The sequence below is a fragment of the Embiotoca jacksoni genome, unplaced genomic scaffold (genome assembly GCF_022577435.1).
Source record: "Embiotoca jacksoni isolate LCO1_2020_lvr unplaced genomic scaffold, fEmbJac1.0.p SCAF_119, whole genome shotgun sequence".
Taxonomy (NCBI): Eukaryota; Metazoa; Chordata; class Actinopteri; family Embiotocidae; genus Embiotoca; species Embiotoca jacksoni.
In genome coordinates this window covers 133,878-205,966 of record NW_027185251.1, presented here as the reverse complement: position 1 = coordinate 205,966, position 72,089 = coordinate 133,878, and the positions used below count along the sequence as shown (strand labels likewise).

Below are 72,089 nucleotides of genomic sequence, written 5' to 3'. Positions count from 1 at the left end.
CGAGGTAGTTTCTGAATCTGTTTTTAAAAATCCAACAGGAGTCTGTACAAGTTTACGTTTGCAGTAGGTATGAATGGACTTCCCCATATTGAGCACTGACAGTCCCACATACTGTGAGTATCCATAATAGAACTATTTTGTTCCATTTCTAATAAACCACAACTGTTCGTGTCACTCTCACGTGCTGTATTCACACGTCTGAATAAAATTTTAGAATAGAGTTTATCCAGTCTGGACCTTTTTATTCAGACTTTACTCTTTACAAGCAGCTACCGTTGCTCCCTACATCTACAGTATCACTGAACTAAGGGCCAAATGTGCTTCATTATGTTCGCTGTAATTGGCCTGACTGGTGAAGGCTGCACCATCACAGGGGAGACTATTGATCCGAGTTTATGGATAACCCTGCCTCCAGTTCAGCCTCTGAAATGTTGTTAGCACCGCGGGAACATGTGAATGTAGGGAAGTCTCATGCACACGATCAACCTGCAAATTATGTGGGAGGGAAAAGTTTAACCCAGAGCGGGACATTTATTCTTATTTCAAGCACATGTGACTGTCAGGTGGTTCTGCTATGAACAAAACTTGACATGATACATTCAAATAAAAAAAAAACATTTTTACTTCCCTGTCCTAAAATTTATAATGTCTGGAAACTATTCAGCTCTTTTACATAAGTCTAATTACAGTGTAAAAATTGTGTGCATTCAAAATGCAGATGTTTTGATGATGTATCTGCTGGTTTACACGTGAGCCTGTGCAGATGTCTGTGATGTGAAGGAGAAAACCTGTCCCATTATTGAATATGTTGGATTCTTGACCCATGCGGAAGGACTAAAATCACCATGGCAACTGTTTCATTCAATGTGACTCCAACTTCTTTGGGTGTGATGCTTAATTGCTAAATCTTCAAGCTGTAACAATACATCCTATTTTTGAAACAGATGACGTATTTCTATAAAAAACAATTCCTTCCCCAAGAATCAGCTGTTGTTCAGTCTGTGTGTTTGATGTGTCAACAGCCTCGTGGTTTATGAGTCCATGTGACCCATAAACTACGTCCAAGAGGTCCTCACAGGAGGATGGAGAGAAAGTGGTGCAACCGGAGACTATGGGGCCGACAACCCCCCCCCCCCCCACCACACACACACACACACACACACACACACACACACACACACACACACACACACACCCTTCCCCCCCAGCCTCAGTCCTGTGGGAATACTTGGCTCATATTAACTCACCTATTGTTGGGACACACAGCAGGCACACTGCCTCCCTCTTTGTTGATGAGGACAGAGTGGACTGAGGACAGAGTGGACTGAGGGCAGCTGCCATCACTGGGCTCTGTGTGCTGCTGAAGCTCGACTCGGTCAGCAAGCACACAGGAACGAAATCAAAAAGAGGCGATGAGCCCCGGATCCCACATCCTGGCCAAGGTTTCAAACAGGAGGATATAAAAGGTCGAAATACTGACTCTACTGACAGAGAGGAAGTGAATGGAAGAAAGGAGGAGGAGAGACCCATGATCTGGGCCACGTCTCCGTCTGTCGGGCCCAGAGGGGCTGAAGCAGACCTCTGTTCACTCTCCATCCGTCAGCGCTGCTCTGTCTGCTTGTTTCCCCGCCTCAGCTCTAATCTGTCTCCTTCTCAGTTCACCTCCATGTCTTCCCTCACACTGCCTCTCTGTTGGACCAGCAGCGAATGGAGCAGGTGCTTCTAACAAATACTTTTTAAACCTCGTTTTAAGGAATAAATTCTGAAGATTTATGAAAGTGGCAGAGTTCCCGTGTAAAAATAAGAAGCTTAAAGTAGGCTGCACTGAAAAATGTGTGATATCAGTGTTGGAAAGTAACCGTGTGCTTTTATTCCATTTCTTGTCATTCTGCAGTTTGAGGCTGTAATTTATTTACAGCTCTTATTTCTACTTTGTGCAACTTTAAGTTTTTCCTTCTTTACAGATCAGAGGGATTTTATGTTATATTACATTTCTGGAGTTTCACTGAAGTTACATAATAATGGATCACTTTGTAAAAATCTGTTTCTGTCAAATGTTAACATGTTAAACTGAACTTTTACAAGATCTTTACATCTATAAAGAGTTTCCCATGAGCTTCACTTCATGCATAATACAGTGAGTCTGAGTCTCCAGAACTGCCTTCTTTCATCTATGTAATATTAATAAAATCAGGAAAATCCTTCCTCAGCGTGACGCAGAAAAACTCATTCATGCGTTTGTTACTTCTAGACTAGATTATTGTAATTCCTTGTTGTTAGGATGTCCAAATTACTCATTAAAAACCTGCAGCTGATCCAAAATCCTACAGCAAGAGTACTGACGGGATTTAGCAAGAGAGATCATATTTCTCCAGTTTTAGCTTCTCTTCATCGACTTCCTGTTAAATCAAGAATAGAATTTAAAATTCTCCTGCTGAAGTTCTTCATGACCAGAATCCATCTTCTCTCAGATTTTATAGAACCACATCATCCTGACAGAGATCTTCTCTCTCAGCCTGCTTGTGGTTCCCAGAGTTTCCAGAAGTAGAATGGGAGGCAGAGCCTTCAGTTTTCAGGCTCCCAGTTTGTGTTCAGGAGCAGAAACCCTCTCAAGCTTTAAGGTTCCACTCAAAACTTTCCTTTTTGATAAAGTTGAGAGTTGGAGCTGCTCAGGTAGACCTGAACCATCCTGCAGTTCTGCTGTTGTAGACCGAGGCTGCTGGGGACCTCCCATGATGCACTGGGCTTCTTTCCTCTCACTCTTCAACTCTCTATAACTCATACCTCACCATCTTCTTCTCTCCCATAGTTTCTTCTTATTATCTGTTGTCTCCATTCAGTTCCTTCGCTCGTGTAGTTTCTGTTCTTTCTTTTCCAGATGTCCCATCATGGAGCTGCATGTCTCTGCTCTGTGATTGTCGTCTCCACCAACAGTTCTTCTCTTGTATCTCTATGCTGTCCTTTTCTCTCTCTGCTCTCCTCTCACCCTCAACCAGTCGAGGCTGACCTCTGAGCCCGGTTCTGTTAACAGATGCTCCGCCCACTTCTGATCCTGGTTCTGTTAACAGATGCTCCGCCCACTTCTGATCCTGGTTCTGTTAACAGATGCCCCGCCCACCTCTGATCCTGGTTCTGTCAGAGGTTTCTTCCTGTTAAAGGGAGTTTTTCTTCCCTCTATTGGAGGTTTTTCTCCCTGAAAGAGGAGTTTTTTTTTCCCTCCTAGCTTATGCGGGAATTGTTGAATTGTTGGTTTCTCTGTATAATATTGTAAAGTCTTGCTGTAAAGATTTTAATGTGTTAAGTGCCATGAAATAACCTGTGTTGTGATTTGGCGCTATATAAATAAAATTGAATTGAATTGAATTGAATTGAATTTAATAGAAAATGTTGTGCAGATGTTAAACACACTGCAGCACTGAGGAATTGTCTCCTGGTGTCCTCCTCTATTGTGTACACATTATGGAGGAATGTGCAGAATGCATGCTGATGTAACCGGTTCTTTAAACACTCACCTAGACATTATATTTAGGAAAGTGAACATTTCAGGAATGTAGACGTGCACGACAGTGAAGGACAGAAGAAAAGACGAATGTGGAGAGAATCACATGTCTGAACTCATGACTGTTGCTGCCTAACCTGTCTGTGACTCAGCAGCCCCTCCGATGTAGCAGGGGTCACAACCCTGATACTTGGCACCAGCTCAGAGAGGCTGGCACTCTCGTTCAGAACCTGCCCCAACTTCAGACGCCAACATGAGTCATCCAGAAACTTGACGAGTGCAGCTTTGCATGGAGCTGTCATTCCCTCCGGCACATTTTCCTTCCCAAATATTACATGACTTCATGTCCTGCCAATGTGTCTCTTTGATTGAACATCAAAGTTCAGGATGAGGTGCCAAAACAGTCTTCGTTTCCACGCTTTGTGTCCATTTAGAGACTTTTATTTTGTTCTGTTATATCCAGGAAGAGAGTTTGTAATAGACGTTGTATGAATATTTCAAAAAGCATTGGTAAACACTACTAATGCATCTATTAACCCTATTAATACTACAGCTGCTACAACTACAACTATTGGTGGTGTTGTTTCTACTACTGTTACTATGACAACTACTATTGTTGTTTAGTACAATGATTACAGTGTAACTCATCATTGTTGCAACAGGTTGTGTTGCTACTTTTACTTTCACTGCTGTGACTCTTCAGACACATTTTCTTCTGTATTGTTGATAATCAACTTTATAAAAACTCTATTTTATTGGTGCTATAAAAAAAACAGGTGACAAAATAGTAAAATGACTGACGTACATTCGATTGACTCATCAGAGGCTTGTTGTTAATCTGCTGTAAATACAGCTGTGCATCAAGTTTCCAGCAGAACATTGTTATCGTAGACGACATGTAATCAGAACTATGTGAGTGTCAGAAGTCAGATTGTTATTCAAAACAAAGAGGAGCTAGAATACTATATATATATATATATATATATATATATATATATATATATATATATATATATATTATACAGTATACCTCATACAACACAATATGTCTATTCATACCTACAAATGTGTTAAAATGAACATCTCCTTCTCACCTTCAATGACTACAGTGCTGGACATTCTTCATTAAATGCATGACTAATATAATATGACCATATCTTTCCTCAAGTATTTCGATATGACTCTTCATTCAACTCTCCCGGGGTGACGGACTACTGGTGCTTTCAGAGGGCCTGTCAATCACAGCTCTCGTCTCTGGAGAATGTTTAGGATGGTTCATTTCACATGACTTTCCCTCTCAGGTAGAGTAGTGACACTATCGTCAGTCTTAGAATTCCCAGACTGTTTTGGGAGGTGATCCGGTCCAACAGAGTTACTGTTTCAAGACCTGACCTGAATGACAGAGTTCTGAAATACAAGAGTTTCAGTGGTGTTTGATTTAGGTTACGTAGGAACAGTGCAGTGGCTACGTAGCGTGATCGTTTGTGAGGGCCAGACTGTTTCACCTTTATTTAACCATCGTACTTTCTCTGGGAGAAATTCACTTTTTTCAAGAATGCTATGCAGACATTTCCACTGAAACCTAAAGTATAAACATATACGATGTATTGAAGTAATTCTTAATTTTTTATTTTATTATTATAATTTTTAATCTAATAAAACCTCTGAAAGATCCATGTTGCATGTGTCAGTGAATAATGAGCAGTTCCACCAAAGACTGATATTTTGTCCTTGGATTACTTTTCTATTTTATATACTCTTTACTTCTTTGGATTACTTTTCTACTTTATATACTCTATACTTCTTCCTTGGATTACTTTTCTACTTTATATACTCTATACTTCTTCCTTGGATTACTTTTCTACTTAATATACTCTATACTTCCTTGGATTATTTTTCTACTTTCTATACTCGATACTTCTTCCTTGGATTACTTTTCTACTTTATATGTAAATAATGTAGCCTTACTTACAAATACTGCAGAGTAGTTTGGTGTTAAAGGGGGTTGGTGTATGCTCGCTGTTCCTCCCACATTAATTACACACAAACAAGGTGCCAAACTTGCCATAAAATAGTCCTGAGTGTGCACATAACTCTAAATTCTTTAGAATGCCTTTGGTCATTTTAGGGACGAACTTAACAGTGGTGGAAAGTAAATAAGTAAATCAACTCAAGTACAATTATGACATAGCACACTTTTGTTTTATTTATGTTTTTGTTTTTTTCAGAATGAGTTTTTTTAATTTCATGCTTCACTTATATTTTACAGGGAAATGTTCCATGTTCTACTCCACTATGTTTATTGGATAGCTCTACCCACTTTGCAGATGAAAAGCATTGATTGGGATATGTGCTAATTAAACTATGTCAGTACAGAAATTTAAAAATAAAGTATAAAAAATAATCAAATGAACTCAGGAAGACAGAACAGAGTTCATATTGGCTGCATAGTGAGTACTTTTATTCTGTTATTTTTGTCACATAATAAAAAGAAGGTGAATAGTGTGTTTTTAAAAAAGGAATGTTACTTCTTGATTGTAATACAGTACTTCTTCCATCTCTGGTATTCAAATAAGCAACAATAACAGTGGAACTCTGTCGCCCCCTAGTGGATAAGAAGAGAAGAAGGTTAAAGAGTCAACATGATGTAACACAAGTTCACTGTAAACTCTAAATCCTTTTTCAAATGTCACCAAAATAAAGCTTAGTTAGAGGCACATTCCTCTTCAGGCGGCAGTACATTGGACGCTGGACATGATATGAACATAAGAAACAAAAATGATCAAATATTATGCAAAAACCTCATTTTGATTCCTGGAAATTCCTATTCTGTCTGATATGTTTTATGTGTTCTTTTAATTTTAGAACTATTGTTAATAAACTGTTAGGATGTTGGAAGAGCAGGTTTACAGTTAGAGACACAAAGATACTACTGCAGTGAACTGAATGAGTTCTTTTTGTTTGATAGGGACTTTCTCATAGTTCTAATACAGAGCCTGAAATGCATGTGCTGCACAGAGTTTATAGGTATATCTGATTTTTAACTCTTGCAGAAAGTAGGAAAAAGATAGAAAAAGTAGGGACGAGTCTTTTACTACCATGACAGGAAAGAGATAATGAAGCACACTTGTAAACTGGAGGAGGTCATTAACTAACAACAGCAAATCGATAGATAGATAGATAGATAGATAGATAGATAGATAGATAGATAGATAGATAGATAGATAGATAGATAGATAGATAGATAGATAGATAGATAAATAGATACTTTATTAATCCCACAAGGGGACATTTTTTTCACTACAGCAGCATTATAGATACAGGAAAGCAATAAAACAACAGAGTACAAAAATTAAATATTAAAATGTAAAATATATACAATAAAATAGAATAATATTAAATTAAATGAAACTAACTGTACAATAGTGCAAAGATTTAAACAAACAAGAAAACAAACAACCAACTGTGTTATTGTTGGGTGATGGATTGGCCAGAGGTGATAAATTGTTTAGTCTTATTGCAGTGGGCAGGAATGATCGCCTGTATCAGGAATGATCTCCTGTATCTGGAATGATCTCCTGTATCAGGAATGATCTCCTGTATCAGGAATGATCTCCTGTATCAAGAATGATCTCCTGTATCTGGAATGATCTCCTGTATCAGGAATGATCTCCTGTATCAAGAATGATCTCCTGTATCTGGAATGATCTCTTGTATCTGGAATGATCTCCTGGATCAGGAATGATCTCCTGTATCTGTCCTTGTGACAGCAGCTGGAGGAGTCTTTTGGAGAATGTCCTCCTCTGTCCCTGCAGCAGGTGGAGAGGGTGGTCAGGATTATCCAACATGGATAATAGTTTGTTCAGCGTCCTCCTCTCCACCACCTTTTCCAGGTTGTCCAGTTTGTAGCCAATGATGGAGCCAGCCTTCTTAACCAGTTTGTTAAGTCTGTTGGTGTCTCCGGCTCCAATGCTGCCCCCCCCCCCACCACCTCCACCTCTCCCCCCAGCAGACTACTAGAAGTACAGTTCACTGGCCACAACAGATGGTAGAACATCTCCAACATCTCGCTGCACACATTGAAGGATCGAAGTTTCCTCAAGAAAAAGAGTCGACTCATCCCCTTCTTGTAGACAGCGTTGATGTTGGTCTTCCAGTTCAGTCTGTTGTCATGGAGACACCAGGTACTTGTACTCCTCCACCATGTCCACCTCCTCTCTCAGAACTCTCAGCGGTTGTGGAGCCGTTGTCTTCCTCCTGAAGTCGACCACCATCTCTCTGGTCTTGGCCACGTTCAGGAGCAGGTGATTTCTACCAGCCCACTCCACAAAGTCCTCCACTACTGCCCTGTACTCGTCCTCCTGTCCATCCCTTATACACCCGTCCACTGACTCCTCCTCCCATCCATCCCTTATACACCCATCCACTGACTCCTCCTCCCGTCCATCCCTTATACACCCAACCACTGACTCCTCCTCCTGTCCATCCCTTATACACCCAACCACTGAATCCTCCTCCCTTCCATCCCTTATACATCGACCACTAACTCCTCCTCCCGTCCATCCCTTATACACCGACCACTGACTCCTCCTCCCGTCCATTCCTTATACACCCAACCACTGACTCCTCCGTATCAGACAGCACACTGCCCAGACGGACAAACTGTGGTCTGCCTGTCAGGTAGTCAGTGATCCAGGAGACGGTGGACGTGTCCACCCCCACCACCTGCAGCTTCTCACTCAGCAGCAGTGGTTGGATGGTGTTAAATGCACTGGAGAAATCAACGAAAGTGATTCTCACAGAGTCACCGGTTCCATCCAGGTGAGACTGAGCTCGTTGCAGCAGGTAGATGATGGCATCGTCCACTCCCACATGAGGCTGGTACACAAATTGCAGCGGGTCCAATGAAGATTTCACCAGCGGTCTGAGGTGGGCCAAGACCCGCCTCTCCAGCACCTTCATCACATGAGATGTGAGGGCAACCGGTCGGTAGTCGTTGAGGCCAGATGGAGTCGTCTTCTTAGGAACAGGAACCAGGCACGACGTCTTCCACAGCACCGGGACTTCCTCCTGCTTCAGGCTCAGGTTGAAGAGGTGTTGCAGGACATCAGCCAGCTGGATGGCGCAGGTCCTCAGGACCCCGGGGACGATGCCGACAGGTCCTGCAGTCTTGCGCTGGTGGAGTCTCTCCAGCTGTCTCCTAGCCTGGCCAGTCAACACAACATCTCCGTCCGCCCGAACGGTCCTGAAGCTGGGAACGGTCCTGAAGCCGGGAGGGAATGGTCCTGAAGCCGGGAACGGCCGCACTGTGGTCCGGGAGATGTAAGTGCAGCCATGTCTCAGTGAAACACATGATGCTGCACTCGCGGTACTCCCTCTAGTTCTTGATCAGCGCACCGAGTTCATCCGTCTTGTAGGCCAAGGACCTCACGTTCCCCATTAAAATCGTCAGTACCGATGGTTTATATTTCCTCCTCTTGGCCTTCATCTTAGTGGCAGCCCTACAACCCCGACGTCTTCTCCGAAGTTCGTCCGGGATTTCAGGCCTCGCTCCGGGCAGCAGCAGTAGAGGTCTACTCAGCGCAATCAGCTGATCGCGAGATTAAACAATGGCCCCGGTCCACTGCGCATGGCTCTCCGTTACAAAGAGGGGAAAAAGTAACAGAAAATTCCACCAGAAAAGTGGGAAAAAAAAGTTACGGTCCATTGCCTGACCATCTCTTAAACAAAACATGAAAGAAAAACAACCCAAAAGAGAGGGGAAAAAAAGTGAAAAAAGACTTGAAACTAAAACACACGGGGAGCTGCTGCAACAGGCTGCCACTAGCACGGTGCCATCTTCCAACATGGAGGAGACCTGAGAGGAGGGAGAAGGACTGAAGGAGGGGATATCTCCAAGCTGAATTCAGTTTTTGGACAGATTTGCTCTAAAAAAGAAAAAGTTATATATTTTCAAGTAAACAGAGCTTTAGTTTATCCAAGAACCAACTGGATTTATTAAAACTCTTCAGGAGAACAAGGAACTGTTGGAGCTGTGTGGAACCCTGCAGCAGGTAGATGGTACCGTGAACCTGTTTGGATGGTTGTCATATGTCGTCCACAATTTAATAAAAATGTTATACTATAGTATGTCTATTGTTGTTGGTGTTTCTGGATCATGTTTCTGTCTGGTTTCTTGTTTGGAGAGTTTTAACCTGCATTTGTGGATGCAGCGATGAACTGTGTTCACAGACGATGGTTTTCACAAGTGTTCCTGAGCCCACGCAGTGATGTGTATGTAACAGGTGTGTGCTACCGGGGTTTCTCCTGGACACAGATGACTCACTGAGTCACACGTTCAGGTATAAATGCTTTTTATTCGCCCTGACCCCACACCAATGTCTCTGCCAACGCTCCCATCTCTGGCTTGTCCTCCTCCCACCTCCTTCTCCCAGCTCACTTTATAGGACAGAGCTCAACAATCCACATCCAGCTCAGCTGTGCTCATTAGTCCATATTCTGCTCAGCTGTGCTCATTACCCCTTCCCGGCACCGTTCCCTGAACCACTCCTCCCACTCTCTACCCCCTGCAGCTGAGCTAACCACACCCAACCACCACATACCCCCACCGCCCGACTTAGGCCGGGGAGCCATCCAACCTAACCCACTCCCCTCCCTGAGAGTGGGAGAGGAAGTTGGCCACAGTCATCTGCGCCCCCAGCCTATGGATCACCTTGAAGTTAAAAGGCTGTAACGCCAGACACCACCGAGTGATCCGGGCGTTGGTATCCTTCATGCGGTGGAGCCACTGGAGCGGAGCGTGGTCCGAACAGAGGGTGAATGAGCGTCCCAGCAGGTAGTACCGCAGGGAGTCGACCGCCCACCGGATGGCAAGGCACTCCTTCTCCACCGTGTTGTACCTGGCCTCCCTCTCAGATAACTTCCAGCTGATGTACACAACAGGGCGGTCCACCCCCCGCACCTGCTGGGACAAAACAGCCCCCAGCCCTCTGTTCAACGCATCAGTCTGCAGCGTAAAGGGGAGAGAGAAGTTAGGGGTGTGGAGAAGTGGTTCCCCACAGAGAGCCTGTTTTACCTTCTCAACCGCCCGCTGGCACTGCTCCGTCCACTGGACCGGATCTGAGGCACCTTTCCGGGTCAGGTCGGTCAAGGGACTAGTCAGCTTTACAAAGCCCGGGATGAACCGTCTGTAATTCCCTGCCAGCCCCCAAAACCGCCTCACCTCTTTTTTTGTCTTGGGCTGTGGACAGGCCGCGATAGCCACCGTCTTGGCCACCTGAGGGCGCACCTGCCCGCCGCCCAATTGGTACCCCAGATACCGTACCTCCCTCTGTCCAACTGCACACTTCCCCAGGTTGGCGGTGAGCCCAGCCTGCCTCAGGGACTCCAGCACCATGCCCACCCGCTGCACATGCTCCGCCCAGGTGTTGCTGTGGATGATTACATTATCCAGGTAGGCGGCAGCATGTGCAGCGTGCGGACGCAGCACCCGGTCCATGAGGCGTTGGAACGTGGCTGGGGCACCGAACAACCCAAACGGAAGTGTGGTAAATTGGTACAATCCAAACGGAGTAGAGAAGGCCGTTTTTTCCTTGGACTCTGGCGAGAGAGGAATCTGCCAGTAGCCCTTGGGTAAATCCAGTGTCGTGAAGAAATGTGCAGTGCCCAGCCGGTCCAGGAGTTTGTCGACCCGGGGCATTGGGTACGCATCAAATCGTGACACATCATTCACCCTGCCATAGTCTACACAGAACCGAATAGATCCATCCTTCTTGACAACAAGAACAATGGGGCTACACCAGGCACTGTTGGAGTCTTCTATTACTCCCATCTCCAGCATAGCCTCCAATTCTCTCTGAACAATTTTTCTCTTGTGTTCAGGTAGCCTGTAGGGTCGCAACCGCACCGTCACGCCTGGAGACGTCTCAATGTTGTGCACTATGAGGTTCGTGCGTCCTGGCAGGAGGGAGAACACATCAGCAAACTGCTTCTGCAACTGGGCAACGTCTGTTCTCTGGGCCCCGGAGAGATGGGCGTCGAAAGGGAGCGAAGCAGGATTGGTGGACTTTGGAACCTCTGTGCCCCAGCTTTTCTCTCTCAGATACCACGGACACCAGAGAAACAGACTCTGCCTCTCTCCATGCTTTTAAGAGGTTGAGGTGGTGGAGCTACACAGCTCTACCCCTGTCAGAATGCACCATCTCATAGTCGATGTCCCCCACTCGCTGTGTGACCACGAAGGGCCCTTACCACTTGGCGAGGAGTTTTGAGCTGGAAGAAGGAAGCAATACAAGTACCTTTTCTCCTGGTGTGAATTGCCTCAGCTTGGCCCCTCTGTTGTACAGCCGTTGTTGACGCTCTTGGGCCTGGAGCAAATTCTCACGTGGAGTTTTGCTGACAGGTCCAGGATGTACTGAATTTCACTTTTGCCAGGGCTTGGACCCTCCTGCCAGTTTTCCTTAAGCAGGTCGAGCACCCCTTGTGGTTTCCTGCCAAACAGCAGCTCGAAGGGAGAAAATCCCGTAGAGGCCTGGGGGACCTCCAGCACTGCAAACAACAGAGGATCAAGCCATTTATCCCAATTAAGTTAATCGTCGTGTCTAAATGTAAGAATCATGGACTTTAAAGTCTTATTCAGACGCTCCACAAGACTGTCAGTCTGCGGGTGATAAACACTGGTCCGAATAGACTTAATGCCCAGTAATCCATAAAGTTCTCTCAATGTTTGTGACATGAACTGGGTGCCCTGGTCAGTCAGAATCTCTTTCGGGATTCCGACTCGGGAGATGACCTGAAACAGAACATGCGCAACACTCTTTGCCGAAATGCTGCGCAACGGCACTGCCTCGGGATATCGTGTTGCGTAATCCACCAGAACTAACACAAAGCGATATCCGCATGCGCTCCGGTGGAATGGTCCAATGAGGTCCATGCCAATACGTTCGAATGGGACCTCCATCAAGGGTAGCGGATATAAAGGTGCCCTCGGAATGACCGGCTGGTTTACCAGCTGACACTCCGGGCAAGATGCACGCCAACGCGCACATCCCCCCGGATGCCCAGCCAGTAAAACCGGGCCATTATCCGGTCCAGAGTTTTATCATATCCCATGTGGCCAGCCATCGGGTTATAGTGAGCCGCCTGGAAAATCATTTCCCGACGGCTTTTCAGCACCAAAAACTGGGTGTTTTCTTGACCTATTTGAGTGTCACGACTCACTCTATACAGTCTGTCCCTAATTAAAGAAAAGTGCAGATATGATGTTGCTGCGTCAGGGCGCACCAGCTGACCATCAATTCTTATCACTTGGTCAAAGGTGAAGCGTAGAGTATCGTCCTAAGACTACTCAAGTGGAAAATCCTCCATGGAGCATAATTCGGGAACCGGTGGAGTCTCCGCCGGTTCCCCCTCCCTCTCTGTAGCGTCGGACAACCTCGCGTCGCCGCTGAGCACAGAACACATCCCGCATGTCCCTGCCGGTCGTGAACGTACCCCTGTACACTGCCCCATTAATTTATGAAATCCAGGCCAATCTGTCCCCAAGATTAGGGGGTGCGTAAGGCGGGAGCTAACCGTAGCCTTCACTTTGTTTTTTTTCCCCCATATCTAATTTCTACAGCCACCACTGGATAATCGTGAACATCCCCATGCACACAGTTAATTCTCACCCACGATGCCTCCACCAATGTCCCGGGCCGAACCAGGCTCTGGTGGATCAGAGACTGCATACAGCCCGAATCCACCATCGCCTGATGTGTACCCCCCCTGGATCCTTACCGGAACGGAATACGTCGCTCCTGGACCGGGGGAGGGTGTTGGAGGGCTGGCAACCCGAACCATCTGTCCCACCTCCATTAACGGACATTCCCTCCGGTAGTGTCCGGGCTGCCCACACCTCCAACACTCCTGCCCTGGCGGTTGCGGACCCCCCTGCAGGTTGGGAAGGGTGCCGGGGCCGACCGGACCCGAGGGATCAGAGAACCTGGGGGTTGTTAGTGCCCGCGGAGCTGGCAGGGCCCGGGCCACCCCTGGTTGCTGGATCCTCCTCCGCGGCATGGGAATCGGTCGGGCTGCAGCCGGCTGCCGACTGCCATCCTCCCACCCACTGGGATGAACTGCGAGGTGGTCCTCGGCAAGGGTGATGGCGGCCTCTGGTGTCGCCAGACGGTGGCAGCGGACCCATGCCGCTGTCCCGGCCGGCAGTCCCTCCGTGAACTGCTCCACCATGATCTTGTCCACCACCGCCGGCACTCTCCGGCTGCAGCCATCTGGTCGCCGAGTCCCTCAGTTGCTCCCCAGGCCACAGCCTAGCCTCCCGGAAGTTCCTCCTGTGGTCCTCCAGGGACAGGCCCAGCTGGTCCATAATGGCCCTTTTCACATCTGCGTAACGGCGTCTGGCCCCAGGAGGCAACCCCAGAGCCGCTGTCTGTGCCTCCCCTGTCTGGAGAGGCAGGAGTCGCACCGCCCACTCCGCCGTCGGCCAGGCACACACCTCCGCCCAGGCACATGCCTCCGCCATCAACTCGAACATGTCCATAAAGGACTGGACTTCATCTGCCGGTGTCATCTTGTGCATGGCCACCCCGGTGAAGGACGACGTCCTGGCGCTGTTGTGGCTGCCGCTGGCCAGGCCGCGAGCTGTTCCCAGGTGCGGGTCTGTTGCTCGGCTTGGGCCTGCAACGCGCCCAGGAGCTGGTGGTTTGCCTCCGCCTGGTCATGCTGCATCGCCGCAATCCCGCCCAGCATCTGCCCTAATGCGGCTGCGTCGGCATTCCGCTCTGCTGTTCACCTGTGTCCATGCCCCCACATTGGGTGCCACTGTAGCAGGTGTGTGCTACCGGGGTTTCTCCTGGACACAGATGACTCACTGAGTCACACGTTCGGGTATAAATGCTTTTTATTCGCCCTGACCTCACACCAATATCTCTGTGCCGACGCTCTCCTGCCCTGCCTCCGAGCGTCCGTCCCATCTCTGGCTTGTCCTCCTCCCGCCTCCTTCTCCCTGGTCACAGTCCACATCCAGCTCAGCTGTGATCATTAGTCCATATTCGGCTCAGCTGTGCTCATTACACCTTCCTGGCACTGTTCCCTGAACCACTCCTCCCACTCTCTACCCCCTGCAGCTTAGCTAACCACACCTCGCCACCACAGTGTGCTTTTGTAACTTGGAACTGGATTTACAGGTTTTTTTGGCCAGTTTGGGGGAAAATGGAAACAAGCTGGAAACACAACAGGAACATGATGACCTCTTCAGATCGTTAGGAATCCCACTGACACCTCCAGAAGCTACTGAGTAACAAGAGTCCTGTTTCTTTCCAAATGCTGAATGTAAGTCCAACAATCATTCTCTGTTTTAGCACCAACTCCTAAAAAGAAATTAGTCACTTTGTGTGCCCTCAGGACGCCCTGCCCCCCCTCCAATAAAGTAAACACCATCTTTACCCATCAGTCAGGACTTACGCTCTGCCCCCCCTCCACACTGAAGGAGATGTCACTGAGGACGGCCCGTCCAGCCTCTGTGTATTTGACGGTGAGATCCTGGACATCCATCTGGTCGCGGTTGGGCCAGCAGTCGTGGGCATGAGGGTTGTCAATGATGAGGTCAGGGCCTCCTTTACCAGCAGACCTCCCTTGCAGCGGCTCCTCAGATGGAAGGTCGATGAATTTGAACACCCGGTCCACTGAATGCATCTGAGGAGGTGAATACAGATGACCACATCATGTCACAGTGTTATAAACAAAGGTCAAATTATTCATCGCTTACTGTTACATTTAGTTGCTTTGTATCCTGATGGACAATCTGTGTTGTTTTTGAAGACATATATGTTGTTTTAAGTGAAATTCAAAGGAAACAGAAAACCTTTTACGATGTATTGGATCCATATTATTGTTGCACCCACTGCAGCTTTTGAAACAGACATTTGAGAGGTACTTGGTTTTCCTTATAACCCCGGTTCCAAGAAAAACAAACGAAGCGAGTGAAATGAAGTGATGAACTGTGTACACATACGATGGTTTTCACAAATGTTCCTGAGCCTATGCAGTGATTTCCACTCCAGAATAGTGTGTTTTTAATGCAGTGCTGCCTGAGGACCCGAAGAAACCACCATCCAATATTGGTTTCCAGCCTTGTCCCTTGTGTTCAGAGATTTCTCCAGATTCTCTGAATCTTTTATTGGAGATAAAGTTTTAGCTGAATTTCAGGAGCAGGACCATGCCTCAACCACTCCCCCACTTCCGGCCACACTCCTATAAATATCCACCCACTGTAAACCTCGGCCTGTTCGCGTTTTCTGCATCTGGAACCAGACTCCACACAGAAGAAAAAAAAAACAAAAAAAAACGATCTTACCTTGGACCAAACATGGATCTGCTGTTCCTCAGCCCATCTGACGACAATGATGATTGTTTTGCCTTCACACAAACCACCCATACACCCAAGGGAAGCCCTCGATCTGCTGCCCTCTCCAAAAACCCCAGGGTTACCCACGAGACGCCGCCACCGGGAACACCCAGACAGTACATCGGAGCCAAACCGCCGATCTCCAACAAGCCAACCAGCTGCATCCACCAGAATCCCTCTCTCTGTTCAATCCTTCTGTACAAAGGTTCCGATCCACAGCCGTCCTCCAATAACCCACTCACCGGTGACAGAGGGAGACCTGCCACCCCCAGACGTAGTCAACGGAAATGTAAGTCCACTCTCTCTTCCCCCGCTCGCTCCAGACCCAGCGCTCGGGAATGAGTCTCCGACGACTCCGGCTCCCCAGCGCACCACGCTCAAAGCCGCCACCACCGCGCTCCAGCCAGGTCCCCCATCGAAGACGCACCGGCCAAGATCTCCGACCGGACCGTAGTCCATCTGCTAAAAGCATTAAAAGAGAAGGGGATACCTCACCAACGCTCTGACAACAAAGCAAAACTGTTCCAACTCCTCACAACTTTCCAAAAGTCACATCAGGCAAAAAACACAGATGTACCTCCATCCAAAACACACCGGCATAACGTCAACGATAGTGACGTCACCACGCACCTCCAAGCCCTGCCCTCCCACCCACAAAGTTCCGGGTTGCCAGGTTTGCAGCACGCCACCTCTCATCCCCCTCTACTTCCTCAGGCAAACTCATCTTTGCACAGCGGCACCGGGATGCCACCTTTTTTCCTCTCTTCAGTTTCCACAGCATTTCATCCAACCATCCCATGCTCTCTTTTCTGGCTCTGCGCCGCCACCCCCCTCTCCCTCCCCATTCTTCCAACCCAGCAGTCCCACGGCCACACTACCGGCACCGAGATTCCAGCCCCCCTCCGCCCCTTTCCCCCGCTCCAACCACACCCAGCACTTCTCCTTGGTACAACTCATCCTGTCTCCCCTCCACCAACACGCTGAACCTAGGGTGATCGATAGCCATGAGAGCCTCATTATCATGCGTACCTCAGCGCCAGCTCGCTCCAAAGAGCTCACGCTGCCCGAGTTCGCTTTCTCCCTGCATAGAGATGTCCTCTGCACCCCCTTCCCAGCTAGGAGGACAGAGTTAGATAATTACTGTGGTGGCGGGGTGTGGTTAGCTCAGCTGCAGGGTGTAGAGAGTGGGAGGAGTGGTTCAGGGAACGGTGCTGGGCAGGTGTAATGAGCACAGCTGAGCCAAATAGGGACTGATGAGCTCTCCCCTATAAAGGGAGCAGGGAGAAGGAGGAAGAGAGAAGTGGTTGCACATAGACATTGGTGTATGGACCGGGCAAATAAAGGCATTTTAGACACAAATGTATGACTGAGCGTGTCATCTGTCCAGGAGAGACCCCGGTAGCACCAACCTTGCTACAGTGGTGCCCAATGTGGGGCATGGACACGGATGAACAGCAGAGCGGAATGCCGGTGCAGCCGATCGTCGCGTTAGGGCAGATGCTGGGCAGGATCGCTACGATGCAGCGCGATCAGGCGGAGGCGAACCGTCAGCTCCTGGGCGCGTTGCAGGCCCAAGCCGAGCGACAGACCCACGCCTGGGAACAGCTAGCGGCCCGGCCAGCGGCGGCCCCACCAGCGCCAGGACCGGCATCCTTCACCAGGGTGGCCATGCACAAGATGATGCCGGCGGATGACGTACAGGCCTTTATGGACATGTTCGAGTCAATGGCGGAGGCGTGTGCCTGGCCGGCGGCGGAGTGGGCGGTGCGACTCCTGCCTCTCCTGACAGGTAGGTAGGTAGGTAGGTAGGTAGGTAGGTAGGTAGGTAGGTAGGTATATACTTTATTAATCCCCGAGGGGAAATTTTTTCGCCACAGCAGCATACATACAGAAGCAATAATAGAAACAATAGAATAAAATAATAGAATAGAATAATATAATAGAAAAGCAATAAAATAAAATAGCAGTAAATAGCAGTAAAAAATATAAATATAAAATGCACAGTATATATACAGTACATTATATATCTATATATATTATATACAACAAACCAATAAACACAGTCAACATATATATATATATATATATATATATATATATATATATGTATATATATATATACATACAGTACAGTATATATCTATATATATAATATACAAGCAACCAAGAAACACAGTCAACAGTGTTATTGTACTGTGATGGATTTTGCCAGAGGTGAGTTATTGTAAAGTCTTATGGCAGTGGGCAGGAATGATCTCCTGTATGTATGTATGTAGGGGAGGCGCAGACAGCAGCTCTGGGGCTGCCTCCCGGGTCCAGACGATGGTACACGGATGTGAAAAGGGTCATTATGGACCGGCTGGGCCTGTCCCCGGAGGACCATAGGAGGAACTTCCGGGAGGCTAGGCTGTGGCCCGGGGACCGGCCATTTGCCTTCGCTCAGCGACTGAGGGACTCGGCGACCAGATGGCTGCAGCCGGAGAGTGCCGGCGATGGTCGGCAAGATCGTGGGGGAGCAGTTCACGGAGGGACTGCCGGCCGGGACAGCGGCATGGGTCCGCTGCCACCGTCCGGCGACGCTAGAGGCCACCATCACCCTTGCCGAGGACCACCTCGCAGTTCATCCCAGCGGGCGGGAGGATGGCGGTCGGCCACCAGCTACAGCCCGACCGATTCCTGCGCTGCGGAGGAGGGTCCAGCAACCGGTGGTGGCTCGGGCCCTGCCAGCTCCGCGGGCACTAACAACCCCCAGGTTCATTGATCCCACGGGTCTGGCCAGCCCAGGCGCCCTTCCCAACCTGCAGGGGGTTCCTCAACCGCCAGGGCAGGAGTGTTGGAGGTGTGGGCAGCCCGGACACTACCGGAGGGAATGTTCGTTAATGGAAGCGGGACAGACGGTTCGGGTTGCCAGCCCTCCAGCACCCTCCCCCGGTCCAGGAGCGACGTATCGCGTTCCGGTAAGGATCCAGTGGGGTACACATCAGGCGATGGTGGATTCAGGCTGTATGCAGTCTCTGATCCACCAGAGCCTGGTTCGGCCCGGGGCATTGGAGGAGGCATCGTGGGTGAGAATTAACTGTGTGCATGGGGATGTTCACGATTATCCAGTGGTGGCTGTAGAAATTTGATATGGGGAAAAAAACAAAGTGAAGGCTACGGTTAGCTCCCGCCTTACGCACCCCCTAATCTTGGGGACAGATTGGCCTGGATTTCATAAATTAATGGGGCAGTGGACTGGGGTGCGTTCACGACCGGCAGGGACATGCGGGATGTGTGCTGTGCTCAGCGGTGATGCGAGGTTGTCCGATGCTGCAGAGAGGGAGCGGGAACCGGCGGACACTCCTGTGGAGACTCCACCGGTTCCCAAATTACACTCCATGGAGGATTTTCCACTTGAGCAGTCTCGGGACGATACTCTACGCTTCACCTTTGACCAAGTGATAAGAATTGATGGTCAGCTGGTGCGCCCTGACGCAGCGCCGTCATACCCACACTTTTCATTGATTAGGGACAGACTGTATAGAGTGAGTCGTGACACTCAAACAGGCCAAGAAAACACCCAGTTTTTGGTGCCGAAAAGCCGTCGGGAAATGATTTTCCAGGCGGCTCACTATAACCCGATGGCTGGCCACATAGGATATGAGAAAACTCTGGACTGGATAATGGCCCGGTTTTATTGGCCGGGCATCCGGGGGGATGTGTGCCGTTGGTGTGCATCTTTCCCGGAATTGTCAGCTGGTAAACCAGCCGGTCATTCCGACGGCGCCTTTACATCCTCTACCTTTGATGGAGGTCCCATTTGACCGTATTGGCATGGACCTCATCGGGCCATTTCACCGGAGCGCACGCGGATATCGCTTTGTGTTAGTTCTGGTGGATTACGCAACACAATATCCCGAGGCAGTGCCATTGCACAGCATTTCGGCAAAGAGTGTTGCGCAGGCTCTGTTTCAGGTCATCTCCCGAGTCGGAATCCCGAAAGAGATTCTGACTGACCAGGGCACCCAGTTCATGTCACGAACACTGAGAGAACTTTATGGATTACTGGGCATTAAGTCTATTCGGACCAGTGTTTATCACCCACAGACTGATGGTCTTGTGGAGCATCTGAATAAGACTTTAAAGTCCATGATTCGTAAATTTATACACGACGATGAACGTAATTGGGATAAATGGCTTGATCCTCTGTTGTTTGCAGTGCGGGAGGTCCCCAAGGACTCTACGGGATTTTCTCCCTTTGAACTGCTGTTTGGCAGGAAACCATGAGGGGTGTTCGACCTGCTTAAAGAAAACTAGGAGGAAGGTCCGAGCAAAAGTGAAAATTCAGTATGTCCTGGACCTGCGAGCAAAACTCCACAACCTGGGTCAGATGTCACGGGAGAATTTGCTCCAGGCCCAGGAGCGTCAACAACAGCTGTACAACAGAGGGGCCAAGCTAATATTCCTCTCTCGCCAGAGGCCAAGGAAAAAACGGCCTTCTCCACTCCGTTTGGATTGCAGTGAACCCTCGTTTTTCGCGGGGGTTATGTTCCAAATAGAAACCGTGATAGGCGAAATCCGTGAAGTAGTAACCTTTATTTTTTTTACAATTATTATACAATGAAATACTCCATAATACATTGAAACCAAAGAACAAAACCTTTTTACAGGCCCAAGCATTTGTTTAACAAATAAAAGTACTGTATAAATGTTTTTTTTTACAAATAACTACTGTACTGTAAAATAATAATTTTAATCATCAATACGAACTGAAGGCTTCAAATTGCTGAGATCAGCACCGCCCCACTGCGACCCGAGTCATTGGATTAGAACGGGAGAAAATGAAAAATGATTATGAAAAAAAATACAAAGTACAGTCAGACAAATAGTGACTCACGTGTATTTCACTGCTCTTCTGACTGAGCCGCTGCATCCTGACTCCGCTCTGGAGCGTTTTTTTCTTCTAAAGCCCGCGGTGCAGGTGTGGTTTTTCGAGAGAAGAACATAGTTATCGGTAGTTGTTGTCGCTCTTTTTTCTTCTGGGCAAAAAGATTCTTATAAACTGACATGCCACCATCGATTATGTTTGAGAACTGTAATGAACGGCTACGTGTACATATTAAACCGCAACGTTATTGACAAACAGGTAGAGAAGAAGCGGAGAGACTGTTTAGCCAATCAGAATGCAGAACACAATGCACGATGCAAATCCGTGAAGCAGCGAGACCGTGAAAGGTGAACCGCGTTATAGCGAGGGTTCACTGTATACCAATTCACCACACTTCCTTTTGGGTGGTTCGGTGCCCCGGCCACTTTCCAACGCCTCATGGACCAGGTGCTTCGTCCGCACGCTGCATATGCGGCCGCCTACCTGGATGATGTCATCATCCACAGCACCACCTGGGTGGAGCATGTGCAGCGGGTGAGCGCAGTGCTGGAGTCCCTGAGGCAGGCTGGGTTCACCGCCAACCCAGGGAAGTGTGCAGTTGGATGGAGGGAGGTACGGTATCTGGGGTACCACTTGGGCGGCGGGCAGGTGCACCATCAGGTGGCCAAGACGGTGGCTATCGTGGCCTGTCCGCAGCCCAAGACAAAAAAAGAGGTGAGGCGGTTTTTGGGGCTGGCGGGGTATTACAGACGGTTTATCCCAGGCTTCGCAGAGCTGACCAGTCCCTTGACCGACTTGACCCGGAAAGGTGCCTCAGATCCGGTCCAGTGGACGGAGCAGTGCCAGCGGGCGGTTGAGAAGGTAAAACAGGCTCTCTGTGGGGAACCACTTCTCCACACCCCTAACTTTTTTCTCCCCTTTACTCTGCAGACTGATGCGTCGAACAGAGGGCTGGGGGCTGTTTTGTCCCAGGAGGTGCGGGGGGTGGACCGCCCTGTTGTGTACATCAGCCGGAAGTTATCGGAGAGGGAGGCCAGGTACAGCACAGTGGAGAAGGAGTGCCTGGCCATCCGGTGGGCGGTCGACTTCTTGCGGTACTACCTGCTGGGACGCTCATTCACCCTCTGTTCGGACCACGCTCCGCTCCAGTGGCTCCACCGCATGAAGGATACCAACACCCGGATCACTCGGTGGTATCTGGCGTTACAGTCTTTCTACTTCAAGGTGATCCATAGGCCGGGGGCGCAGATGACTGTAGCCGACTTCCTCTCCCGCTCTCTGGGGGGATAGGGGGAGTAGGTTAGGCCGGATGGATCCCCGGCCTAAGTCGGGCGGTGGGAGTATGTGGTGGCGGGGTGTGGTTAGCTCAGCTGCAGGGAGAGTGGGAGGAGTGGTTCAGGGAACGGTGCCGGGCAGCTGTAATGAGCACAGCTGAGCCAAATAGGGACTGATGAGCTCTCCTCTATAAAGGGAGCAGGGAGAAGGAGGAAGAGGAGAAGCGGTTGCACATAGACATTGGTGTGTGGACCGGGCAAATAAAGGCATTTTACACCCGAACGTACGACTGAGCGTGTCATCTGTGTCCAGGAGAGACCCCGGTAGCACCAACCTTGCTACAATTACCTTTCCATAATCCTCGACCTAGCTCTCCGCTTTGGCGGAGCAGGCTTTTACCAATACCACAGCCAATTCGCTTCAGAAGCTGCAGCCCGTCTCCTCCAGTTCAACCAGGCCACTTACTGGGGTATCCTCGACCAGGAACTCTACTGCCGCAGTTTTGCCGCCCATCCAGCTCTCCCCTGCAAATTATGCAGCGCCCCTTCCCATCCCGCCTTCGCGTGCACCATCCCCATCCAACCACGTCCCCAAAGCCAACTTTCATCCACCGCTCACCCGACTTCCTAGTTATAACTCCTCCTTTATCACCTCCAGCCCACGGTCTCTCGACCATGAAATCAGTTTTCACTCAGCTTGGCGTCCCTCTCTTGTTAGGTGGTGGGTGTTTTTCCAGGACCCAAATGCAAGCTCACAGACTCAAGGTTTCAAGTTCCAAAAATACAGTCTTTATTGTCTAAAAAACAAACAAAAAACTACAAACCAAAAGGTGGCACCGAGCGTGTCCACTTTACGTCCAGTCGGGAGGGCAACTCAACCGACAGCTCCAGGGGGACACGGGTAACAGGGCAGCCGGCAGACCAGCGGAAGGGACGGCGTCAACAATCCTCCAAGCCGGGAGGGCAACTCCACCGACTGGTGATTTTGACGGGGATATCCGCAGGAGACACAGAGGCCGGAGGAACGGGAACAGGTACAGGACTGACGGAGAGCTGACGGGGAGCAGACGGAAGACGGACAGAGAGCAGACAGAGGACGGACGGGTGGCTAAACAAAAATGCACCGACAACCAGAGTTGTGCAGGGGCAGGTTACATATAGTCTGGGGAGGTGATCAGGGAGATGCAGCACACCTGCAGGTGGTGATCAGGGGTGAGTGGCTGCATCTGCTGGGACCGGTGAGGGGCGTGGCCACGGGAGGTGAGGAGCGTGGCCACAGACAAAAACAGGGGACACAGGAGGAGAGGTGATCGGGGGCAAAACGGAGGAAAAAACTGAACTCCTGACATCTCTCTGAAGAGAAAACAGAAGGTCCTTCACACATCTTGGAGTTTCTCGGGATTACTCTCGACACTGTCCGGTTCCAAGCTTCTTTGCCCGCGGAGAAACTCCACCGCATCATTCTCCTCCTACAAAACTTTCTTCTTACTCCCTCTTGCACCAAACGACAACTTCTCTCCCTCTCGGGACATTTTAACTTTACCTTGTGCGTCATCCCCAGGGCCGCTCCTTTATTTCACACTTGCTCTCCCTCGCATCATCTACACCCTCATTTATTGATCCAGTCTCCATGGATACCCCCTCCAGAACAGAGATGCAGATGCGGCTGCACCTCCTCTCCAACTGGAACGGTGTCACCTTCTTTTACGATGACCAACTTTCCAACCCAGAAGACATTCAGCTCTATACTGACACTGCTCCTTCCGCCGGTTTTGGGGGCCACTACGGCAGAGGATGGTTTTCAGCTGAATGGCCCATCGAATTCCGCAACTTCCTCCAAGGCTCCCTCCAATCATCTTCAGCAGTCCACGAAATATATCTGATCATTATCGCCGCTCTCCTCTGGGGGCACGAGTGGCCAAAAAGGTCTACACTCATCCACTCTGATAATATCGCCATAGTCGACATCATTAGTGAAGGCAGAACAAGCTCTCCCACGATCATGCCCTTCATACGCCGTCTCACGTGGCTGTCGGTCAATCATCAATTTATTCTCCGAGCTAAACATGTTCCTGGCCACCATAACTCCATCACTGACTCTTTGTCTCGCTTCTCCTTCCAGATCTTCAGAACCTTAGCTCCAGACGTGGAGGAGAATCCAACCCCTGTCCTACCATTTTCAGACACGACATTCCTCATTTGAAACCAACCATCGCAGAACTCATCTTTTTTTCCCAACAAGCCACCATCAGCAGCTTAGCCCCCAGCACTCTTTCTACTTACCGGACGGCCTGGAACTCTTTCCACTCCTTCCATGCCATGTTTAAACTTCCGTTCCCTTCCTTCGACGTGGCCTCCATATGCAGCTTCATCTCCCATGTCCACTCAATTCTCCACATCGAGATACCCACCATTAAGATTTACCTTAGCGGTATCAACTTCTTTGCAAAATTACTCACTGGCTCCGCTGCAATGCTCTCCCAGTTGTCTTTACTTATTAAAGGCCTTCAGCGCCAAACACCTACACCGGCTCCTCGCCGTCTCCCGCTAACCACCGATCTTATTTCTCGCTGCATTGCCACCCTTCGTTCTAACCACTTTTCCGCCCACCTGGCGCGCACTCTGGAATCCATGTTTCTACTTGCTTTCTTCGGTTTCTTGTGATGCTCAGAATTCGCTTCTTCTTCAGCCAAGTTCAACCCTAGTCTCCACCCTTGCGTATCCGACCTTTATCCCATCTCTGAAGATTGCTTAGGCTATTCGCCCAAACGGAGCAAAACAAACCAGGTCAGCAACCCAGTTCCCATATTTTACTTTAAACTAAATTCATATCTGAGCCCCTACGAACCCCTCATACACTATCTTCAGCTCAGGAAAACGCAGCAAACTTCTTCCCATGAACCACTGTTCATCACCGAAACAGGCCAAGTTGCCAATCAATCCTGGTTCCTTTTACACTTCAGCGCAGTTCTAATCACCTCCAGGATTAATCCTGACTCCTTCTCCGGCCACTCCTTCCGCATAGGGGCAGCCACCACCGTGTCAAGCAAAGGAGTCCCAGACCACCTCATCAAGGTCATGGGCCGCTGGTCTTCCCAAGCCTACCAACTTTACACCCGCCACAGCTTTGACGACCTGCGCAAAGGGCAGGCAGCCTTGCTTTCTTAGGATGGCTTCTTTTGGGGATCTGCAAGGCCCGGGAGCCACAGTGGATCCTCAACTAAGCCCTCCCCAAACCGCAAAACTCTCACCCTGGCTTAATCTCCCTCAATCAATGAAGGTTCGCCGTCGGCCGAGGCGGGGTCCTAGCTAGTGAATTGGAAATAAAGTTTTAGCTGAATTTCAGGAGCAGGACCACGCCTCAACCACTCCCCCACTTCCGGCCAGACTCCTATAAATATTCACTCACTCTAAACCTCGTCCTGTTCGCGTTTTCTGCATCCCACCCTCCCTCCCTCTCGTTAAACCGTTTCACTTATGGTTATCATGTTTCAGAGCCTTTATCCTTCTGTCCCACATGGAGATCTCGGGGATCTGCAAGGCCCGGGAGCCGCAGTGGATCCTCGACTAAGCCTTCCCCAAACCGCGAAACTCTCACCCTGGCTTAATCTCCCCCAATCAATGAAGGTTTGCCCTCGGCTGAGGCGGGGTCCTAGCTAGTGAAATGATATTATGAACCGTAGATGATGGTTCAAAACATTTCTAACAGAAATGACACATCACAGGTGAATTCTCAAAATCTTCGTTTTACTGGAAATATAGTTGATTGAACAAATAAATGTATAAATTTTTTTGGACATCTGCGTTCCTTTCCTATGAGTAACAAATAGTGTTTTAAAAAAATATGTCATCACAGTTAATATAGAGGCATTTCTCCATGGTACCTTCATACAGAACATTACAGAACTATTATTCAGTATTAAAAGAGCACCGTGCTCTTCCCTCAAAAAACACAAAATAATGACATTAGAAGAGTCCAAATGTTCCCGGCTTCAGAGGAAGAACAGATCTACGTGGCAAATAACAAACAAAGCAAATGCTAAACCTTGTTTTGTACAGCAGTGGCTTTGAGAAAATATACTTTATTTCACATAGAAAACTTCTAGAATTCATCCAGTCTGCATGTAGACTTTATTCTCTGGAGGTTTGATAAAAACTGATCAGTACCTCTGGGTGTCTCTAAAGTGCAAACATGTAGAAAAATCAGGGTATCTGAGTCATCAGTCATTATTAGCCAACAGCGTCACAGTTCACGGGAATGTGTGTGTGTGTGTGTGTGTGTGTGTGTGTGTGTGTGTGTGTGTGTGTGTATCAGTGTGTGTGTTGGCAGCAGTGAAGTTACTGATGGAGGCGGGAGCTCCGCCCACATGAAGCCAGTGGTGGAGCTGCTGCTGATACACTTTGATCCCTCACTTTCACTTTCATTACGTGGAGCTCTTGAGATTTTAAATTTCATCTCTGGTCCCAGCCAATCAGAGTGCAGCACCTTCACACATATGTTGCATGATCTATGCAGAAATGAATATACGAGTTTAAATTTCACCTTCGTTGGTGAATCCTGTTTCATACTTCAGAATATTCTCATACGATTAAATAACATCAATATTGTTTAATCTGGCTTTCAAAATGTCTGCAGCAGGAAAGAAGTGAGGAAACAGAAGTTCTGTTGTTCTCCTCTACATGAACACTTTCTTACAAACTTAGTACTCTCATTACTTGTTGGAATCTCGTTACTTGTTGGAATCTCGTTACTTGTAGAAATCTCCTTACTTGTAGTAATCTCGTTATTTGTAGGAATCTGGTTACATGTTGGAATCTTGTTACTTGTAGGAATCTCGTTACTTGTTAGAATCTCGTTACTTGTAGGAATCTCGTTACTTGTAGGAATCTTGTTATTTGTAGGAATCTCGTTACTTGTAGGAATCTCGTTGTTGGAATCTCGTTACTTGTAGGAATCTTGTTACTTGTTGGACTCTTGTTACTTGTAGGAATCTCGTTACTTGTTAGAATCTCGTTACTTGTAGGAATCTCGTTACTTGTAGGAATCTTGTTACTTGTTGGAATCTTGTTACTTGTAGGAATCTCGTTACTTGTTAGAATCTCGTTACTTGTAGGAATCTCGTTATTTGTAGGAATCTCGTTACTTGTAGGAATCTCGTTGTTGGAATCTCGTTACTTGTAGGAATCTTGTTACTTGTTGGAATCTTGTGACTTGTAGGAAATTTTGTTACTTGTTGGAATCCTGCACTCCTTGTAGCAACCCTTTAACAGAGGATGCAGTCGTCCATGTTTTAATGGAGGTTAGATCTTCCCCATCGGCTCACTGGCTCATTAATATTTATCCAATTTGGTGACAGATTTCCAACTGAATCTACGAATGTTTTTTCTGATAACTTCCCTAAACTGTGTTGTCATGTATCGGTCGACATGTATTGTTGCTCATACTGTACGTTTTGTACAGTTATTTTATTTCTGTTCTCTCAGCTTCTATATTTCTGTACAGTTGATTCATGTTCATGCAGAGTTTAATTTTTAGACATCTTTGCAGAGCTGCTGGCATCACAATAAATCATATTATGATGTGCGCAAACCTTCCTTCACCACGTGTTTTTGTGTAAATCTCTCAGTAAAATGGGCCTCAGCAGCTGTGGGTGGAGCCAGATGATCTCTGGACATTTCTACTGGGTGTGTTTGTATTCAGATGTTAATGTGCATGTGTGTTTACATGTTAATGTATGTGATACTGTAAGAGTTTGAGGGTTAAATCAGAATATTGGTCAACATGTATAGTTTAAAAATTAAGCAGAGAAAGACTGCGTCCCCCACAATGTTTGAGATGTGGTCACTGGTAGTTTGGGGGAGTGTGTGTGTGTGTGTGTGTGTGTGTGTGTGTGTGTGTGTGTGTGTGTGTGTGTGTGTCGCTGGAAGCTTAGAGTCGGGTGTCGTGGACTTCTTCCTCTGCTTCCTCGGGCAACGAGGAGATCTTGGTGGTCTGTGGCGGCGCCCTCTTGCTGGAGTTGAGGCGGTGGAGCGTTGGGAAGAGGCGGAGCCTGTCGGCGGGGCTCATGGCCTGTTTTAGGTGACTCATCTCGTTCATGAGTTTCTGGATGGAGTCGTAGCTTTTCATGGAGCTGCCCTCGATCATCTGCAGAGGAGGAGGAGCTGGTTATGTTTCATTGGAGCGTGTTAATAGAGCTCATGATGAAGAAGACTTCACGACGATGATGATGATGATGTTTTAAACACTGGATTCTAAAACTGTCTGGAAAATGTTTAATTCAAAATTCACAAACAAACAAAGATCCTATTAAATTGTGTATATGATATATTATTTTATCTGTGATGAACTCAGAGGAGGTGATCAGGTGACTTTGTGTTTGTACATTATGTCTCTGCAGGATGAATCAAACCCTCTGTCAGTAGAGCTCCATCAGGTCCACTCTACAACCACAGCCAACACACTGTGTGCGTGCGTGCGTGCGTGCGTGTGTGTGTGCGCATGCGCATGGATAACAAACATCTGCTTCAGTAAAGAGATCTCTGAAGACTTCATGTCAGGTTTAGTTCAGGAAATGTGAATCCAAACTGACTCAGTTCTTCTTCTGAACCTGAGAAATGTTTTGACTAATTAATAAGTTACAAATATTGAATATTATCTTAAGCTTCGGGTCCACAAGAAGAAACCAAAGCATCTGAACACAAGCGTATTCCAAGTGTAAGAGCTGCAGGTTTCACATTTGTTCTTAATATGTGTTAATATTCATCTATTTATCTCTGGAAAGTTTCAACAGTAAATAATACTCCACTATATACTATTCTCCATATATACTGAGACTGAAATCACTTTGCTCATCTTACAGCTTGTTTTAACAAAAACCTTCATTATAAATATGTAACCCTCAACATGAAGTTCATTCATCACTTTATGAGAAACCAACTTAGAGTTTCATCTCCAAACAGCTAAGCTCTGAAATGTGGATCAAACATGTCTCAGCATTTATTGTCTGACTTTAACACAGACTCAGATTTATCAAATGTGATGAGTAAAAATCAGAATATGTGCCCCAACGTACCAGGAATGATTGACACTCCAGCAGAGGCTCCACCCGGTGCTCTGATAGGATGACGGTGCAGCTGGAGAACGCCTGCTTCAGAGTCTTCCTCAGGACCTGCAGGGTTCTGCACACACAAACATGATGATCATCATCATCATCATCACCATGTACTTCAAACTACAGCAGGTTGTGGTAGATTGTCTCCATATGCAGTGACAAGAACACACACATGCTGCACTGATTTCACAACAAACACACAATCTGTTGATGGGAGGCAGCTGCAGGAGGAAGAATATTAATATTGACATGAAAGAGAGGATATAAAGTGTGATTTAACCTGTCACATTCTGTCTGTCACTCAATGTGTTCATAGTGAAGGAAAACGTGTTGTTTCAAGTTTGAGGTAAAAAGGTGAGAATAGTTCATTTGTAGGCACCCCCCACCCCTTCCATGCCCCCCCCCACCCCCCAACTTCTCAGATCTGAACCTGTCACCTATTGTGATGAAGGTGAGGAGTTCTCGTCTCTGTGATACATATTTATAATAGTTTATTCACAATCAGTTGTGATTATTGTATTTAAATGTTGAGTTGTGACCCCCCCCCCCCCCTCCCCGGTGTGTGAACACTGACATGGGGTCGAGGTAGGCAGAGGGCTCGTCCAGCAGCAGGATGCGGGCCTTGCTGAGGATGGATCGGGCCAAACACAGCAGCTGTTTGTGTCCGTTGCTCAGCACGCTGCCGCCGTCCTCCAGCTGGAAGTCCAGTTTGTCTGGGAACTGCTCGATCACCGACTTCAGACCCACCTGAGGGAACAGCAGGAGGATCCAACGTTACCCAACAGGACTGAGTCATGCAGCTCGTTCTTTCACCCTGCTGGTGGTTTAAAGGCTCCATGTTCTTGAAAACCGTAAGAAGATATTGTTGTGGTTTTAATGGATTTAATTTACATTTTCAACAGGCAGTTTTGTGTCTGTTTCTTTAAGCGAGCTCTCCTCTGATTGGTTGACTCTTTTCCAGGTGAGACATACTGAGGCATACAGTGTTTATTGGTCTTTTACCCTTTTAGTTCAATGACTGTGTAACTACTGAGTGTTTTCTTGCACATTAGGTGGAATAAAAGGGGACTTTTAACAGTTTTTATTGTTGTCATAGTCTTTCTATATATTCTAAATCTAACATTACCATTTTTACCTGAATTTGAAATGTTCAAATTAACAGACAACTTGATGATGTCATCATATTCTACTAAACAATCAGGGCAGCAGGATGATATAGTGAACAGGTTCAACCTTCAACCACACATCGCAAGAAAAGTAAAAGTGGTAAAACATTTTATTTCTCTAATATTTTAGTGAAATGAGGAAAAGAAAGAAGGCAGGTCTAACTACCAGAAATATCCGTTTACTTCCCTTCTATCTGATTGATGGAATAGAATAGATTAATGTACCAATCACAACTGGGATGATCTATGATTAGAAAACAGAGTCTCACCTCCTCCGCCACCCTCCACAGCTCCTCATCGCTGTAGCGTCCATGTGGGTCCAGATTCATCCGGAAAGTCCCCGTCAGAATAAAGACTCTCTGTTCCACAAAAACCGGAGGAGTAGATTAGATTAAAGTTCCCTTAAAATAAAGAGTCCACAAAGATATTATTCTGTTCATTAAAGAAAAGCATTTCATTTAAATCTTCTACTTTCAATTGCAAATATCTCAACTTGTTCACGTTTAAAAGTTCGAGGTCCAAAAATAAAATATGACTCTCTCTAACAATAGTGATGTTGCAATAACAGGAGCAGCCAGTATCCAATAATGTGTGTTTTGAAGGATCTGGTCAGGCATGTTGGAGACCATCACAATTATTTAAACAAGAAATAAAAAAAATAAAAAAAATACAGTTTGGAAATATAGTACAAATGTGAGAGAGAAAATATTTCAAGATTTTATGTTGTTGTTTCCCCGTCATCATGACATTAGTGAACCACGACCTGTCTAGATGTTCTCTATAGTCTTTCTCTATAGAACCACCGACATGTGGAAGTGCCTTGATAAACAGCAGTCATGGATGTACCTGCGGCACCACGCCGAAGGCCTTCCTCCACGTCTGCAGCGACACAGAGCTCCAAGAAACACCGTCGATGGAGATCTCTCCGTCTGTGGAGGCCAGACGCAGCAGAGCTGACAGCAGGGTGCTCTTACCTGAACCTGTACGACCCAGCAGACCCATCTACACACACACACACACACACACACACACACACACACACACACACACACACACACACACACACACACACACACACACACACACACACACACACACACGTTAAGCGTTTGAGGTGGAGTCGAGTATATTTTTAGGTTTTTCAATCATTTGATCATATTTTTCTTCCACAGATTCACCGGACGTCTTTCATTTGTTCTTTGTTTTTTCTGTCTTGTGTTGGTTTACATCTTTGTTCAGACAGAAATTACATTTTGTTCATTTGAATATTAATAATTCACCACATGAACATGATTCCCTTCCCAAAATATTCTAATTTGTAACTTGGAACTGGATTTACAGGTTGTTTTGGCCACTTTGGGGGAAAATGGAAACAAGCTGGAAACACAACAGGAACATGATGACCTCTTCAGATCGTCAGGACGCCCACTGACACCTCCAGAAGCTACTGAGTAACAAGAGTCCTGTTTCTTTCCAAATGCTGAATGTAAGTCCAACAATCATTCTCTGTTTTAGCACCAACTCCTAAAAAGAAATTAGTCACTTTGTGTGCCCTCAGGACGCTCTGCCCCCCCTCCAATAAAGTAAACACCATCTTTACCCATCAGTCAGGACTTACGCTCTGCCCCCCCTCCACACTGAAGGAGATGTCACTGAGGACGGCCCGTCCAGCCTCCGTGTATTTGACGGTGAGATCCTGGACATCCATCTGGCCGCGGTTGGGCCAGCAGTCGTGGGCATGAGGGTTGTCAATGACGAGGTCAGGGCCTCCTTTACCAGCAGACCTCCCTTGCAGCGGCTCCTCAGACGGAAGGTCGATGAATTTGAACACCCGATCCACTGAACGCATCTGAGGAGGTGAATACAGATGACCACATCATGTCACAGTGTTATAAACAAAGGCCAAATTATTAATCGCTTACTGTTACAATTAGTTGCTTTGTATCCTGATGGACAATCTGTGTTGTTTTTGAAGACATATATGTTGTTTTAAGTGAAATTCAAAGGAAACAGAAAACCTTTTACGATGTATTGGATCCATATTATTGTTGTTAAACCCGCTGCAGCTTTTGAAACAGACATTTGAGAGCTACTTGGTTTTCCTTATAACCCCAGTTCCAAGAAAAACAAACGAAGCGAATGAAATGAAGTGATGAACTGTGTTCACAGACGATGGTTTTCACAAGTGTTCCTGAGCCCATGCAGTGATTTCCACTCCAGAATAGTGTGTTTTTAATGCAGTGCTGCCTGAGGACCCGAAGAAACCACCATCCAATATTGGTTTCCAGCCTTGTCCCTTGTGTTCAGAGATTTCTCCAGATTCTCTGAATCTTTTAATGATATTATGAACCGTAGACGATGAAATCCAATAATTCTTTGTAGTTTTACGTTGAGGAACATTATTCTTAGATTGTTGAACTATTTTCCAACACAGTCTTTCAGAGTGGTGAACCTCTCCCCATCTTCACTGCTGAGAGACTCTGCCTCTCTGAAATCATCTTTTTATATCCCATCATGTTACTGATCTGCTGCCATGGTAACATCATTACTGTTGAGATGTTCCACCAGATGATTTTTTTTTTTTTTTTTAGCATTGTACAACTTTTCCAGTCTTTTGTTTTTAAAATGGGTTGCTGCCATCAAATTCAAAATAAGCAGACATTTTAAATTAAAAAAAAAAAAGTTGTCAGTTTTTGTTCTTCTATCTACTTTCAATAAATATGACTTTACATGATTTACAAGTTATCACATTTTGTTTTTATTAACATTTTACAGTGTCATAATACTTTTGGAAACAGTTGTATTACAGGACAAATTACAAGCTATTCTTACAACTACTGAAGGTAAGAGGAGAAACTGTCAGAAGTGTTTTTTCTCACTGTGTAGAATAACCAAACACACACCACTGCCACGATTGTGAGAGTGTGTGTATACTGAACAAAATGTCCTGCAGTGTCACGAGCTCTGTCAGCTTCACAAACCAAAATGTGGAGGAAACAACAGCTGCTTGACAACCAGCTGACTCAAAACAACAGATTACAGCGGAGGTATCTGGTCGTCCTCTTATTCCTGCCCTTTTAATAACTTTTGAATACAGATAAGGAGTGCTGAACCATTGAAGTTTTGTCAACTTGCAGTTTTTTCTCCACACAAATATGATGCCTGATTTGGGATTTAGGGTTTGAAGGACGGAGGGACACAAGGAGGAGTCAGGAACCAAACCTTCCAACTCTATTGTTATTTAAGTGAAGCTGCAGCCAGCCAACACTGATCCAAGGGTCTCTCGGAAACTTCTTACTGCAAACTCTTCAACACGCACAACAGGCTGTGATAATGTTCAGAAGCTGGCATGTGCTATTGTTGCTACGTTAGTGGAGTCACAACTTTTTCTATGTAATAACTGTTTCTATGTAATAACTGTTTCTATGTAATAACTTTTTCTATGTAATAACTGCTTATACAGTATGTAATAACTGCTTCTATGTAATAACTGTTTCTATGTAATAACTGCTTATATGTAATAACTGTTTCTATGTAATAACTGCTTATACAGTATGTAATAACTGCTTCTATGTAATAACTGTTTCTATGTAATAACTGCTTATATGTAATAACTGTTTCTATGTAATAACTGCTTCTATGTAATAACTGCTTCTATGTAATAACTGCTTATATGTAATAACTTTTTCTATGTAATAACTGCTTATACAGTATGTAATAACTGCTTCTATGTAATAACTGTTTCTATGTAATAACTGATTCTATGTAATAACTGCTTCTATGTAATATTTGCCTTTATGTAAAAACTGTTTCTGTTATAACTGCTTCTATGTAATAACTGTTTCTATGTAATAACTGTTTATGTAATAACTGTTTCTATGTAATAAATACTTATATGTAGTAACTTTCTATGTAATAACTGCTTGTATGTAATAACTGCTTCTATGTAATAACTGTTTCTATGTAATAACTGTTTCTATGTAATAACTGCTTCTATGTAATATTTGCTTGTATGTAATAACTGCTTCTATGTAACAACTGTTTCTATGTAACAACTGTTTCTATGTAATAACTGTTTCCATATATGATGTGATGTGTGTGTTTGTCATGCTGGATACACTACTGACTTGCCACTGGTTGTCAGGTCAGGTCCCACTGCTGTGATGATAGCTTTGTGTGTGTGTGTGTGTGTGTGTGTGTGTGTGTGTGTGTGTGTGTGTGTGTGTGTGTGTGTGAACATACCAGTCCGTCTACAGTAATGCTGGTGATTACAGCCCACTGGAAAGTCCCCAGGATGAGCATGGCCAGGGCCACAATGATACCGATCTCCCCCGGTTTGTCCTCTGCAGAGACACACACACACACACACACACACACACACACACACACACACACACACATGCACATATCATCAGTGCTGTCCAATCAAAGTTGCTCTCTCTGATGTCAGACACACTCTCAGGTATTGCAGCTCTTCTCCATTGGAAACTCATGAGCTGTGAAATGATCCTTTAATCTGCTCTCAGCATAAACAGCCTGTGACGTGTTTGTGTGTGCGTGTGTGTGTGTGTGTGTGTGTGTGTGTGTGTGTGTGTGTGTGTGTGTGTGTGTGTGAGACCCTAACCCTACACATTTAGTTAAAGGATTTAAACAGGGTAAATTAAACTGGATTCAACACCACCGCAGGTTCGTGATGACATTTTTGGGTTCTTTGTGATTTGTCAACTTTCCCATTAAAAGTCAAATTAAAAACATCTATTGAAGGCTACGTTTGTAGCTCAGTCGCATCAATCTAAAAACCTTCATCCGTTTACAAACAGTTACTCACGGTTGGTTCCCACGGCAATGAAGGCAGCAGCGGTGAAGAAGAGAACGAAGATCATGTCACAGCGGAAGAGGAACCACCTCAGCGTGGCCAGGTAGTGGAACCAGGTGGCCGTGTGTGTGTTCAGGGCCTTATGGAAGAGCATCTCGAAGTAGGTCTGACGGCCAAACGCCCGGATCGTCCACAAGCCCTTCAGAGAGATAATGAGGTGGGAGAAGATCGGGCTCCGGGCTGCAGGGAGGACACGGAGATTAGAAAGGTGAGAGCACACAGTCCTGATGAACACAAGACGGATGAGACAGACTGAATCTTTAAAACAACAGAAGACAGAAGGGACAGACTGAATCCTTAAAACAACAGAAGACAGAAGGGACAGACTGAATCCTTAAAACAACAGAAGACAGAAGGGACAGACTGAATCCTTAAAACAACAGAAGATGGATGAGACAGACTGAATCCTTAAAACAACAGAAGACAGAAGGGACAGACTGAATCCTTAAAACAACAGAAGACAGAAGGGACAGACTGAATCCTTAAAACAACAGAAGACGCTTGAGACAGACTGAATCCTTAAAACAACAGAAGACAGAAGGGACAGACTGAATCCTTAAAACAACAGAAGACAGAAGGGACAGACTGAATCCTTAAAACAACAGAAGACAGAAGGGACAGACTGAATCGTCCAAAGGAACCAGTGATCAGCTTCCGTTCCATCCAGCAGACTCTTCACACCAAACACTGAATCCCCTCAATTTTTCTTTGTTTTCTCATATGACGTTAAACAACTAATAAAAACTAGTCATTATTTATATAATAATGTCATTATTTTTGAAAGCAGCCTCACTTTTCTTTCAGTTGTGCACATGTAAAGTCGAGCGTGACTGTTAAACTGAAATCTAATGTAATCTAATCTTTAAATGATGTTATGATTAGTGTATATATATATATATATCGTGTAATATACTAATATTTTTACCAAAGTAACTTGCTGTGATGACAGTTTATTCTGTGAAGAGATGATGATGATGAACTTTAACCTTTTTAGATGTCATTTTTCAGTACTTTCAACACCACAAATGAAATAATGAAATATGAGGAAGACATTTTCTGGAAATCTTCCAACATCCCCCCCCCCCCCCAATTTGTTTTTTTTTAATCTACCTACCACGTAGTGTGAATCATTATCACCGATAAATATTACCACTATTTATATGTGTACATAAAATATTAATATTAATACAAGAGATACTGTAGTAATTAAAAAATGTACCTGAAGTCGATTTGACCTCCACAAGCCTGACGGTTCTTTAATGAACTCCGACCTCAGTACTGCTTAACTTGATGCTCTTTCAGCTGTTGACAATCTTCATTGTTCTAAATTCATCAAGTGGTCGTGTCTACTTGCTGTTTTACTGAAGCACCTGGTGACAGGTTTATAGCTCCTCCCCACAGTTTACTGTCCAGAATCACCAGCGACATCATGAGGAGCTCAAACATGTAAAAACAACTAAAGCGTAATATGTGACGTGTAAAGTATTGCAGAAATGTCTTCGTCTGTGATAACAGGAGGGTCATCTTATTCATCCTGCCTCACTTCCTCTAACAGGCCCCGCCCCTCTGAGGCCGCTCGTCCATCCTGTGCTACAAAACTTCCTCTGCCATGTTTTCCTTCTCCAACGTGACTTTTGACCCGAAGCCGAGGATCATTGACCAGCTCTGCCTGCTGACTGAAGCCTCTGTTCACTCTGTTGGTTTCACTTTATGTGATCATTGTTTTGATTATTGTGCAATCACCTTCCTCTTTAACATTCACTCAATATGTTGCCAAAGTGAAGGGAAATAAAAATACATATCAAGCATTAAATTCTCTATGAGCTCGAACTGAAGAACAACACTGAAGGTGGAAGGAATAAATCCTGAAGGAAGCTTCAGAAAACTTTTTTGAAGGGATTTTTTTCGTATGACTCCTGACTAATACTTTCTATACATTTCTATAATGTAAAGTAACTTTTTATCTCCCTGTGATTTCTGTTACTTGTGTCTATTTGCAATGACAAAAAGGAGTCACTGCCCCATGACTGCTGATGGAGCGATGCCCCCCCAACTCACCTTCAGCCTCCAGGAGTTTGAGCTGCTGCCCAGTTCGGAGGAAGTACTTCCTGAGCACCACGAAGATAACAGCCAATGGGATGGCAGCAATGAAGATGTATGGCCGCATGATGGACACAGTGAAGATAGCTCCCGTCACAATTAACGTCAGCTGGTGCAAAAAGATCAGAGTTAACCAGCCGGAATAAATCTGTGTACTCCTGTTAATAATACGTCTTTAAAGAGTTAAGAAGAAGCTGTGAAGAAGAGAAACATTATATTTCTCTGAGCTCTATAATCTATAAACGTGAGATTATGTCAGTTAATAAAACTACAACATCATGTTAGCATACTTTACATTTTATTTCATCATGTGAGGTCATTATGTGAGGTCATCATGTGACATGTTGGTTAAATACCTGAATGAGGTCAAACAGCACCAGCGGCAGCATGTCGTCGATGGTGGCCATGTCCTTGGTGAATCTGTTCATGATCCGACCTGAACAAACAAAGACATTTATATTGTAGTCAGTATCAGTCTGGTTCACAGTAATGTCTGGAAACTCTGTTCATATTAAATTTGTTGGGCCGCTGAAAGGTCACCAGGAGGTGGTGGACGGACAGACACCAGAAGGTGGTGGACGGACGGACCGCGACACCAGGAGGTGGTGGACGGACAGACCGCATCACCAAGAGGTGGTGGACGGACGGACCGCGTCACCAGGAGGTGGTACAACTCCAGGAGGTGGTACAACTCCAGGGGCTGGTACAACACCAGGAGGTTGTACAACACCAGGAGGTGGTACAACTCCAAGAGGTGGTGGAGAGACTGTCCCCATCCACTGCCTGGTGACCAGCAGATGAGCCTGATTCATTCCTGGTGTCATAAGAGGAAACAGCACCTGATTTCATGGTGTTGAGAACAGCCATTGGGGCTCGCAGCACAGCGCTCAGCATCTGTTCGTGCAGTCTCTTGGACACAGTGAGGAGTGTGTGCACCAGAGGGAGACCCCTGAAGACGCCCAGGGCCAGCACGCTCTCCGAGGTGGCCACGTAGATGTAGATGATGTAGTAAGCGCTGGTCGGCGTGACGATGACGGCCAGGTGGACGGGGGTTGACGAGACGTTGGGGTGCTGCTCATCGATGTAGTTGGGTGACGAAGGGTTTGCACCGTCCCTCCAGATCTTACTGGTAGAACAAAGGATGGAGAATCAAACCTGGACTGAATGTTTAGTTATTGATATTCCACTTATTGTTAACTGTAAATGAAAATGATCCATTCTGATGAACACACATTTTATTATTCATTTCAGTGAATCTGGTTTTGCGCCAAGAAATAATATAAAAAAAAGTCGTGCTAAAGGTTTCAATAGCTGCATCACGTTTTACTCTGATTTGGCAGTTAAGCTTTAAAATGACCTCAATGTTTTAAACTGCAAATTAATATTTATTTCAAAATAACTATAAATATTATTCATCCTGATTAAAAAAAAACAATCCAGCTGAAGTTAACTTTGTTAAACAGAAACAGTTTCAGTTTGTTAGTGGATGATTTTCCTCAGCAGACTGCCGCGTTAGCACTTTTCTGTTTCAGTTCAAGTTTAAAGGAAGTGGAACATCCTTACTCTGTGATGAGAAAGATGCCGATGACTGAACCAGCAACCTATTAAAGGAAAGGAAAAAAATAAACTCTGTTTATTCATTTTAAAAAGCAAAAAAATAAAAAAAAATGTGAAAATAAGTTTGATTTGACCTCAATGACGAAGACGAAGATGATGAAGATGAGGACGTATACGAGGCTCCTATTGGAGGTGATGTAGCGCAGGTAGGTGCTCCATGAGGTAGTTTCAAAGACGTTCTCACGTTCATCTGCGAAGCATTGCTGTGAAGAAGAGCAACGTCGGTTCCACAAACAGAAAGATGAGAACATTTGGTCCGTGTAGTCCATATATATATACACTGCTCCAAAAAATAAAGGGAACACTTAAACAACACAATATAACTCCAATCAATCCCACTTCTGTGAAATCAAGCTGTCCAGTTTGGATCAACACTGATTGAGGATCAGTTTCACCTGCTGTTGTACAAATGGAACAAACAGGTGGAAATGAGGCAATTACCAAGACAACCCTATAAAGGAACGGTTCTGCAGGTGGTGACCACAGACCGTTTCTCTGTCCTCGTCCTTTCTGGATGATCGTTGGTCCCTTTTGCATTTTGCCAGTGTCCTCACCACTAGAGGGAGCATGAGGTGTCTCCAACCCACAGAAGTTGTTCAGGTAGTGCAGCTCATCCAGGATGGCACATCAATGCACGCTGTGGCAAGAAGGTTTGCTGTGTCTGTCAGCACAGTGTCAAGAGGACGGAGGACATACCGGGAGACGGGCCGGTCCACCAGGAGACGTGGAGGGGGCCGTAGGAGGACAACAACCCGGCAGCGGGACCGCTATCTGCTCCTTTGTGCAAGGAGGAGCAGGAGGAGCGCTGCCAGAGCCCTACAAAATGACCTCCAGCAGGCCACTAATGTGCATGTTTCTGCTCAAACTGTCAGAAACAGACTCCATGAGGGCGGTACGAGGGCCCGACGTCCACAAGTGGGGTCTGTGCTTACAGCCCAACACCGTGCGGGGCGATCGGACTTTACCGGAGAACACCGAGATCGGCAGCTTCTCCGTCGGCGCCCTGCGGTCTTCACGGACGAGAGCAGGTTCACACTGAGCACATGTGACAGACGTGACGGAGTCTGGAGACGCCGTGGAGAACGTTCTGCTGCCTGCAACATCCTCCAGCGGGACCGGTTCGGTGACGGGTCAGCGACGGTCTGGGGAGGCGTTTCTTCGGAGGGCAGCGCAGCCCTCCGTGTGCTAGCCAGAGGTACCCTGACTGCCATCAGGTCCCGGGATGAGATCCTCAGACCCGTTGAAGACCATCTGCTGGTGCAGTGGGTCCTGGGTTCTTCTGATGCAGGACAATGCTCGGCCTCATGTGGCTGGAGTGTGTCAGCAGTTCCTGCACGATGAAGGCATCGATGCTACGGACCGGCCCGCCCGTCCCCCAGACCTGAATCTAATCCAGCACATCCGGGACATTGTATCTCGTTCCGTCCGCCGACGCCACGTCCACCGCAGACTGTCCGGGAGTGGACCGATGCTTTGATCCAGGTCTGGGAGGAGATCCCTCAGGAGAACATCCGTGGTCTCATCAGGAGCATGCCCAGGCGTTGTAGGGAGTGATACAGGCACGTGGAGGACACACACACTACTGAGACTCATTTGGACACCATTCAGACCTCCATGGATAATGATTCTGATTTCCATTGATCATTCTTGTTATTTTGTTCTCAACACATTCCACTATGCAATGAATAAATATTTTGAACTGGAATATTTCATTCATTGAGATCTAGGATGTGTTGTTTAAGTGTTCCCTTTATTTTTTTGAGCAGTGTATTTAAACAAACATTTTATTGATGCTGATGAGAAGAAGAGTTCTACCTCCATGTCCTCTTCGTCCACCTCCTCGCTGATGTCGTACACGCTGTCCTTGGACAGGCGGCGGGCGTAGATGTCCAGCTCGGACGCCAGGTCGCACTGTGGCGTGATGGACAGCTTTCTCCTGAAGGACGACTGCATCTGCTCTCTGCGCTCTTGTCCCTGAGCGTTGGTGATGAAGGCCAGGACGGACTGGCGCCGCTGGCCGCTGAGGTGCTGCAGGCCATGGTGGTACAGGTTCCCCCGGGGGAGCACCTCCTCCACCTGATCATCCTCCGGTACCACGGAGAACTTCCTCTCCGACAGCTCCCGGACCCCGTCTTCTATCAGCGTGGACTGGGAGGCGTTCACGGTCTGCAGGGAGTTCCCGATGAAGGAGAACTTGCGGGCAGCTGCCAGAGGATTCAGGATGAGGGACTGTTTGCGTTTTTCGGGATAGCTGTCACCTCCTGGATGTCCTTGAGGTCCAGTTCCGATGATCGGAGGCGGTGCCTGGTGGAAGGATTGGCGGACGGGCTCCGGGCCTCGCAGACCGGCGGTTTCATCGACTGAGACCCTGCGGAGAGTTTCTGTGAGGATGGAAGTGCGGCGCTCGGCGTTGATGTTGTCGTAGGCTTCCAGGCCGAGTAGCAGCGAGCTGAAGTCCGGCCGCTGGGCCTGCAGCTCTGAGAAGGTGCCGGAGAAGTAACAGTCTCCATTGTGCAGCAGGAGGATCTTGTCTGCACGTTTGAGGTGCTCCAACTTGCTGGTGACCACGACACGAGTCTTGGAGGCCATAAGTTTACACACACATCTGTGTGGAAAATGGAAAATATACAAATTATTATTTAGAAACAGTCCGACAGAGGAGGGATGTTCGTAAAAAACTAAAAATAGGAACAAAATATAGAGTGGGGAGTTTTATCTTCAAATAATAACCAGCATGCTGCTGTATGTGTTTACTATAACTGTTACCATGACTACGGTCAGGATTTTAAAACATAAATGTTCATTTTGGATCCTTTACATTTCATCAGAGGATAATATTCCTGTTCTGTTGAAGCAGCCATTTCTCACCACCGTTAACACGAGTCTGCTTCAGTCAACAAGAGTTAACCTTGACCTTGACCACCCCACCCACCCACCTACCCACCCCACCCCCCACTACATGAAAGACTCTCTGTTGTCATACACACTTCTCAAAGATGTCTTTCTCCGTCACGATGTCCAGGTGGGTGAAAGGAGCATCGAGTAGGTAGAGGTCAGCGTCTTTGTACACCGCCCTGAGAGAGGAAGAGGAGGAGAAGCTGCTCTTTTAACAGTGGAATAAAGGATGTCAGGTTTTAGTGGGAATAAATCACTTCCTGTGAATATTTACGGTGATGGTAGAAATCCAAAGACTGGCTGTAAAGTGATGTTAACATACTTAACCAATAAATAATGCAAAAGAATATGAGTGTCTGACTGAGTGATGTACACACAATATAACAGAACAATAACGCTCCAGCAAGCACTGGTCATTAAAACACCATAAAACACGATGGTTGGTGAGAAAGATAAAAGATCCTCCGCAGCTTTATGAGCTTCTGTTTCTTTACTCTGGAAACAACAAGCTTTTCTGAACACATAATAATGATGAGAATCGTAATATTTAATTTTTTTGATGTTATTCTTTGCTTTAAAGAAATGGATCCTCTTATTGCGAAAGAGCTTGAATGTTTTATTGTAAACTACAGTGTTTCTGCAGACTTCTAATGATATTAATAGTTAATAGGAGTTAATGGGAGCTAATGGGAGTTAATGGGAGTTAGTAGGCGTTAATATGAGTTAATAAAACCAAAGTTTCTGATTCAGATTCTGGAAAACTGGAGATGACGTCATTTACATCAGTTAGAAGTTTGACTCAGCTCGTTGTTGGACCAAACAAGGACCATATGTGTTCTCACATCAGAAGAAGGGAAAGAGGCCTGCTGACAGGTGCTCGGGTGTGACAGGAAGTACCTGGCGAGGCCGAGGCGAGCTCTTTGACCACCGCTGAGGGTCACGCCTCCTTCCACCAGGAGCGTCTTGTCCTTCTCAGGCAGCAAAGCGAAGTCCTTGACAGGACAACAAGAGATCAAACTCATGCAGACATGGACGGTGGAGTGAATGGTGGTCTGGGAGAGCTCGACAGGTACAAACAGCGTGTGAAGACGACGAGGCGGCAGGAAGTAACTCTTCCAAATTATTATCCTCGACTTATCAATTTTTCACTTATTGTGTTTCTAGCTTATATATTTAAACAATGCACATTTTAATTAATCAGTAGTTGAATGTTCATGAATTCATGAGGAACTTTTGAGAGCTACTGATTTCGTCAGAAGTGTTGTGAGCAGGAAATGAAGACAGAGTTTGTCTGCACAGAACACAAAGAATTCATGTTGAGTTGCAACCATACAAACAGCACAAAGCACAGACACATGAAGGATATCACAGTGAAGACAGTGTTGGTGACGGTTCATGAAAACACCAACGAGCACACGTTGATGGCGGTGAAAACGTCCTACCTGTTTAATGGTGTCCTGACAAGATGCAGAGGGACCAAGTTAACAGGTAGTTTAACAGCCAGTGAAATAAGGTAGCACAGTAAAACAGACAGAACGCCCCCCCGCAGCTCCAGACTGCAGGAAGCCATGAGTTTACAGAGGGAGGACCACCCGCAGCCGTCTGTCTGCTGCTGCAGTGCCAACAATAGTCAGGAATTACAGCCAGAGGTCAGTGAACGCCTCGTCTGTCTGAGACATCAGCTCCGGCTCTTCTGACTCAGCGTTACTTTGGAGTTCAGGAGAAAATCCTGCCTATCATTTCGAGCCTCTTCATGTGGTAAAATAGAGAATTAATGTTAACAATAACTCATAAGTTCTTCTCATAGGGCACCTTTGAATGACTGTATGTTATTTCAGAGCATCTCTATCCCTCACTGACTGTTACACCAGCACACAGTAGAGCTACAACTAACCGCGGTAAATTTTACTTAAATGGAGGCGGAAACATCACCGTGGAGATTACAATATCACAATATGAAGACATTTGAAGATCATATCAGGACAGAACAGAAGACTTTTCAACCTTGACAACAGATACAGACATTTAAATAGGAATCAACCGCTGCATTAAAAACATGAAACAGTTTGAAATGTTTTTGACTTTTCAAAATGATGCTGAAGATATAAAAATAAAAGAGACATTTTTAAATGGACCTCCTGTAATGGGATTACAGGAGGTGTAATGTAAGCAGATTGCAGCACACAGGAAGACATCCCATCATCATCCTCATTTCGTAGTGCTTTATTTTAAGTGTTGTTAAGGTGAGCAGGTGAAGCAGGCGTTTCCATGGTGACACCAGGACTGCATGCAGCCTTTGTTTGTTGTGACAACATGTTGTATTTTTGTAAAAAACAGCGAGGCTCCATTAGAGCTGCAGACATGTGATGAAGTCGTCAATAAATATAATAAATATTATGGAGGGTCAACCGCCGCATCGATTTCAGTAAAAATAACATTATTAAAGTCTATTTAAAACATCAACACCAATACAAGACTGTTTATATTGTTTTATGCTGACACGAATGAAAGTTTGGACATTGTTTATGTTTGATAACAGTTTATTTCAACACTGCAGTGTGTTTATGGATCATCGTTTACATCCCAACCATGTATGAGCACGTTGGATGTGTTGTGTCTGCCTACATACATGTAACATAGATAGTTTGTCTCTTCAGCTATCAACATGTATGTTTTATGATCATGCATTAGCGTATGCTGCATGTCTGCAGACTGTAATAATAACTTCATATGCAGTCATGCTTGTTTTGTGCATGAAATAAAAGTGTATATTGAATATTGAACAACGAGCCAACGGTTCGTCCCTGCAGCTCCCTGACGAGCGAACATGGGAACCAACAGGCTCATGTTGCATCCCAGTGACATAACGAGACCTCCATGGCAACAGAGGGGACAGTATTCAGCTGAGGGGCCATCACTCAACACTGAGGCTAATGAGAGAGTGAGTGCATTTGTGTGTGTGTGTGTGTGTGTGTGTGTGTGTCTATGTGTGTGTGTGTGTGTGTGTGTGTGTGTCTGAAGCTATGAACACTCTTCTACACAGTCTGTGATTTATTCTGTCTCTGTCATCTATCTGCTCCAAATAATGTATTTTTAATCAAAATATGGGTGTTCATATTCAAGTTTTGTGCTTTTGAATAAACAGCAGAAGATGGGTGTAGTTTATATCCACAACAGCAGCGACCATGACAGAAGAAGGAGGTAAAGAAAATAGAAAGAGAAAGATGGGGGGGGGGGTACCTCTTCTAGCTGGCAGGCCTTGATGATGGAGGTGTAGCGGTATTCGTCATAAGTCAGGCCGAACAGGATGTTGTCTCGAATTGTACCCGGCATGATCCAGGAGGTCTGAGGTGAGAAGGAGATGCGGCCGCTGTGTCGGATCTTCCCCTCTGACGGAACCAGTTCTCCGAGGATCATCATCAGCAGGGAGCTCTGCAGGAAACACTCCTTATTCTCCTGCATTTCATCCTCAACATCCAACACGCTGGAACCGGCAGCAGGTCGGCTTTGACCAGACGAGAACAGCGATCATCTGTGTCCTACCTTCCCGGAGCCCGTGGATCCGGCCACCGCCAGCATCTTCCCTCTCTCCAGGTCCAGGCTGATGTTCCTCAGGACAGGTGTGACGTACAGGTTGGTGAAGAAGAGGCTGGCGTCTCCGTTCAGGTGTCCGTTTGCTTTGTTCTCCTGCTTGATCTTTTCAAACAACTCACCGATGCCCTGCAGAGGAGGTCAGTCAAACTCTACGTGAATATAGAGATTACATGATGAACATCTACAATAATACCAGGGACGTGTACTTTTGAACAGTTTCCTGCTGCTGTGTGTGGAGGTTGAATTTAATAATGAAACATTATTTTGACTTTGATTAATGACAGAACCACATCTCACATCTCTGTGTACGTACATGTGCATGGCGTGTATGACTCTCATGAGTGAGTGCACTGAGACGGGAGAAACAGGAGATGCTCCACAGACAGGAGGAGACTCAATGGCCTCATTTCACCTCATCCGTCAGCACCTCGGTGACGACGAGCAGCCGGCACATCTCCCGTTAGAAAAGGGGAACTCTGCTCCACTCGCTGGTTTAATCATTGACCTTTGTGACGTTTTATGGGTCACCGTTCCTCTGCTGCCCGGCTGGCTCCAGTTAGTGCAGGTTGGTCTGTGTGATTCTCATTCTAATGAGCTGACGTCCGTGCTGTCAGCAGTAAAGAAAGGAACCCCCCCCCCCCCCCCCCCATTCATCAGCCAATGGCACATTCCAGGAAGAGGAGACGGCCGGAGGAGAGTCTGGGAATTAGTGATGAACACTAGTGGGACTCTCAAAGGGGGGTGGAAGGGTTCCCAGCAAAGACAGAGATAATTAATGATGCAGGTTTTCTCACGGGTTTGGATGGTCAGTGAACCTGTTCGACTCCGTTTACAGCTCCTATAGATAAGAAGGAAGCACCTGTTCCCACAGACGGGGATTCGTTCTCTGGAACACCTGGACGCTGTTTAACTTCTGAAAACATGCCACTGTTACGCTATTTACACACTGATGAAGGTAAATGTAGTCTGAGTGATGAGTCAGCAAAATAAATACTATGATATAATACTACAATAAACACTACGATATAATACTACAATAAATTCTACGATATAATAATACGATAAATAATACAATATAATACTATGATAAATATTACAATATAATGCTAGGATAAATACTACAATATAATACTACGATAAATACTACGATATAATACTACAATAAATACTACGATATAATACCACAATAAATGCCATGATATAATACTACAATAAATACTACGATATAATACTACGATATAACACTACGATAAATACTATGATATAATACTACAATAAATAACTTTAACAGAGTTTACACATGACCTTCATCATATCTCTGTACACACACTTTCTGTTACTGATCGGTTGATGTGTGGAAATACAGATATTATCGTGTCAGCTTCAATCTCTGCTGCTCCACGTGGGATCAACAACTAAAGAAGAGCTGAATATCACCATCACATTATGTTACTGTCAGATGCATGAGGGCAGGATGAACTGCTAAGTCATATGTCCACTGTTTCATCTTTTTAATTTCTGTTTGGGTGAATGAACTTTGAAATGGAGAGGAAAGAAATTATATTTCATTTAGCTCAACTCATTTCATGTACGATTTAAATACCCTGCAACTATGTAAACAGCTCATATTGATGTTCACATTTTGTCTTAAAGCATTTACCAATTTACTGATCATTGAATATTAATGTAACATGGTGTGACATGCATCTTGCTATCACCAGTGGGTTCTTTCCAGCACGAACAACAACAGTCAGCCGATGTAAGGTTTCCAAGGTGTTTATTCCACCTAATACAAACAAACCATAAATACTCCACAATTTCTGTGTCTTTGTGTGTCTAGCAGCCACCCTGCTACTCCTTCCTCCCTCTCTCATCTGGTCACCTGCTTGGGTTTTTATCTGGGTTAGGGAGGGACAATCAGGGATGTGATTCAGCTGGGGCTAATTAAGCCTCTTCCAGGCACTGTTCCCTGAACCACTCCCCCAATCAGTCCCTCCTGCAGCTGAGCAAACCACACCCGCCACCACACATGGATCAAGGTCACTGCTTTAACTCTTAAATGTATGGGTTGTTTTTCTCACACTATTAGATGCAGCATCAACACAACACTAATATACACTACATCATACTGATAACACACAAAAACATATTTGTATTTATGATTTTTTTTTTTTTTTATAATTTACTTGTAGGTAGATTTCAGGAAACGTTTTTAGTTTTTTTAATTCATGAATGTGTCTCAGTGATGGTTTATTAAAGAGAACCATCTGAGCAGTCGGGCCATGTGAAAACAAATCTGGCAGGTAATTGGATGCACCACCTGTCTATCACAGCTGACTTCAACCAATCAGATCAACACACTATATGATGTCATAGGAAAGCGGTGAAGATGAAACACAACAACGAGCCACAGCGTGAGGAAAGTTCTTCAGCATGTAGGTAGACAATTCTTACAACGGATCAGAGGTTCTGGTACAACGGATGCTACAGCAGCAGCTATGCTAACCTCTCTCAGACCACCTCTGTCTCTCTGGAGGGACCAGTCTCTTCCTGGGATACATCAACACCACCCACTGTGGAGGGACCAGTCCCTTCCTGGGACACATCAACACCACCCGCTGTGGAAGGACCAGTCCTTTTCTGGGACACATCAACTCCACCCACTGTGGAGAGACCAGTCCCTTCCTGGGACACATCAACACCACCCGCTGTGGAGAATCTAGTCCCTTCCTGCGACACATCAACATCACCCACTGTGGAGAATCAAGTCCCTTCCTGCGAGACATCAACTCCACCTGCTGTGGTGGGACCAGTCCCTTCCTGCAACACATCAACTCCACCCGCTGTGGAGAGACCAGTCCCTTCCTGGGACACATCAACACCACCCGCTGTGGAGGGACGAGTCCCTTCCTGGGACACATCAACACCACCCGCTGTGGAGAATCTAGTCCCTTCCTGCGAGACATCAACTCCACCCGCTGTGGTGGGACCAGTCCCTTCCTGCGATACATCAACTCCACCCGCTGTGGTGTGACCAGTCCCTTCTTGCGACACATCAACTCCACCCGCTGTGGAGAATCTAGACCCTTCCTGCGACACATCAACATCACCCACTGTGGAGAATCTAGTCCCATCCTGCGAGACATCAACTCCACCCACTGTGGAGAGACCAGTCCCTTCCTGGGATACATCAACACCACCCGCTGTGGAAGGACCAGTCCTTTCCTGGGACACATCAACATCACCCGCTGTGGAGGGACGAGTCCCTTCCTGGGACACATCAACACCACCCGCTGTGGAGGGACGAGTCCCTTCCTGGGACACATCAACATCACCCACTGTGGAGGGACGAGTCCCTTCCTGGGACACATCAACATCACCCACTGTGGAGGGATCAGTCCCTTCCTGGGACACATCAACACCACTCGCTTTTGAAGGACCAGTCCCTTCCTGGGACACATCAACAACACCCGCTGCAGAACAACTGTGTTTCAGCTACAAGCGCTAACTTAAAGACTTAGAACTAAAAACTAGACGGACTGTTGCATGATCTCATGTTCCTTCAGTTACCTCACAAGATAAATTTCTCTCTGAGGACCACAGACTGGCTATAAAAGTGTCCGTAGCTTCCAGGTCTAAAAAATGAGGCCAATGCAGAAGAGCCTGAAGCTGCCTTACCACCGAGTGCCACTAGAGGTTGGCTCCAAAAAGCGGTGGTTTCCAGAGGCATTTTTGTGTTTTTTTAGCAGAACATTTCTGATTCTGGACAAACTGAACACGACAGCAGCTGCAATTACCAGGATGGTGCAGGTCTCCATCTCTCAGTTACAACTTCCCTTCACACAACCTTTCCCAGCTACCTGTGAATCTATATGTACAGTATGTATATATACACTCACCAGCCACTTTATTAGGTACACCTGTTCAACTGCTTGGTAACGCAAGTATTTAACCAGCCAATTACATGGCAGCAACTCAATGCATTTATGCATGTAGATACGGTGAAGATGACCTGCTGAAGTTCAAACGGAGCATCAGAACGGGGAAGAAAGGTGATTTCAGTGACTTTGAACGTGGCAGGTTGTTGGTGCCAGACCAGTCATGAGCAGTTCTGAATGCAAAAGGGGTCCAATGGTACTCGCAAGGTGTACCTAATAAAGTGGCCGGGGAGTGTATTTACACACACATACCTAGAATCACTGCATCCTTTTTCTTCGCAATGTTTTCACCAACCTGATAAATGTTTCATCACAGTTACTTCTATGAAGCTATATGAATGTCTGACATACAGCCAGCTGTATAGCCAGGAACCAACCTCGTCCCAGGATGCAGACACGTTGACCATCTCCAGTTCAGTGGTGGTCAGATTGTACTCCAGCACTCTGTATTCCTCCTTCATCAAGAATTCCTGGAGAAAAACATCATCAACATTTACACTTATTCTACACCGCTCCACTCTTCTGTTTGGGGTGTTGAAGGTGAAGATTGTCTTCAGCAGAAAATATCTAAGTGACTCACACATCTCTCATCCCTCCACCTACCTCGATCTTCTTGACTAGAGCCAGAGTGTCGTACCACATCTGGATGGAGCCTGGCAGCTGGCGGGTCAGTGTCATTCGGAGCACCATGCAGTAGGAGGCTGTGGTGAAGATTCGACGCAGGATGATGCCTTTACTGAGCGCGTGCGGCACGATGGCTGACACAATAACCAAGATGGCGGAGAAGAAGTAAGCGGCGCTGTAGAAGTAGCGGAGAGAACCGATCTTCCTCGTCAGCGTCATCTCACCCCTAGAGAGGAAGAAGAACGAGACAGAAACAGGAAGAAGAAAGGAGATGAGAATGTTTTAATGTTCCTGTAAACTGAAGTATTGAAGTATTTCTCTTCCCAGTAAATTTATTGTTTAATGCTATCTGTCTGGTGTGTGTGTGTGTGTGTGTGTGTGTGTGTGTGTGTGTGTGTGTGTGTGTGTGTGTGTGTGTGTATTTATATGGTATACGGGAGTTCCTTACTGCCTGATGTTCCTGATGATGGTCTCCATCACCTCCTCCCAGCCGTAGGCCTTCACAGAGTGGATGTTCTCCACGATCTCTGAGGTCAGCGCCAGGCGGCGGCTCGTCATCCCAGCTCGCTTCACTCTGTTCACAGGAGACAGTTTCATTGCAGCATCAGCAGGCATGTACATGTACACATACATACGTGTACATGTACATGTGTTGTGAGTGTGAATGGTAGCCTGTCCCCACCGGTGAGGTCCCATCTTCTGGGATAACCAGGCCTGGACGATGCCCAGCAGAGTCAGAGCTGCCAGAGCACAGAACCCGTTCACCTCGATCAGCTCCCAGATCAGACCCACACACAGGGTACACTGCAGGGGTGTGATCCACACGAAATGGGCCAGACCCAGACTCTGGGGACACACAGAGGACAGACGGGGGACAGACAGAAGGGAAAGAGAGAAGGCATGAGAGGACACAGGGTAACTGGATTACAGCTCTAATAATGTGACTCCTTCCAGTAAGAACATGTTTAGCTGCTGACCACAGAGCACTCAGAGGTTCAAGGAACACTGGCAACAGATTCGTTCTGAGTACCAAACAGGTGTCAGACAGGTGAGCAGGTGTCAGACAGGTGAACAAGTGTCAGACAGGTGAGCAGGTGTCAGACAGGTGAACAGGTGTAATACAGGTGAGCAGATGTGGTGTCAGACAGGTGAACAGGTGTCAGACAGGTGAACAGTTGTTACACGGGTGTGGTTTCAGAAAGGTGAACCAGTGTCAAACAGGTGTCAGACAGGTGTGGTGTCAGACAGGTGTGATGTTAGGCAGGTGAGGTGTCAGACAGGTGAACAGATGTCAGACAGGTGTAGTGTCAGAGGTGTCAGACAGGTGAACAGGTGTCAGACAGGTGTGGTGTTAGGCAGGTGAGGTGTCAGACAGGTGAACAGGTGTCAGACAGGTGTAGTGTCAGAGGTGTCAGACAGGCGAACAGATGTCAGACAGGTGTAGTGTCAGAGGTGTCAGACAGGTGAGCAGAGGTGTGTCAGCGTAGCTCAACAGAAACAGAACGTAGCCATGTGCAACAAAGGCAAACAGCAACAAACAGCTCTATTTTGGTAAAAACATGAAACATGAAGGATCAGAGGGACGTACTGACCACATAGAGGATTAGTGTGTGCATGTGTGTGTGTGTGTGTGTGAAGGAGGGGGGGGGTTAACTGGTATGTTATTAACAGTCTTTCACTGTTAAAATGGATCACTATTGCAATAATGTGTAACTGCTATAAATTCAAGCTGACTGAGTGAGTCTGTAATACTTAAAGAGTATGTTCTCTGTGACGATATCATTAAACCACCTTCACTTACCTCAGTCAGGTCACTGCATGGATCACTACATGGATCACTGCATGGATCACTACATGGTTCACTACATGGTTCACTTCATGGATCACTGCATGGATCACTACATGGATCACTACATGGATCACTACATGGATCACTACATGGTTCACTACATGGATCACTACATTGTTCACTACATGGATCACTACATGGATCACTACATGGATCACTGCATGGTTCACTACATGGTTCACTACATGGTTCACTACATGGATCACTACATGGTTCACTACATGGATCACTGCATGGATCACTGCATGGTTCACTGCATGGATCACTGCATAGATCACTACATGTATCACCACATGGTTCACTACATGGATCACTACATGGATCACTGCATGGTTCACTGCATGGATCACTCACTGCATGGATCACTACATGGATCACTACATGGATCACTGCATGGATCACTGCATGGATCACTACATGGATCACTGCATGGATCACTACATGGTTCACTGCATGGATCACTACATGGATCACTACATGGTTCACTACATGGTTCACTACATGGATCACTACATTGTTCACTACATGGATCACTACATGGTTCACTTCATGGATCACTGCATGGATCACTGCATGGATCACTGCATGGTTCACTGCATGGATCACTACATGGATCACTACATGGTTCACTACATGGTTCACTGCATGGTTCACTACATGGATCACTACATGGTTCACTTCATGGATCACTGCATGGATCACTGCATGGATCACTGCATGGTTCACTGCATGGATCACTACATGGTTCACTACATGGTTCACTGCATGGTTCACTACATGGTTCACTGCATGGATCACTACATGGTTCACTACATGGTTCACTGCATGGTTCACTACATGGATCACTACATGGATCACTACATGGTTCACTACATGGTTCACTGCATGGTTCACTACATGGTTCACTACATGGATCACTACATTGTTCACTACATGGTTCACTGCATGGTTCACTACATGGATCACTACATGGATCACTACATGGTTCACTACATGGTTCACTACATGGATCACTACATTGTTCACTACATGGTTCACTGCATGGATCATTGACTGCATGGATCACTGTTTATGTGGTGGTTTGTTCATGAGGTTGTTTGTTTATGTGGTTGTTTGTTCATGTGGTGGTTTGTTCATGTGGTGGTTTGTTCATGTGGTTGTTTGTTCATGTGGTGGTTTGTTTATGTGGTTGTTTGGTCATGTGGTTGTTTGGTCATGTGGTGGTTTGGTCATGCGGTGGTTTGTTCATGAGGTTGTTTGTTTATGTGGTGGTTTGTTCATGTGGTGGTTTGTTCATGTAGTGGTTTGTTTATGTGGTTGTTTGTTCATGTGGTGGTTTGTTTATGTGGTGGTTTGTTCATGTAGTGGTTTGTTTATGTGGTTGTTTGTTCATGTGGTGGTTTGTTTATGTGGTGGTTTGTTCATGTAGTGGTTTGTTTAAGTGGTTGTTTGTTCATGTGGTGGTTTGTTTATGTGGTGGTTTGTTTATGTGGTTGTTTGATTATGTGGTTGTTGCTCACTTCTCTGTACAATGACAGCAGAAATAGGAAACATAAACTCTGTAGTGGAACTTCCCTGAAGGATGATCAACAGAAACATATGCTGAGCTGTGAAGTCATTGGTTTTTGTCATTGTTCCATTAAGTTGTTTTTTTTTAAATTTCTTATATATTATTATGAATAAAACATTTAAGGGCAGCAGGATGAGGAGGATCTGAAGAATCATGAAGAATCAGCACCGAGCTGATGAATCTCACCTGGACTTCAGGTTTCACTCAGCTGCCTTTCATCCACTCACCTGCAACTTTACACACACACACACACACACACACACACACACACACACACACACACACACTGGGCGAGCCACATCCAAGCAGGTGATAATTATCCCAAAGCAGGTAGCAGACTGTTTCCACATTCAACATGTCAGTGAGACCCGAAGCAGCTTCAACCTCAACACACGCAGCCTGCAGCCGTGTGCTCTCCAGCACGGATGACCATCAAACAACACACACCTCATCCTGTTTGTTTGTTTATGTCTTTGTATTATCTCATCTGTTGTCCACTAACTGTCCCTCAGTATAACACAGAGAGAATAGAACCTCTGGAGTCAATGAGGGTGTGACCTTTCAGTCAAAGCCCCCATCTTGTTGCCTAGGTTACTCACCTCGTCCAGCTTGTTGAGGTGAGCCGACATCAGACTCACCAGCTGACCAGTGCTGATCTTATCCAAGACTCGGCTGGACAGCTTTAGGGTCTGAAAAGGTCAAAGGTCAGGGGTCAGTCGAAGCACAAAGGGACAAAGTGAACTATGGGAGGGGAAGTTGGAAACACGTGGTGGCCCCGCCCCTCCCACTGCTTGTGGACTTCCACATGTGAGGACCATCCTGGGAACGTTGAGTCACGTTAAGGAAGGTGGATGCATCAGGCTCATGTGGAAGCTGTAAAACTCAATTATTAAAAACAATGACAAAACACAACAGTCTTATTATCTTATCAGCTGGGTTGTTTTGTTCTGGAAGTAGCGAATGTTCACGTGTTATCAGCAGCTCGATGCCACCGGCTGCAGGAAACACTTCACAACATCTCTCCTCTCTTAGTGTTATGATGCACATTAAATATGAACTGTGAGAAGATCCTTTACTGTCACTGATGAGGGTTCATGAGAAACATATTCAATTAAAGACATATTTAAGGACATAAGGCAGTTTATTGTCAATGTAAAAAAATACAAAGAAATTGAGTTGGCAATGCATCAGATTAGCAGCAAGAACAAGGTAAAAGATGTATAAAAAAAAAACAACCAAGATAAAACAAGACGTTACTAGGTTAGAAAATGTGTCTAAATGTGAAGACCTCCAACACTAACCAGGAAATAAGAGCGTCTCATTTCGACGAACAGGCTGTCCTCCTACCTTCTTGTAGATGAGACTGAAGAGGGCGATGCGGATCTGCATTCCCAGGTGGTGCAGGCCGAAGATGGCCGGCTGCAGCAGGAGGAAGCGGGCAGTGAAGAGGAGGCAGAGTCCCAGGGCCAGGAAGTAGCCCTGGCTCCGCTCCGGAGCATGGAACGGGTCGAAGGAGGCGATGATGCGACCCAGAAGCTGCGGTTGGACCGTCTTAGAGGTCTCCTGAACCACAGATAGAACCACAAAAAGTAGAGATGAACTGAGCTTCTCCAATTGTAGTTTCTCTGTTTTAGTGACAGGATCTCTGCTGAGTCAGCTGGATGTTTAAAAGTAGTTTCTGGGACACATTGGCGATACACACACACACACACACACACACACATCAGTATATGAGATAGATGGGTTAGATGGGTTAGGGTTCTGGTGTTCTGGTCCAGACTCCGCCCTAGCCCAGAGGCCCACAACCACAAGACGACATCAGAATCTAAATCCAATGTCCAGAACCTGTGATCTTCCTCTGAAGTTTTTCGGTTTCTCCACAGTGACCCCTGAATGTGTAACAGGCATTCTTGTCATTATGACGACCGTCTCTAACTGCACTAACTTATGCACACGGCTGCTGTTGGCTCCTCCCACTCGGGTCTGGGAAAGAGATGCTGCGCGACACTCTGGTGCGACATGCTTGTGATGTTTCTACATCCCTGTACTGCAGCTGTACTGTCTTTCTCCAGTTAACAGATATATAGAGACAGGTCTTTGTCCTCTACAGAGGACAGAGAGACAGACTCACCCCGAGGTAGAGGAGGACACCAAAAAAGGCGAATGGGCCGAAGAAGCAGCGGGCCAGAGCTCTCATCAGCCTGGGATGGTTGTTGGTGGACACCACCTCCCTGTCCCATTCTCTGCAGGGAGGACAGTTAGAGGATAGAGTTAGAGGACAGAGTTAGAGTCTCTGTCAGTGAACCGTCCGTCCAGGTTTCAGAAGTCTTTCTACAACTTTGTCTCAGAACAAGAAGCTGAAGTTTCCAGATTGAAAGATGTTTCTGTTCTTTGAATAAAATTATATTTTATGAAACTACAGCTTGTTAAACATCATGTGTTTACATGTTGTATAGATATTTCTATGATTATTGTTAATTATATATATACATATATATATATGTATATATATAATTAACAATAATATTAATATATATATAAATCTATACGTTATATCCAGTACTTGTATAGTGCTTGTTTAAAACGGTGTGGAGCTGTTGTTAGATACATGTCAGATCAGGTGTCTGTTCTTCAACCAGAAGAACTTCTGGTGGAACAAACACCAGCTGAGAGAATAAAACATGGATCATTTCGTCAATGGATTTCACTCCTGCTCTTGTTAGTTAATCGTCTTCATGCCAGCGGAGCTCACTGACCTCAGCGGAGGGTGACAAAGAGGCTGGAGGTACACAGCAGGCTTTAATAGAAGGGAAAGTTCACGTTCCCAGAATCCTCCCTGTTTGCCTGATCGAAATAATGAAAGAAAATCACCCAGCAGCAGTAATTTATCAGTCTTTAAAGGTCGACTGTTTAACACTGTGTACATTAACGTCTGGGTGGCACTGCTCAGCGGGATGAAGAGGCGGAGCCAGGGAGGGACACCAGGGGGTAAAAAGGATGAAGAAACATGAGAGTCTCATCTTCAGAATAACAATGAGGAAGAGGAAGAGATGAAGAGGAGAAAATTAAGAGAGGAAAAGAAAAGTTAATAATAAAGACTAAAAACAAATTCAGAGGAGGAAAGTTAATAATAAAGATTAAAAACAGATTCAGAGGAGGAGAGTTAATAATAAATATTAAAAACGGATTCAGAGGAGGAGAGTTAACCTTGTCCTTCCTCTGCAGCCTGATGTTTGTTGAAAAACACAGGTGAGGTTTATGTACTCGGGTAAAATTCCAGCCCATATTTTCAGTGACTCTGAAGAAATGTTGGATGTTACTATAAACACATGGAGAGGTGACGTATTAAAAACACCTACGCTGTAGATTTCTAGGTTCCAGTTCTATTAATTCTTCTTCCATAAAGGATTTATGTCATGTACACCGCTGGTGCATTTAAAGTGTAGCATTGGATACACTGTTCTGTACATGCTATCTCCACCTTCGTACACGTCATACACAGTCAGACAACTTCTGACACTTTCAGATACCGTCATACACCGTGATACACCTTCAAACACCTTCAGACACCGTCATACACCTTCAAACACCTTCAGACACCGTCATACACCTTCAAACACCTTCAGACACCGTCATACACCTTCAAACACCATCAGACACCGTCATACACCTTCAAACACCTTCAGACACATCATACACCTTCATACACCTTCAAAAACCTTCAGACACCGTCATACACGTCATAAACCTTCATACACCGTCATACACCTTCATAAACCTTCATACACCGTCATACACCTTCATACACCTTCAGACACGTCATACACGTCATACACCTTCATACACCGTCATACACCTTCATACACCTTCAAACACCTTCAGACACGTCATACACGTCATAAACCTTCACACACTGTCATACACCTTCATACACCTTCAGACACGTCATACACGTCATAAACCTTCACACACTGTCATACACCTTCATACACCGTCATAAACCTTCATACACCATCATACACCTTCAAACACCTTCAGACACGTCATACACCTTCAGACACGTCATACACCATCATACACCTTCAAACACCTTCAGACACGTCATACACGTCATACACCTTCATACACGTCATACACCTTCAGACACGTCATACACCGTCATACACGTCATACACCTTCAGACACGTCATACACCGTCATAAACCTTCATACACCGTCATACACCTTCATACACCTTCAGACACGTCATACACCATCATAAACCTTCATACACCATCATACACCTTCAAACACCTTCATACACCTTCAGACACGTCATACACCGTCATACACCTCCAAACACCTTCAGACACGTCATACACGTCATACACCTTCAGACACGTCATACACCGTCATAAACCTTCATACACCGTCATACACCTTCATACACCTTCAGACACGTCATACACCGTCATAAACCTTCATACACCATCATACACCATCATACACCTTCAAACACCTTCAGACACGTAATACACCGTCATACACCTTCAAACACCTTCATACACCTTCAGACACGTCATACGCCGTCATACACCTCCAAACACCTTCAGACACGTCATACACCGTCATACACCATAATACACCTTCAGACACCGTCAGACACCTTCAGACACCGTCAGACACCTTCATACTCCTTCATACACCGTCAAACAAAGTGTGTATTTTTGACTTTTGGAGGACTACATCCAGCTGGATCACTTGAACTAAAGTGAAGTATAATCTTTAAATACTCTTCTCTGCTAAAGTTTATTATTACATCTGCTGTTTTAGGATATCTAGACTGCTAAAGCTTGGATGGTTTTTGGTAGCTGGAATTGTTTGTGATTGGATTCTTGTTTTCACTCAAGTAACTGTGAGTCAAAGAGAACAAGTTTAGAGTTAAACTTCTGGTCTTTATTTCAATTCTATTAAGGACTAAGTTGTATTTGACTTTCCACCAGTTTGAGGTAAAAAGACTCTCTGAGACAAGTTGGGACAAAATCTAGAGACTGTGTGAAAGTTTTCTTTGTTTTCTTTGTTTCGTAATCAGTGGTGAGTTTCTATTGCCGCCCATTTGTAACACCTGGTGACGGGAGGTCTAACGAGCAGGAGGTGTGGTCTAACGAGCAGGAGGTGTGGTCTGACCAGCTGTAGCCAACCCTGCTGTAAAACCAGGAAGTGTTTGAAGTGTCAGCTTCAGTGTCAGTGAGGACTCGTTGTATGAAAACTCGGAGGATAAAGACAAAGGAGTCTTTTGTTGGAGTCTTCGGGGGACACTGAGTATAACTACTGCCATCTGAGTATGTGTGTACTTCCCGTCCCTGTGCGTATATCTACTCGTAGATACTACAGGCCTCTCACTCATTCACACCAACACCGTAACCTTTCCTCTGTTATCTGTCCCACCCGTTCCACTCATACCCAACACCTCGTCACAGGAGGACTCTGGAACTGTTAGTCAGCTGCAGGACAGACTTCATCTCTGGACTTCCTTGGTCTCACTGAGACCTGGATCACACCGGACAACATCCACCCTGCTGCTCTCTCCTCTGTCTTCTCCTTCAGCCACACCCCCAGACCCACTGGTAGAGGGAGGAGGGGGTACAGGTCTACTCATCTCCCTAAATGGAGGTTTTCTCTTTACCCACTTCCACTTCCTACCTCACTGTCTCTTGAGTTTCATGCTGTGACAGTTACTCATCCGGTCCAATTCAACATTGTTGTCCTCTACCGTCCTCCAGGTCCTTTGGGAGATTTCTTGGACGAATTAGACGTCCTCCTGTCAAACTTCCCAGAAGATGGTCCTCCACTTGTCCTTCTGGGTGACTTTAACATCCAGACTGAGAAGTCATCTGACCTTGTGCTCTTCCTGTCTTCCTTTGCTGTCTCCCTCAGTCCTTCTCCTCCTCCTCACAAAGGTTGGAACCACCTGGACTATATTTCACCAGAAACTGCTCCACATCTAACCTCACTGTAACTCCACTTCATGTCTCCGACCACTTCTTTATCTCTGACTCTCTCAAACTGACAACCTGACCACATCAACAGACTCTGGACCTGTCAGTCACAACATTCACTCCCTCGCTTCCTCCTCTCTCCCTCCTCCTCTCTCCCTCCTCCTCTCTTCCTCCTCTCTCCCTCCTCTCTCCCTCCTCTCTTCCTCCTCTCTCCCTCCTCTCCCTCCTCCTCTCTTCCTCCTCTCTCCCTCCTCTCTCTCCCTCCTCTCTTCCTCCTCTCTTCCTCCTCTCTCCCTCCTCTCTCCCTCCTCCTCTCTCCCTCTTCTCTTCTCTTCCTCCTCCCTCCCTCCTCTCCCTCCTCCTCTCCCTCCTCCTCTCTCCCTCCTCTCTCCCTCCTCCTGACTCTTTCTCCCTCATGCATCCTAACTCAGCCACAGACACTCTCCTTTCTACTCTCACTTCCTCTCTTGGTTGTCTCTGTCCTCCTCCATGTCCTCTAGTCCTCCCCAGCTCTGTGGTTGTCTGACTCCGTGCTCCCAGAGAGCCACTATGAGAGCATCAGAAAGGAAATGGAGAAAATCTAACCACCTCCTCCTCCTCCTCCTCCTCCTCTACATCCAGGACATGGTCCAACCCTACATCCCAGCCCCTCCCTCCACTGTTTCTACCAATCAGCTTGTTGCTCCTCACTGAGTTAAACACTCTACAAAATCATGACTGTTTGCTGTCCTGGCTCCTAAATGGTAGAATGAGCTCCCCACCGACATCAGGACAGCAGAAACTCTGAACATCTTCCACCACAAACTAAAAACACACCTCTTCAGACTTTATCTTGAACAGTAGAACTTTAGTATCTTAAAATGGAACTTACTGATAGAACTTTGTAGATTGGCTTTCTGGAAGAAATTGTATTTTCTTGATTCTTGTTGTTCTGGTTTGAACCCTCATGGTTGAAATTAACTTATTGTAAGTCTTTGGATAAAAGAGTCAGACAAATTAAATGTAATGTAATGTAATGTAAAAACACCTTCATACACCGTCATACACCTTCATACACCGTCATACACCTTCACACACCTTCAGACACCGTCATACACCGTGATACACCGTGATACCCCTTCAAACACCGTGATACACCATCAGAAACCTTCAGACACCTTCAAACACCGACATACACCTTCAGGCACCTTCAGGCACCGTCAGGCACCGTCAGGCACCTTCAGACACCTTCAGACACCGTCATGCATCTTCAGACACATCATACACCGTCATAGACCTTGAAACACCTTCAGACACCGCCATACACATCATACACCTTCAGACACTGTCATACATCTTCATACACCTTCATACACCGTCAGACACCTTCATACACCTTGATACACCATCATACACCTTCATACACCTTCAAACACCTTCAGACACCGTGATAGACCTTCAAACACCGTCACGCACCGTCATGCACCGTCATACACCGTCATACACTTTCACACACGTTCACACACCTTCAGACACCTTCATACACCTTCACACACCTTCAGACACTGTTAGACACCTTCATACACCTTGATACACCTTCACACACCTTCAGACACTGTTAGACACCTTCATACACCTTGATACACCTTCACACACCTTCAGACACTGTTAGACACCTTCATACACCTTGATACACCTTCACACACCTTCAGACACTGTTAGACACCTTCATACACCTTGATACACCTTCACACACCTTCAGACACTGTTAGACACCTTCATACACCTTGATACACCTTCACACACCTTCAGACACTGTTAGACACCTTCATACACCTTGATACACCTTCACACACCTTCAGACACTGTTAAACACCTTCATACACCTTGATACACCTTCATACACTGTGATAGACCTTCAGACACCGTCATAGAACTAAGTACTTCAAGTCCTCTCCAGGCTGGTTTTATAAACATGACAGTGATTCCTGTGACCTCCACAGACTCCAGATCTGAGACCAGCTGCAGTCCAACAGCAGCATGAACACATGACGAAGAATCAGAGCCCACAATGACTATAGTCTTCCTCCTAAAGTGAGTCATTCATGTCTGTTAATGAGATTTCACTCAGGGTGAAAAGTGCCACAGAACAATAAGATGCACCCACACATCCCTTTTCAACCAGCTGATGGAGGTAAGAATGAAGTTTATGATCCCATTAATAACGTTGCAGTATTTGATAGTTTACCCTACACGAAAAACTGCTTTTCATAATCAAACTTTACTTTAACAACTAATAAACAGGTGACAGTCCCCCTTCAGTGATGATTGTATTTGATTAGTCAGGCGATGCAGCATATCACAAGACATCCCCTCTGATGCAGTTTGGCACTTTGTTATTGGACCAGAACTTTCATTTGCCCTCATGAAAATACTGCAAACAGTTTTGATGTATTACAGAATGAACTAATGGAGAGTCAGGAACTCAATGAACTCCATGATGCTGGTGACCTGAAGAATCCCACCAGAAAGACACCTGAAGTCTGATGACCTACTTCTTATATCTCAGATGTGAATATGATTGACAACAGTAGTGTTCCAGTCAGCGAGCTGCATGTACGAACCGTTCGAGCTTCTCCGAGAGGTTGTCTGCCAGATCATAAGAGGGCGCCTTGTACACATCTGTCAGCTCCAGCTTCTTCCTGAAGCCCTTCCTCAGCAGCGGAGACATCCACCTGAAGGGACACACAACACACACTGATGGTCATCAGCTGTTTGAATACTTCACAATATCAAACCAGCTCTATTTGTATGGATACACATCTGAAATCTCCACTACTGAAAGTTATCAGTTTATTAAAGACAACGTGCATTCATTGTGTAGAAAGCCTATGAAACTGTAGTTGTGTGTGAGGATAATGCTTTAAGAGACGTCTGGACCTTTAATGTAAACTGGTGAAATCAGTGATCGCTGAGGTTTCACACTCATCACAGATGCTTGTTATTACCAGAATCATTTCAGAAAGGCTCTTCCAGCCAGGAGCTGTATTACATCATCATCATCCTCGGTTTGTTTGTTTGTTTGTTTGTTTGTTTGTTTGTTTAGAACTTATGGTGTGAGGAGATATAGAACATAGTGCAGAATGAACACTGTATTTAAATTGTTGTTTGAAAATACTCAAATGTTGCATACAAATAAAACACTACTAAATACAAGCAGTGAACTTGTCACGATATCAGAGTTACTGAGGCCTGTTGAAGTAAATCAATATCACCTGTCTATATTAATGTTGGTAATGATCACTGGACACCATCAGCACGTTTCACATTTACTGATCACCTCTAAACATCACCTGTCACCTGTCGAACACGTCATCGGAGCACGTTAGTGCAGTTTTAACTGACGTGCGCGTTTTCCGCTCAGAATGAGATTTTGTAGAGATAATCCGAGTACAGCCTCCATCCTACTGGCACACTGACAAAAAAAACTTTAGTAGTTTCCTGTTGGAGCACAACAGGACATGAAGATGGTCCGAGTCAGTGCGACAGACTTCCTACCGAGTGAACAGGGACAGAATTCAACCAGGTTTCTACATGTATTCAAAGTTGTCACATTAATCACCATCAAACTTCAGCAGAGTCCAGGTTGAAAATTAGAGAAACGAAACGACACCTGGAACACTGATTAAACCTCAGAGTTCTCAAAGCTCTCCGGTATTTCATATGCAGGCAGAGCTGCACGAGCACCTCTCCGCCCAGAGACACCTCCTGTGGTCGGATAAATGTAGAATCTTACCAGAAGAAGAACTTGGAGAAGAAGTTGGCATCTTCCACCGGTGACTTCTGCATCCTCAGAGCGCCGCCGGTGTCCCGGTTCGGTTTCTCTGCACCTGAAAGTCTCCGCTCACATTAGTGTCCTCAGACCGGTTCTCCTCCACTGACGTCACTGTCAGCTGTAGGACTCGGATTCTCTGCTCACTGTCCGCTCCGGTGCTGCTCCTTCTCGGGTGCTGCTCCCTCGGTGTGATAGGGGTAGGACAGTCCATCTTTTATGGACTCTCCACAACATGCGCGGGCACGTCCTCTCCATGCTGACGAGCATCAGGTTGTATATTATGACAACAGCCGGGGGGGGGGGGGAGGGGGGGGGGGGGCGACGACGACACAGGCTGTCCTGATCATTTCTGCTTCTGGTTTTTAAGGACAACTTTAGATGTGTCCTCGTTCATTGGTTTTAATTCCAGTCTGACTATATTGATCCATTTCTGTTGAGTTCATCTAACTAATTATAATTTCAACTCTGTATTCGACAACAAAACAATTCAAACTGAGACTTTAACAACTGTTAACAGAAGATTTATTAAAAGTAAAGTGAATGATACAACGGATGTTAATGAATATTAAAACAGCAGTAAATGATAAAGATGTTGGCCTCGCTCATCTTACTTCAAGTGAAAACATGAATAATATGATAATATTATAACATGAATATGATAAAAAAAAAAAAACAATTTAAAAAGACGGGAGGCTGCTACAGGTCCAGACTGACCTTCCTCTGAACAACCTTTTTCTTTCTCACTATTTATTTCACCTCCCTGTGAATCACCAAACAGCAGAAACAGTTCATCCCAATCAACTGGAAACTCTTTATCGGTTTGAGGTTACGGACAGTTTGAGGAGGATCAGAACCAGACATTCCTGAAGGGAACACAGATAACGGACCTCTGATGCAGCAAATATACTTTAACATCATATTAGTGGAACTGACAGTCATGGAATAATCCTGTCAGCTGTTTGGATCATAAAATATTATAACGAGAAACCATCTATATTTATATTTTATTCAGAAGATTTTTTAGGTTTCCTTCTAGAATCCCTGGATCAAACTGTATTCAAACTACAGAAATGCCCTTTTAAAACCTCCCTGGTGTCATTGGAAATGAAACACCCAGTGGAGCTGATAAATACATCCTAAATATATGGAATTATTAAATATATAGAATTATTAAATATATAGAATTATAAAATATATAAAATTATAAAACACCCAGTGGAGCTGATAAATACATCCTAAATATATATAATTATAAAAAATTATGAAACACCCACTGGAACTGATAAATACATCATAAATATAAACATATATATATAAATATAAAATATATAAATTATAAAACACCCAGTGGAGCTGATAAATATATCATACATATATTTAATTATAAAATATATATCATTATAAAATATGTATAATTATAAAATGTACATAATTATATAAAATATAAAATTATAAAACACCCAGTGGAGCTGATAAATACATCCTAAATATATATAATTATAAAAATTATGAAACACCCACTGGAACTTATAAATACATCATAAATATATTTAATTATAAAATATATATCATTCTAAAAATATATATCATTATAAAATATATATCATTATAAAATATATAAAATTATAAAACACCCAGTGCAGCTGATAAATACATCCTAAAATATATAAAATTATAAAATATATATAATTATAAAATGTATATAACTATAAAATATATATAATTATAAAACACCCAGTTTAAATGATAAATACATCATAATATATATAATTAAAAAATAAATAAAATTATAAAATATATAAAATTATGAAGTCGTTTGTTCTGTTAACAAAGAAAAGCACAAAATATTCTTCAGTTAAACTCTGAATAAATTTAATAATAATATTCAGGAATATTGTTCTGGTTCTGACATGTTCTCCATCTCCTGGACCAGGTGATGATATCAGACTAAACCGATGTGGACCCGGTGATGATATCGGACAGAGGTTAAAGGTTAAAGATGCTGTAAAGCAAATTCTGAGATTTGCTCCTCAATACATTATACACTTGTGAAATGAGTTGCTGAAAGCATGTGCAAAGTTTGAAAACTTTGTCACACTGAAATGTGGAGTTACACCATTGAACAGTTTCTCACCTGTCTTCAGCTCAGGTTTTTTAAGGCGGGGCTAAAAGCTAACTTATCTACTTCACAGGGCTAGCTCACAGATGGTTTATATAACCTTCTGCATGGCTCCTCCTCTCACACAGTGAAATGGTATAAGAGCCTAGAGCTCATTTGCATGCTGATGAAGAAAGGAAAAAGAGATGGATTGATTTCATGAAGAGCGAAAGGAGACGTTAGGATTAACACCAACAGCCTCCTCTGCAGGGATCATTTCACTGCGGATAGTTTCACCAACTTCCACCGGAGACGGACGGAGTTCACAGACACACCGCTCCTCCTGTAGGGCGGAGGCGAACCGAGCTTCACCCTCCCGGCCGTTCATCTCTCGGTCGCACCGCCAGCAGTCCACCACTCAGCGTAAGTTCTGTGCTTGTTATAATTATACCAGATAACTTTTCCATGGTAACTCTGCTATATTTAATCCGCGGTGCAAACCTCTAACGTGATTTTATTCGGTGTAGAATGACGGTATTTTGGTGAAATGGGGGCTAACCTGCTAATTAGCTTCTATTGAGCTCGTAGCAGAGTTCAGAGGAAAATGCTCCGATAACCGCGGATTGTTTTATGCGTCTCAATAAAGCTCCGATAAGAACTATAATATACAGTGCATCTGGAAAGTATTCACAGCGCTTGACTTATTTCACATTTTGTTATGTTACAGCTTTATTCCAAAATGGATTAAATTCATTTTTTTCCTCAAAATTCTACACTCAATATCCCATAATGACAAAGTGAAAATAGTTTGTTTAAAATTTTTGCAAATCTACTAAAAATAAAGAACGAAAATATAACACGTACATAAGTATTCACAGCCTTTGCTCAATACTTTGTTGAAGCACCTTTGGCATCAATTACAGCCTCAAGTCTTTTTGAGTATGATGCTATAAACTTGGCTCCTATTCTTGGGCAGTTTCTCCCGTTCTTCTTTGCAGGACCTCTGAAGCTCCATCAGGTTGGATGGGGAGCGTCGGTGCTCAGACATCTTCAGATCTCTCCAGAGATGTTCAATCGGGTTCAAGTCTGGGCTCTGCCTGGGACACTCAAAGACATTCACAGAGTTGTCCCGAAGACACTCCTTTGTTATCTTGGCTGTGTGCTTCGGGTCATTGTCCTGTTGGAAGATGAACCTTTGCCCCAGTCTGAGGTCCAGAGTGCTCTGGAGAAGGTTTTCATCAAGGATGTCTCTGTACATTGCTGCATTCATCTTTCCCTCCATCCTGACGAGTCTCCCAGTTCCTGCTGCTGAAAAACATCCCCACAGCATGATGCTGCCACCACCATGCTTCACTGTACAGATGGTGTTGGTCAGGTGATGAGCGGTGCCTGGTTTCCTCCAGACATGACGCTTGGCATTCAGGCCAGAGAGTTCAATCTTTGTTTCATCAGACCAGAGAATTTAGTTTCTCATGGTCTGACAGTCCTTCAGGTTCCTTTTGGTAAACTCCAGGTGGGCTGTCATGAGCCTTTTACTGAGGAGTGTCTTCCGTCTGGTCACTCTACCATACAGGCCTGCTTGGTGGAGTGCTGCAGAGATGGTTGTCCTTCTGGAAGGTTCTCCTCTCTTCACAGAGCAACGTTGGAGCTCTGTCAGAGTGACCATCGGGTTCTTGGTCACCTCCCTGACTAAGGCCCTTCTCCCCCGATCGCTCAGTTTGGCCGGGCGGCCGACTCTAGGAAGAGTCCTGGTGGTTCCAAACTTCTTCCATTTACAGATGATGGAGGCCACTGTGCTCATTGGGACCTTCAATGCTGCAGAAATGTTTCTGTACCCTTCCCCAGATCTGTGCCTCGATACAATCCTGTCTGAGGTCTACAGATGATTCTTTGGACTTCATGGCTTGGTTTGTGCTCTGACATGTCAACTGTGGGACCTTGTATAGACGGTGTGTGTCTTTCCAAATCATGTCCAATCAACTGAATTTACCAGGTGGACTCCAATCAAGTTGTAGAAACATCTCAAGGATGACCAGTGGAAACAGGATGCACCTGAGCTCAATTTTGAGTGTCATGGCAAAGACTGTGAATACTTATGTACATGTGTTTTTTTTTTTCGTTTTTGATTTTTAATAGATTTGCAAAAATTTCAAAAAAAATTATTTCATGTTGTCATTATGGGATATTGTGTGTATAATTTTGAGGGAAAAAAATGAATTTAATCCATTTTGGAATAAGGCTGTAATATAACAAAATGTGGAAAAAGTGAAGCGCTGTGAATACTTTCCGGATACACTGTATGTAACTGTATTTTACATGTCAGGGTGATGGTGAACGTGGACCACAGGAGATCTAGTCCTCACGATTCATGAGGGTTGTTGTTGTTGTACTCCGGTGTAACGTTACAATCACCGACCCTCTCAGTTACATGTACCAGTCCGGATAAATGAGCCCGACTACATGTGGAGGAGACTGCAGAGAGCAGATGGAAGTGAAGGAGGAGGAGGAGGAAGAGGAGGAGGAAATGGAAGAGGTGGTGGAGGGACATCAGTGGAAGAGAAAGACTGTCGGCTTGACCTGAGCAGGTTCAAAGTTTGAATTGAATTAACATGTGATGTAATGAATTGATGTGATATAATGAATTGAAGTGATGTAATGAATTGACATGTGATGTAATGAATTGATGTGATGTAATGAATTGATGTGATGTAATGAATTAACATGTGATATAATGAATTGATGTGATATAATGAATTGATGTGATGGAATGAATTGATGTGATGGAATGAATTGATGTGATATAATGAATTGATGTGATATAATGAATTGACATGTGATGTAATGAATTGACGTGATGTAATGAATTAACATGTGATATAATGAATTGATGTGATATAATGAATTGATGTGATATAATGAATTGACATGTGATGTAATGAATTGACGTGATGTAATGAATTAACATGTGATATAATGAATTGGTGATATAATGAATTGATGTGATGTAATTAATTGCTGTGATATAATGAATTGATGTGATGTAATGAATTGATGTGATATAATGACTTGATGTGATATAATGAACTGATGTGATGTAATTATTTGATGTGATGTAATGAATTGATGTGATATAATGAATTGATGTGATGTAATGAATTAACATGTGATTTCATGAATTGATGTGATATAATGAATTGATGTGATGTAATGAATTGATGTGATGTAATGAATTAACATGTGATATAATGAATTGATGTGATATAATGAATTGATGTGATATAATGAATTGATGTGATGTAATTATTTGACGTGATGTAATGAATTAACATGTGATATAATGAATTGATGTGATATAATGAATTGATGTGATATAATGAATTGACATGTGATGTAATGAATTGACGTGATGTAATGAATTAACATGTGATATAATGAATTGGTGATATAATGAATTGATGTGATATAATGAATTGACATGTGATGTAATGAATTGACGTGATGTAATGAATTAACATGTGATATAATGAATTGGTGATATAATGAATTGATGTGATGTAATGAATTGACATGTGATGTAATGAATTAACATGTGATATAATGAATTGGTGATATAATGAATTGATGTGATATAATGAATTGATGTGATGGAATGAATTGATGTGATATAATGAATTGATGTGATGTAATGAATTAACATGTGATTTCATGAATTGATGTGATATAATGAATTGATGTGATGTAATGAATTGATGTGATGTAATGAATTAACATGTGATATAATGAATTGATGTGATATAATGAATTGATGTGATATAATTATTTGACGTGATGTAATGAATTGATGTGATGTAATGAATTAACATGTGATATAATGAATTGATGTGATATAATGAATTGATGTGATATAATGAATTGACATGTGATGTAATGAATTGACGTGATGTAATGAATTAACATGTGATATAATGAATTGGTGATATAATGAATTGATGTGATATAATGAATTGACATGTGATGTAATGAATTGACGTGATGTAATGAATTAACATGTGATATAATGAATTGGTGATATAATGAATTGATGTGATATAATGAATTGACATGTGATGTAATGAATTAACATGTGATATAATGAATTGGTGATATAATGAATTGATGTGATATAATGAATTGATGTGATGGAATGAATTGATGTGATATAATGAATTGATGTGATATAATGAATTGATGTGATATAATGAATTGACATGTGATGTAATGAATTGACGTGATGTAATGAATTAACATGTGATATAATGAATTGGTGATATAATGAATTGATGTGATGTAATTAATTGCTGTGATATAATGAATTGATGTGATGTAATGAATTGATGTGATATAATGACTTGATGTGATATAATGAACTGATGTGATGTAATTATTTGATGTGATGTAATGAATTGATGTGATATAATGAATTGATGTGATGTAATGAATTAACATGTGATATAATGAATTGATGTGATATAATGAATTGATGTGATGTAATGAATTGATGTGATGTAATGAATTAACATGTGATATAATGAATTGATGTGATATAATGAATTGATGTGATATAATGAATTGATGTGATGTAATTATTTGACGTGATGTAATGAATTGATGTGATGTAATGAATTAACATGTGATATAATGAATTGATGTGATATAATGAATTGATGTGATGTAATTATTTGATGTGATATAATGAATTGATGTGATATAATGAATTGATGTGATGTAATGAATTGATGTGATATAATGAATTGATGTGATGTAATGAATTGATGTGATATAATGAATTGACATGTGATGTAATGGATTGACGTGATGTAATGAATTAACATGTGATATAATGAATTGGTGATATAATGAATTGATGTGATGTAATTAATTGCTGTGATATAATGAATTGATGTGATGTAATGAATTGATGTGATATAATGACTTGATGTGATATAATGAACTGATGTGATGTAATTATTTGATGTGATGTAATGAATTGATGTGATATAATGAATTGATGTGATGTAATGAATTAACATGTGATGTAATGAATTGACGTGATGTAATGAATTAACATGTGATATAATGAATTGGTGATATAATGAATTGATGTGATGTAATGAATTGACATGTGATGTAATGAATTAACATGTGATATAATGAATTGGTGATATAATGAATTGATGTGATATAATGAATTGATGTGATGGAATGAATTGATGTGATATAATGAATTGATGTGATGTAATGAATTAACATGTGATTTCATGAATTGATGTGATATAATGAATTGATGTGATGTAATGAATTGATGTGATGTAATTATTTGACGTGATGTAATGAATTGATGTGATGTAATGAATTAACATGTGATATAATGAATTGATGTGATATAATGAATTGATGTGATATAATGAATTGACATGTGATGTAATGAATTGACGTGATGTAATGAATTAACATGTGATATAATGAATTGGTGATATAATGAATTGATGTGATATAATGAATTGACATGTGATGTAATGAATTGACGTGATGTAATGAATTAACATGTGATATAATGAATTGGTGATATAATGAATTGATGTGATATAATGAATTGACATGTGATGTAATGAATTAACATGTGATATAATGAATTGGTGATATAATGAATTGATGTGATATAATGAATTGATGTGATGGAATGAATTGATGTGATATAATGAATTGATGTGATATAATGAATTGATGTGATATAATGAATTGACATGTGATGTAATGAATTGACGTGATGTAATGAATTAACATGTGATATAATGAATTGGTGATATAATGAATTGATGTGATGTAATTAATTGCTGTGATATAATGAATTGATGTGATGTAATGAATTGATGTGATATAATGACTTGATGTGATATAATGAACTGATGTGATGTAATTATTTGATGTGATGTAATGAATTGATGTGATATAATGAATTGATGTGATGTAATGAATTAACATGTGATATAATGAATTGATGTGATATAATGAATTGATGTGATGTAATGAATTGATGTGATGTAATGAATTAACATGTGATATAATGAATTGATGTGATATAATGAATTGATGTGATATAATGAATTGATGTGATGTAATTATTTGACGTGATGTAATGAATTGATGTGATGTAATGAATTAACATGTGATATAATGAATTGATGTGATATAATGAATTGATGTGATGTAATTATTTGATGTGATATAATGAATTGATGTGATATAATGAATTGATGTGATATAATGAATTGGTGTGATATAATGAATTGATGTGATGTAATGAATTGATGTGATATAATGAATTGACATGTGATGTAATGAATTGATGTGATATAATGAATTGATGTGATATAATGAATTGATGTGATGTAATGAATTGATGTGATATAATGAATTGATGTGATGTAATTATTTGATGTGATATAATGAATTGATGTGATATAATGAATTGACATGTGATATAATGAATTGACATGTGATATAATGAATTGACATGTGATATAATGCAGCATTGTTCATGTTGCAGTCGTTACAGAACTAAATCAACTCCTCTCTTATTATCTCCATTATTGTAATGCAGGTCGTTAGAAGTAGTTGGAGACTCACTGTCTTCTGTCTCTGGTGTCCAGTTTGACTCCTGTGTTACAGATCAGGGGAACAAGCTTCATTTATATGCATCTGTATGTTTCACTCATTGGACAAGTAAATTCTGATTCTATTGTTTTCATAAAGCAGGCTGCTCCGTCCACCAGAGA

At 44.4% G+C, this 72,089-nt stretch overlaps 1 protein-coding gene and 2 pseudogenes across 1 annotated transcript; 2 read left to right on the top strand and 1 right to left on the bottom strand.

Annotated features, from left to right (window-relative positions):
- The first annotated feature begins 22,078 nt into the window (after nucleotides 1-22,078).
- On the top strand, nucleotides 22,079-24,246 carry LOC138194956 (uncharacterized; annotated as a pseudogene).
- A 35-nt stretch (nucleotides 24,247-24,281) lies between these two features.
- LOC138194955 (uncharacterized) lies at nucleotides 24,282-25,614 on the top strand (annotated as a pseudogene).
- Nucleotides 25,615-25,773: 159 nt separating this feature from the next.
- Nucleotides 25,774-63,304, bottom strand: cftr (CF transmembrane conductance regulator). Its single transcript, XM_069144010.1, has 27 exons — nucleotides 63,138-63,304; nucleotides 61,966-62,076; nucleotides 55,516-55,627; nucleotides 54,732-54,947; nucleotides 53,984-54,073; nucleotides 50,648-50,811; nucleotides 50,414-50,539; nucleotides 49,945-50,191; nucleotides 49,719-49,811; nucleotides 45,353-45,529; nucleotides 45,050-45,241; nucleotides 42,707-42,801; nucleotides 41,902-41,988; nucleotides 40,730-41,519; nucleotides 38,989-39,117; nucleotides 38,861-38,898; nucleotides 38,137-38,423; nucleotides 37,654-37,733; nucleotides 37,256-37,406; nucleotides 35,150-35,377; nucleotides 34,564-34,664; nucleotides 31,940-32,170; nucleotides 31,168-31,323; nucleotides 30,591-30,680; nucleotides 29,730-29,902; nucleotides 29,117-29,222; nucleotides 25,774-28,188 (listed from the first exon to the last, which is right to left on the bottom strand). Exons 1-27 carry the CDS (start codon nucleotides 63,188-63,190, stop codon nucleotides 27,973-27,975), a joined length of 4,539 nt encoding a protein of 1,512 aa, XP_069000111.1. The 5' UTR covers nucleotides 63,191-63,304; the 3' UTR covers nucleotides 25,774-27,972.
- Nucleotides 63,305-72,089: the final 8,785 nt, after the last annotated feature.

Coding starts and splice junctions, on each gene's coding strand:
- cftr (XM_069144010.1), bottom strand. CDS start 63,190: ATGCAGAAGTCACCGGTGGAAGATGCCAACTTCTTCTCCAAGTTCTTC. Junction 45,530..49,718: donor TGTCTGCATCCTGGGACGAG/GTTGGTTCCTGG, acceptor CCTCCTCTGCAG/GGCATCGGTGAGTTGTTTGA. Junction 28,189..29,116: donor TGGAGTGTCAATCATTCCTG/GTACGTTGGGGC, acceptor CCTCCTCTGCAG/ATGATCGAGGGCAGCTCCAT.